The sequence below is a fragment of the Platichthys flesus genome, chromosome 19 (genome assembly GCF_949316205.1).
Source record: "Platichthys flesus chromosome 19, fPlaFle2.1, whole genome shotgun sequence".
Lineage (NCBI taxonomy): Eukaryota > Metazoa > Chordata > Actinopteri > Pleuronectiformes > Pleuronectidae > Platichthys > Platichthys flesus.
The window spans coordinates 9341262-9413350 of NC_084963.1; the positions used below are offsets into that span (position 1 = coordinate 9341262).

Below are 72089 nucleotides of genomic sequence, written 5' to 3' on the forward strand. Positions count from 1 at the left end.
ATCAACCGTGCATGCGCAAAAACAGTGGGAGAGCTGGACCGTGTCCGTGGAGCGAGAAGTTAATTACGCTACAAGTTCCTTTGTATTTAGACTGTTATATCACTAACATTTTTAAAATTGAGCAGATGAATTTCAGAATGTATGGGAATTTATGAAAAATGAGAGAAAGCACAGTGTTTTCCAAATTAAAAAAGGCTAGTTGAAAAACGCTAATTTAATTATGCTGCACAACAAGGTTTACTTTAATTTCTATACAGGCACTTTAACATTTTAAAAACGTTGCTTTAAATGAAATTGATTATTGATTATGATTAAACTGCAGTGCCGTCGTGTTTAACGTTTCATGAGGTTGGTTTTGGATCGTGGTCAGATTAGAATCCATCTTCCAACACTTGGATGAAGAGTAGTATTAGTTCCAGGAGACTCTTTGGACAGGTCATTATCGGCAGTATTGGCATGCAGTCATCCTCTCTAAGTATCTCCTCATTGAAACGCACTGACCCAAACAGGGCATTCCTGACCAAGGTTAGACAGATCGACATGACACTAAATAAATATGTTTGTGCTCCGTCGTGAAAGAGAGCCTTGTTGCACTGCGCATATAGAACTGCTATAGCTTTGGGGAAAAGTCATCAAACATCTATTCAACACCGGAACGTCAGCTTCGGCACGAACGTCTCTCTCTGCTGACCACACTTCTTGGCAACCATTAAAAATCACACAGTTCATAATTCTCGGAGAATGAATGCGTTCCACTTCCGATTCTCGTCCATCCTCACCCCTTCTCTCGTCCTGAGAGAGAATGGCGACCTCCCAAACAATAACCGCCACATTTTACTGAAACTTACTGTGCGTAAATGTGCGTAAAGGGTTTCTGGAAGGAATATAAAAGTCCTTAAGAATTGAAGAAACGTAAAGAGCTTGACTTACCATTTATTATCAGCGAATTTGTATCGATGATCATCTGCAGGAACAACATCCATCAGGAGGATATATTTAGTTTTGGGGTTTAGTCCCGTGACCTTCACTTTGAAGCTGGGGAACATTCGCCTGTGAAGGACAGAATACGGTTTATAAAGCGCGGTGTGGTATTTCTGTCCCATGTCTGGAAAAACATATAGCAAAAATAGACTGTGGTGTTTTTCCAATGGTTTTGTGCTCTGTATAAAAAATCACTAGTTTTTACAGAGTTTGGCCATTTTTCAAACGTTTGAAGGGCGCAAGCATCCGTGGCACCCTCGTGAAATTGAATGAATGGAAATAAATATTTGTAAGAATAAATTGTATTGATTCAAAATTGCGAACTAAACTAAAGTCAGCTCGCGCGTGGTGCTTTTAAACGTCTTACATCAGGTCTGGAAATGAATTTTCTGTGCCGTGCGTTAGGTCTGAGTGGGGCCTGGGCATTATAAAACGTTTTGACACTGTGAGCCAGATGTTAGCTGGATCATTTTAGTAAATCACTTGGACATTTGGTATGGTATCTGTCATACGACAGAAAACACACATATATGAGAAAACGCACGCACACACACACACACACACACACACACACACACACACATGATGTGAATAAGACTCTTGAGACAGGGGGGAGGGCAGCAGACGAGGGACGGATACTGTGTTAATATCGTTCCACGCCAAAGACATGAACGAAATGAGTGACGGGAATATAATGGAGACTTAGTGCAGCTGTGAGAAAACAACTGCCTTACGCCCGCACAATGAAATGTAGCCGTGCTGAATTATAAATGTTCATCGTTCAGCGATGAGCCACGGGGCATGTGTGTGTGTGTGTGTGTGTGTTTGTGTGTGTGTGTGTGTGTGTGTGTGTGAGTGTGCAGACACCAGCGGTCATGATGCATATATGCAAGTCCCACTCAAGTCGACGTGCGTTATTTTGACTGGATGCAGTCAGAGGGCAAACGTGGAGCTGACAGCGGGACACATGTACGGTAACATGTTGCAGGCAAATGTGTTGCTGGCTGGCAGGACGGACACACACAAACACAATTATGTTTTTAACAGCAACAATTAGGTCCATTCGATGCAGGCTGATCGGTAAATCCATATATTTCCCGGCAGGCCCACCCTGCAGACTTAAATGCAGCCTATGTGCACTTCTGCTGCTCTGAGCGTTAAAGCGTCCACCAGATGCTCGATGTTTTCTCTGCAGCTCCCCACACGGTGCATTTCCAAATCCCCCACGCAAGGAATAAAAAAATCCATTCCAGTCTATGGTCTACATTTTTACTAACAAATGGGTCCAGATAAAATGAGTACACACTGATTCACCGCCAATAAACAATATACATGCAAACTCTTGTTGTGATGAATTCACTAAACTTTTTTTTAAGTTAGGTATCTTACCTTCCGGCTTTGGTGATGATCATCTCCGTGCCCACCTCGTCAAACTTCATCCACAGTTCCCTCTCGTGCAGGTAGACTTTAATGCCTTCCATTCCCTTCAAAATAAAACACCTCAGTGTCAACAGTGCTCATGGATTTAACATGAAAAAGAGCCTTCCCACATTTTACGCAGAGGTGTCACACAATACTCTGGAAGTTTTGGGGCCTTTGGAGTTGGTGAGATAGAACAGCATGTCCTCGAAATTAATTTATAAATGACTGAAGGTTTAAACGAAACATTCATTTTGAATTTAAAGACACTTTGGAGCAATGGGACCCTGCAAAGTCCAATCAATAAATAATATAGGATTTGCAGTGACAACGAAACCCCTCATGTAACCTCTTAGAAACTTTATTTCAACATCAGGCAATAAATCATTCTGCACTTGTTGGGCCACAGCATAAACACTTAAACTAAATACAGACCATAATAAGGCACAGTGGATGTCTGAGGAGGAGCATATTATACAAAGCAGAATACAAATATAGTCTCATGTTCAGCCACAAAATATTGGTTACTATTATGTTTCCAAAATTATCGAATGAGTAATGTCAGTTTCTTGGAGCCACTCGCTATTGTCAGACTACACATATATGGGGTATAAAAAGTCTGCATGTTAATAAAGATGTAGTTTGAAAAACACTAGAATTGATCCACCCCCATAGGCAGACACACTATTTTCTAGTTCTGAGACATTTATGGATATTTTAGTATCCACAGCGACAACACAACACCCGTAGGAATATATATTTCGTGTGGATGTGACCTCGGTGTGGAGCCTGGAGCAGAGAGTGAGGCCTAACGACCACGCAGCGCTACTGACCTGCTGGATGTAAGTCGTCTGGGACGATGGGGATTTGCTCGAGGTCCCGTTCTGCTTCTCTGATTTACTATCGCTCTGTGCTTCTCTTGAATCCGAGCCACCGGGAGAGTTCTCGAGGCCGAAAGTCTCCTCTTGGTCCGCCATGATGAGGATCACCGAGAACTTTACCGCCCAAGCTGCACGGAAGACCCAGAACAACAAGACATGTCAGAGCGCAGGGATGAAGCCGTTTGGCAACATTATTACACAGTGGTACTGGTTTTTAAGATGTTTAGGAGCATGTATACTGACAGACACGAGTTCAGTTCTTTGCTGTTTGACTACAAAGTTTTCTCATTTTCAGAAGTGCGGTGTGACTACAGGATATTGCGCACGCTACAGGCACAGGCATCTTAAATACAGTTAGATTTCAAATAAAAGCACAAACACACTTATCAACCTGATTTGAAATTAGACTAGATGTTTTCAGATTAACGTCAAAAGGATTGAATTTTATGTTGAATTTCTCACATTGGCTGGAGTTTGACTTATGCAAATATTACTATAACAAATGTAGTCGATTATAAAGTCCTGAACAAAGATATGATCTAAAACAAAAATATGGATGAGATGAAATATTTGGGGAGGATATTTCTGCATATTGAGGCAGAACCTTCGCTTTTGAGGAAACAGTTTTCCTATTCGTGATCCCAAAACAAAAGACACGAGCTTTGTTGTTACATCGCAACATGGTGAGGATCCAGGACAAAGTGAAACACACTGATCCCCCCCCCCCCCCCCCCCCCCAAAAAAACACCTCTTTTCACAGAAAGTGACTCTTATACGGAGAGAATCGATTCCTCAAGCGCAGAGTAACCTTTACTACTTCATGTGAATTACAACAATGAGCGCACGGCAGGATGAGAGCGGGATCCTCTTACCTAAAAACACAAAAACACGCCGTACGGGCAGGAGTTGACCTCAGCGATGGTTCAGAAACACGGTCACGTCTGTCTTAAAACTGTGCAGTTATGCCCCCCAGTCCAGAGTCAGTTAATCCAGGCGTTTTGCTCTGTGGAGCTGCACAGCCTCCATGAATCCTGCGCTCTCCCTCCTCCTCGTCTCACGGTTACTCCTGATTTCCTACGAGCAGCGGCTGCGGAGATCCTCCTCCTCGGAGCTCAGTGACAGCCTCGACGCGCTCCTCGATCGGTGCCTTATTTTACGGCCGGGGACCGTTTTAGTGAGCCGAGACCGCCGATAGCACCGAGCAGTAAAGCTGCAGTCGAGTCCCAGAGGAGCAGGTCCGTCACCTCCTTCTTCCCTCCTCTCTCTCTCTCTCTCTCTCTCTCTTTCTTCCTCTCTCTCTCTCTCCCCCAGCCTCTGCCTTGTCAATTCTACGTCTCCCACTCTCTCTCAGGCGCGCTCCCTCCCTATCCAAAGCCTCCACTGCGCATCAATGACCAACCGTGCGAAGCGGAAGCATAGTCCACGACGTAGATAGTTGGAGAAGGGGGAGGACAGGGGGGTGTTGAGGGGCAGCCTGCATAGACATAGCATTGGATTATACCCTAAATAAAAATTCCTTCCAGGTCCTCATCCCAGCTCTACTGATTTTTGTCCTCTAAACTTCTCAATGAGTAGAAGGAACCTACTTGACCGTTTAGTGCGTAATTACGCACAGCTTCTTACTGTGATATATAGAAAATAGAGTTCATTAAGAAGAACACAAAGGCTGTATCTGACATATGGATCAGTTGATACACGAAAGCCACCATGTTCGGTCTGCTTGTAGCGGAGGGAATGACAACAAATACGTTGATTTATCGACCATATGCTTTTGCCTGTAGTTCGATTACTGTCTGGGCAACCGTTTTCTCGAGCATGTTAATTCTTTAAATTATCCCGTTATTTACCCGAGCGAACAGAGGATCTCATGGAGTTCAGTGTATTACGACCCAAACAGTTCATATGTTCATAGGGAAAAAAAGCATCACTACACCAGTGGATGTAAAGAGAATATGTTAAGGCCAATGGGTTCACACAGGTTTAGTCAGCACACGGCAGACCGTTGCAGAGACATTGACATAAAAGGAACACAACAAACCACAAGAACATTTAGTACCAGAGGGTCTAAAACTGCATGGAGCCACGTTTACAATGAGTGTAGGTTAGATTACAGACTCTCATGAATCCTACCTTATCACGCACTGCAAAAATAGCCACCTTCTATTTTGGAGGTCATCCGCTTTGATGGGGCACTCGTTGGACCTTTTACCTGTCCAAACTGAATTTGATGGTTCGTCATCGATTAAAAAGTGATCTGTAATTTGATTGACGGAGAATAACTCCAAATGCGTCCCTCCTCTAAAACAAGCACACAGTTGGAAATCATAGATTTAAGGCAGCAGTAAATATTTGATTCAGTAACTATCACAGGACTAGTCAATAGTTGTCATTTTTTGCAGTGTGCGCTCTTAAACGTCTCATTTGCAGTTTGTGGCTCTTATCTCATTACGCTGGCATCCACATAGTCACTTTCCCCTCCAGTCAGTGTGACGCAGAGACTGTATTCGCTGTGTGTTTGTCCATTAGCGAGGTGTCAGTATTAACACCCACATCATGTAAAACGCTGTAATTTATCTGAACCGAAACGCAGATTAATGAAGGATTAGTAGCACAAATTTGGTGGTTAAAATAAGGACCGAGAGCACAGCTGTTAAAATCAGAGCTGGTCCTATAACTGTTTGAGGTGAAATAGCCAGAATAATTTATTCAGAAAAAGGAAAACATTTCTTGAACTTCTGGAAACAAAGGAGGCCCACAACACTGATTATAGTTGTTATTGACGTATTTTGGATTTCCAAACTTATATGGGTCTCGCTGAAGCTGCAGCTTTACTCTGTGGTATATCTGTTTGCTTTTTAAAACTACATGTAATGAATAAGCTGTAAGAAGACGTCAAGATGTTTGCACGGTACACACACGGACACACACGCACACGCATGGACAGGGCTCTGAAAGGCTGCCTCTCCATTACTGTATCAACACAAGCAGGGTTTGCAGACTTTGGACATACAGAACTTATACTGCACCAATGTTTTCTTTTTCCAAAGTGGAAAAATGACTTGAATTTCGGCCTAAAAAACACAGAACATATATGATGAATAGATGCAATTAGTTTCACATGGTTTTTGCACGATAATACCGGGGATAACTAATTGAAACCTAACAGATAGAACATATGAAAACATTAAAAAAGGGCAACAGAGCACAAATTAAAACAAAATTACTTTCAAATGTGTAACCTTTATAAATATAGCCTAAACAGAAATAATAGAAATGAGGTATAAACTAAAAGAACGGGCCTCGCGCTCTAAAAACTCCCCCCATAACATTACACCGGTAACACAATCATTGAGATCCTTCTAAGTTGATCTCCATAATCAAGTTTGAAATAAAATTCATATCAAGCATGAGTTGTTGATCGATACCCACTCGATCCCGCACACACCCTCTATGGCTCTGTCTAAATGCTGCAGTTTTGTAATGAAAACGTATTTACGGGAGAAAATGCGTTTTGGCCGAGTTTTACCTCAACGAATAACAAATGAAAATGTAAAGTTCTAAATAACCCAACAAACTCTGCTCATGGACTTTGATTAAATAAATTGTGAAAATACTTTATAAGTGATGCTCGGTCATTAAACAAGAAAGAAAAAAGCGTGCAAATGAATCGAAGGCCTGAGGAGCTGAAGTAAAACAAAAAAAATAGAAGAATTTCAAGAGCTGGAAACCCAAAGTTTGGAGTTTTTTAAACCTTGAGGAGCAGATGACGTGCTGGGTGAAGGGGAGCAGCACGAGATCTTCTCTCACACTATAATTAACGTACATCCTCCAACAGGAGCTGACGGTGCGTCACATTGAAGAGACCGAAAATAAAATCAGACAGCTGGACCAAAGTTGTATTCAAGCAAAAATAAGAAATGTGTCATTTTGGCAACAAAACAAAGCGAATAAAGTGAGCTCGTATTTGAGACGTTTTCGTTCAAATGTTCCCACTGATGATTAATTGTTTCTAATCATTCACCTCATACTATATTTTAGATATTTAATAACATGACAAGACAGCCCGCTTTATTATAGTTGTTGCCCAGTTATTAATAAATATAAAAGACTGAAAGCAAAGTGTGTTAAGTGGATTAAAATAAATCAGATTAAAGTTCAGATGATGTGGCCGTTCTATACTGGATGACTAACAACATCACACAGCATATACAAACTTGAAAACACAAAATTCGTTATGATAGAGAACATAACAATAGTTGAATTGAATAGTATAATGCCAATTAAAATGTAAATAAAAGCCAATATTAAATATTAAACTGATCAGAGTTTTATATCTTTACTTTAAAATCTTTCATCCTCATTTTGAGCTGTTAAACGGAAATTTGAAGAAACTAGAAGAGGCAGCAGGATGTAAATTCTAGACATTTCAATGCATGAAAATAATGTACAATTTCGCTTATTACTAAGTCTGTAAAGTAAATCAAAATTCATGAAACAAAATTAAAACAAAATGTGGTCCATGTGTTGGAAAATTTCGAAAGACTACATCATTTAAACCTTAAAGATTCTAGTGGTTTTTTACAACCACATTGAGAATCATGAGCTTCAAAAGTGATATAACAGACATACAAATATTTTATTCAAATCACTAAGAGCAGCTGAGGCAATGTCAAAAGTTTTTGCAGCTGAGGTTTAGCAACATCAAATTATTTCTGGTGATAAATAGTAAGAGACAGACTTTGAGCGGTTGAGGATGTGAAGCAAAACAACAGAACTGATTACAACACGCTGCAGATGCAAGGAAAAGCTGCATCTGTGGATTATCTTCTCTACATTTTAAATTAAAATCCTTTCTCTGATAGAATACAGTGAGTCTGTTTGTGGTAAGTTCATAAAACTGTGTTATCACTTCTGAAATAATACATGCTGTGCAGTGAACACACTGACCAGACTAAATCAACAGCATTCAAATCAAACAACAGGACAAAACTACAAAAACTACAAATCTGACTTCTCAAGGTGCAAATGACAAAGTGGCACAAAGCATCAGGTAAAAGAAAGTGAATAAATATGAATACAAACTCTCACACACACACACACAAACACACACACACTCTCTCCTACACACACACAGGGGGGGGGAGAGAGTAAATATGTGCTCCCTATACCTCCTGGCTGTCCAGCACTATTGAGTGTGTTGTCTGATGTTACATCGCTTGTTTAGAAAGTCTGGCGAGACTTCAGCAGACAGGCAGGTGAAAGCGCTGGTGTGGCTAACCGCCACCAGTGCAGCCAGGACTCCTGGATCAGAGCAGGGAGGCTGCCCAGATGCTCTGCACCAAAGACCAGCTGTGAGGTTTGTGGGAGACAAACCCGTCCATGGTTCTGACTCTCAGGAGCAGAACCCGCACAGAGGAAGGAGGCGAGAGGAGAGGAGAACAAAAGCTGCAGAGACGGCTCTTCTATAGGGCCAAACCTTTTCCAGGTGGCACTCGGAAAGGCTAATACCCTAATTTGGTAAAAGAATGAGCGTGACTCTGATGTTAATATTCCCACATAGGCTTCTTCAGGTTATGTTCAGAGTCAAGACTCCTTCCTGCTTGCAATGCATTTTCATTCGGGCTGTAAATGTAATGGGTACAACACCCATAGAGTGGATTTTATGACCAATCTCTAAAGCCTAATGACTTTTCTGATTGTGTGGAGGAAGTTACCTGCGTGTGCAAGTTCAGCAAATGAGCACCCGCATTTGTGAGAGAAGTAAAAGCTAAAAGCCACAGGGTGCACAATAAAACTCAGAATATATCCAAATAGTCAGAAGTATAGGATACCATGGCTTTGCTTTGGACGAGCCCTTCTTATAGGAACTGATGTGTATCGATGAACAAGGTCGTCACACTGACTGGAAAGTGATGTGCACCGATTGATGCCTCATTTGTTGGTAAGTACAGCATGCACACTCCCACTCAGCCACCACCACCACCACCGCCAGCCTCCTCTGTCTTTCAGCTTCTCTATAAAAAGATGGAGAGGTCGAAACGGCCTCCTAATCCAGAATGGTTTCACCCTCCATGGCCACACATGGGCCTGTGATCGGCCGTCCACCCACAGAGTGTGGCCGTCTTTCTCTACTTCACCCCCTCCACCCTTGTGACGGCTTCTCCTCATCCCCGACCTCACGACTGAGTTTACCGCGTGTTCCACTAGAAAAGCCGTTGATAAGGTATCTGGGTCTCCATGGCGACGCTGGTGCTGAGAGGTACTGTACATCCTGGGTACACAAATACACACGCACACATATTCACGTTGTGCAGAGCTCTGCTTTACAACCTGAGCAGGGGGCCGCGGGCTCAGGGGTGGTGGTGGTGGTGGGCTCGGGGCTGACACGTTTCTGCTAACAATCACATCACACACAGGGAACCACATTCCAACTTCCTGATCAACTCACCCCCCCACCACCACACACCACCGCCACACCAGCCTGTTTCCCTGCTACCTCCATAATCGTCCCCCCACAAAGGCCTTGGTGGAACTCGTGCAGCTCCAGCGTCAACCTCAATGGTCAGAGTTAGCAGTAACATGGGATTTTCCATGGACATATTTGTAGAAATATGAAGTGACTAAGAGATGAATTTTGGGAAAAGTGTATTTTAAATCGGTTTGATCCTGAGTGCTAAAAACTGCCCGAATACAAGATCATATTTCGTGATACTGGAGAATTAAGTGATTAAAATGAATGCTATTGTAGTACATCTGGATTCAGGTCATCCTGACATGATGGCAAGTCATGGAAGTGAAGCTGAACCTGTGGGTTGGTGGGATTTGTACTGATGTCATGTACTCTGGTGCCCTCTAGTGATATTTTTCAATGGTACACAACACAGTGACATTACAGGGCGTGAGTCACAAGGCAATTTATTCTCACAGATTTTTTTTATTTGAATTGCTAAATACTAAATGTGTGCCCTGAGAAGCCAACTAAATTATAATTCAATTCAATTAAGAATGTGAAATTAATAAGAATGTTATTGTTTCTGATAGATCTCGCAATATTTTTTCCGAAAAAATATAAACTTGATGATGATGTGATTTTTATTGTGGTCTGTTCCAAAGACACATTTTTCATGTTCTTTCATGTCTGCAGAACATGATGAATTGCAAGCCGGGGCATCGCTGCAGCGCAACAGTTCTTCATTAGGTATTACAAGTTTTAACAAAAAATAATCATACAATTTCAATAATATTCTAATCCTCCTTCTAAGTGCATCCTCAGATGTGATAGCTTATATGCCCCCCCCCCCCCCCCCCACACACACACACACTCACCATCCTCGCACGATATAGAGAGGAAGAAAACATCCAGAGCCTCCAGAGCACAAACACATGTATTCCAGCAGCCACTGGCATCCAACCCAGCACAGACACAGACACTCGGCCACCTACCAAGCTGAGGTAATGAGCCTGAGTGTGGTCTGCTCCTGCCACGGCCACATTCACAGACCCTGTGGGCCTGCGGGCCTGCGGGCCGTCACGTCTCACTTCACTGAGGTCAAAACACCTTCAACTCTGACATATTCAAATCTACAATTTATGATGCTGTCGAGTCCAGAAATTATGAATGAGGTATTTCCTTCGCCTCATTTTGCACCTCTGGTATGTCCGGGACTTTGGACTTGAATCCTGGGAAGTTACCTTTGCACTGACAAAAGGGATGAAACACACCGTAGATAAAAGCTGAGCCCTGCTAATCCCAGTATAAACTGGGAAACTTAGAAGTTGGACAGGACATCTGTCTTTGGGCTTCCTCAACACATCCAGGGGGCGGAACAGGGTGGATAACTGAGCCAAATCTGTCCCCATATGAGACATCACTGTCTTGTATGATATGAAATACTGTATAACTCAAATGAACATAATATAAACGTGTTAATGGAAACAGATATTTCTGATATATGAAACAGCTCAAAGTTAATCAAAGTTAAACCTATGAAAACCCTCACTTCTTATGCACCATATAGACCAAAATGTAACTTTGTTGGAATTAGTTATTGTCTTCACCACTGAAAGACTTTTACGAAAACATGGCAGGAGAAACAACTAGACTCTGAAGACTGTCAATGGAGGATAGACCAGTGGGTGACAGTAATGCAACTACAAGGGCTGCTTTAAAACCTCAAAGAAGAAACACACACATTTTGGATTTTCTTTCCTCCTCCTCTCCATCTAATCAGTGTTTCTTACCTTTGGTCTCTGCTGCACATCATCTTCACTGTTATTCACAGGGACTGTCAAACCACAGACAGTCTCTCTGACTTCCTATTATACTGGAGTTCCTGGATTGCACCAACTGCTTTACAGGTAGGGGGGGCAGTGTTGTGCAAGTTCACACCTCTCATGAACTAGTTCAAAATTCAGATCACACAAGAAATCATGAATAGTTCACATTCATAGTTCACAATTTAAATTCTGAACTAGTTCATAGTTCAGTTCATTTCAAAGTTTTAAGGAGGAAAGTGAGAATGAAAAACTTAACTTGTTAAAGAAAACTTTATTCATCACTACCCATTGCCTTTACTGTCGGAATCTTTATCAGACAGTGTGTAAAAATACCTCTCTGCTTTCTCTTGCCATCTGTATATGAGACCGATAGCTGTTGTGTTGCAGGTATGGCCTGCCCCTTTAAGGAAAGTTTGTAGTGTGTGACGTAGTGCACCTAGGTATTGTGGGGAAAGACGCTAAAAGTGTGTATATATAATTGACGGAGCACCTAGAGGTGAGGCGAGTGTTGCTCCTGCTGTATATCCGAGAAATAAAGAGGCCGCATTCCAAGTAAAGAAACATCTCCTCCTCCTTATTCACGGAGCAGTCCGGACGGCTGGTTACCGGCCAGACAGAGAGACAAGATAACCAGTGACTGGGGCGGCTCCTGGTACAGGCGACACAGGAGACTGATTTATCATGACGTGACACGTGCAATGTAAAACAATATATTAACGTCACACCATCATCCTCTAACCCCGGGGACGCACCGGAGATAGAAGCGCTGCGGAAAACCGTCCGCCTCCTTTCCTCGCCCATGTTAAACACTTGGGCTGTTCGCACCGGCAGCGTGCGAACAGCCGGGAAGAACCTTTATATATACAGTCTATGGGAAGAACAAGGAGGCGCCACAGCCACACACACAAGCACATAATCTCCTGTGGCGGGGTGGCGGCTACAGGCTTGCGTATGTCAGTCACCTGTGAAGACCAGCATCATTTACCCCTGAACCAGCGCAGAGAAATGATGATGATGATGAAAAATTTAATATACAATAATTAAATTTAAAAGTAAATATAAACAAATTAAATTAAATTAAATTAAATTAAATTAAATTAAATTAAATATATTTTAAAAAAAATAAAAACTGCGCGCGCACATCCGCTCAGAAGCCCAATGCGTAAGATTTTTTTTTCCTGTTTTTAAATATTTAATTAATTAAAATTTACAAAGTGTATGATATTTTCCAATTAACATGAGAAATCCTGCCATTTTCTAAGAGTTCATTTGAAGACTGGAAGGAATGGGATTTGAACCTGGTATGATCCGGTTGACGAACTTACACTCTACCGACCAGGCCACTAAGGCTGATAGGTGGCATGAGGAACTAAGCACATAGAGAAGATTGACATATTGTCATTTTATGCTGCTTTAGATAAAAACTTCAGAGAAAATATTTTCTACTTTACTACATATTTGACAGCTTTAATTAAAAGTTACTTTTATATTTTTGGCTTTTAGATACTGGATGATTTAACATACTTTAAAAAAAACTATTGTTAGAGAATAACCCAGTACGTTTCGAACCTTGTGTACGGACGCTGTGATGGCCTGAGGCTGCCCCCTGCTGGCTGCTTGGTTCCTCTGCTGCTCTACCTTGGTTTGTGCAGCTTGTGATTAACGAAAGTTGTCCATAAAAGAAAATCTTAATATCCCTCAAGGGCAATTTGATGTACAACCAGCAATCAGTGCACAACAAAAATAAACCAATACATACAATGTAAATAAAACACAATATAATAACCCTATACACTAAGTAGCACGGGAAAATTAGCTTTTAATAAATGAATTGATAAGTCGACCAACAAAAAATTATCCGTCAACTATTTAGATATTCTTGAAACATTGTATTCTACTTTTAATTTCCTGTGGTGTTTATAATAATTATTAATGTTTGGTGACATTTCCTTGATAAATGGGTGGAGGTTTTATTACCTCTGCTAAGGAGGTTATGTGTTCATCTCTGATTTGTCAGTCAACAGGTTTATGTAATAAACTACTGGACCAATAACCACACAACTTGGTAGAAGGAAGCTGCATGGATCAGTGATGAACCTATACGGCTCTGTTGAGCTCTACTGAGTGCCAGTATAGTGAATTAATTGGTATCTTCTCTCAAACCCCCCCCACCCCCCCACCCCCATAGGGTTTGTAGTGTGAAGCTAATGAGGTTTTTTATAAAAATGTTATCGAAAACGTCCGACCAAATGAATCCACTTTATTTCAGCATGAACAGAAAAAGAAGAAGGGGGTTTCATTTCACTTCACAACACCTCCTCATAGCAGCATGATGCATACAAATAGATTAATAAAAACCTACTCATTTGGCAGCATAGTAGGGACATTTGCTGATGTCACCGTGGACAGGCATGCCAGCATCTTAAACATCCTCCTGGATGGCTCCCTGTGTGAACAGTCAGGCGCCGGTTGCTCAGAATTTGCGCTTCAGCATCAGGTGTGTCCCTGACATTCACGCTGCAGTGATAGACTGCGGTTAGAGTCATTAAAGTCATTTTGAAACTGGATCGCTCAAAAAGTTTATATCGATTAGAGGAAAATCTGGTCGAACCAGCAGTAGCTGTATGATTGGAGGAAGCGTTCAGTTTTTTGGTTTAATCCTAAGAAAATAGAAATTAAAAGTACATGGTCTATAGAGAAATGTAGTGCTTCAGACAGGTTTATGGGGTCGTTCCAGAATTGCACAGGACAAGTATTTTTTTAATTTATCTGACAACTTGAACCATCAAACCTGGATTCCCTGAGAAAGCAGGAAGCAGCTCCAGACCGGTGCCTTAATTCCTGTGACGCCTGCACTCACCAAGAAATGAAAGATCTCATTTGACTGACGCCGTTGTTTAGTTGCCATATCGCGCTAGAATGAGCATGAAATGAGCAGCCAGTTTTTGACGTGGTTCATGGCGGCAGGAATAGTGAAGTGGTTGTAAATAAGAGGCCAGATGATGAAAGCAGCAATGAGAGCAGAGGCTTATGTACACAGTCTGATTTGGAGGAGTTTTTAAATTCACTACAGAGCCGGTGAGACGCTTCAAGTTCTACTGCTGGAGCTAAAAAGGGCAGCTGCCCAAAGCACAGTTGGAATACAGGAGCATTCTAACTAAGCCAGTGGGACGGAGCTTTGGGCCCCAACCACTCAGTCGACTGAGCTGTGCTGCAGAGTGATGAGTTGAGGGGCAGAGGAAATCTGGGGCTCAATTCAAAACTCAAGATCTTTATAGTCATCACAGTAGGGTGAAGCCTGAAGCTTTTCCTCATGTTGTTATTCACCTGAATGCATGAGAGCATATACGGCTGTTATTTTATCTGACTGATTCTACCTGTGCTCTGAGTGGATCTCCGATTAATCAGATGGCATCCTAAAATGTTCTCAGCATACAGGACGGTGATGCAGCTAAACTACATGCTTAGGAACTCAGAAAACAAACATGTGTGCAAAGAAAACACAGGTTTCTCATTTAGTTCAGCCAAGATTTGTTCATTTGTCAATCTTGACACTGAAGTGTATACATATGTTTTTCATCAGCAAAACAAAGCTTCATAGTGTCTCAAAACTGACTCGACTCCAAAGCTTGAAGTGTTTAATCTTTAAAATTCTTTCTCTACTTTAGCTGCACGAACTGGTGTGTGATCTCATTTACTCTGAGTTTAAAAGATCTAATCTGGCCCCGACTATACATCCGCCCTATAAGCAACTATTAACTTGAGCAGTTGATATTTATTTGACTCAAGATCACATGCATATTAGAAGGTTCAGGCTGGAGGCATGCAGCTAAAGGGACAACACATTTACAAGGTAGCAGCAATGTCAAGTCCTTTTAATTCTACAAGGTAACAGAGAGCATGGCAGCCCACACACAAACAGTGCCATCTACAGTATATACTTAGGTGGACACTGAGATGAACGAAGGATTAAACGATGTTCAACACAACACTCGCCTGAAAACCAGCTGGGATCACGGTATAGTTTTATTCTTCTGTCTCGGAGGAATGCTGAAAATCTGCATCATGATATTGGTATTTCAAATATCAGGTCTGTAAGTCACCAAATACTGTGGGTTGGGTTTCAGTGCCAATCTTTCCATTCATTATGCATGTCGTTTCTTTACCAACACCACGTCAGTGCAGTATTAGGATTAAACCTGTTAGTAGTATGTTAAAACTGCTGCCTGGCCGTTCATGGCCAGGGTATATGCACCCTCCAATTCCCTTTATCGTCTGTTTGGCTGTAAAAGGACCATGGTTTACAAAATGAACATCATGTATTGAAGAAGAATTGAAACAAATAATCGAGAACTCCTAATGAGTTTTCGTTTAGTGATGAAGAGAGAAGTCGTCATTTTCTCGTAGACTCTCATAGACAGAAACTGACTTCTTGTCACAACCAATTGAGTCGCCCTCTACTGGTCAATCGAGAAACACAATGTTCAGGCACTTCAGGCATTGTTCTCACTTTCTATGGAGTCAACGTCCATTTTTTTTAAACTATCATTTGGCCCATTGTACCTTTTTACGATTGTCTTTGCCCCCCTCCCCCTCTGTTGAGGCTTTGTACCGACACTTAACCAATTGTCGCGTGGCTTTAGAGTTTGTTCCTTGTAATTCACTGCAGTTATAGAAGAGAGTGATTGACGCCCATGTAGCGCCACCTGTGTTCATATATGATACTTCACATTATGTCTGATTTAAGCTGCCTTAAGAGCTTGTGCATACTGTAAACCTAACGTCTTTAACAGAATGACTGTAGTGTGACCACAGCAGTGTTGTCAACACAAAGCGCTGTGTGTGTGTGTTGTTGCGTTACTCATAATAAGATTACGGTGGGTCTGTGTTATAATCTCTGCTATACCTCTGTACACTATGCACAGAGGCAAGTGAACATAGGAGTTTGAGTACCACCAGCATGTCCACTTGTGCGTGCGTCTCTGTGTTTGCGGTGAGCCTTCCTTCTAATCTGCCAGCCAGGGGTTGTGTATGACGTGCCGCTGATGGTGGAGACTATTAGGCCTGTGAGGGGAGAGCTGCTGTCTTCTCCTATTCCCCACAGCTCGTTAGAACCTCCAGCCGATGGCTGAGATTAAACGTCTTCTCTTAGAAGGGGAGATCCTGTGGCGAGGCCTTGGCTGCAATTGGAGAAACATGAATGACTGAAAAGCATGTAAAGAACCCATTTAGCACGAGGCAGCCCGGGCATCAGTGGGACCGCGCATTCAAACAATGTAATATGCCTCACACGACATGCTACACATGTGGCCTGGTCCTCTTATACATCTGACAATCTGCTCTTTAGGGTTTTGCAAAGGCCAGGAAAACAAACTAGCAAGTTGTGTTGAAATCAATGAGAATTTCATCTTCATATTATTCCTAACTCAGTTTTTTAATATCTTTGTAATGTATTTGTAATTTCTAATATTGGCAAGGAAACATCGTCTTAAAGGATTTAGTCATCTTGCAATCAACAGGACATGACTCAAACATTTGTCGTCTTTGTAATATTTCTAAATCGTGTTTGTTACCGTGTTGAGACTCTATTTCAAATTTTGTTGTGGAGTTTACTGGAAAGATTCTGGAGAGATTGTCCTAAAGACCCCTGGTGGTTTTACTTGTTTTGGTGTTAAGTTTGTCAGTGTGCTACTGCAGACTCTGTAAATGGGATATAAAAAATAAATAAAGGGGACAACAATTATCTTTGCAACTGATCGATTTATTTGAGTTTTTCAGCAACAAACGTGAAGAGGAAACATCCTGGAATTTAGAAAGCTCTCATGGAGATGTACTGTAAAAGCTCCTGAAGAATAAATGATGTCGCACTCAACAAAACGTGCACCGAAGCCACAGGTTTAACTTTGGTCGTTTGTTCAGGTGGCTGAGAAAATAATGAGAGAATCACATTGAAATATCTAATATCAGATTAAACCATTAAGAAGTACAATACTTATTTGAAGACTCCCAATAGGTGATATAGCTAAAATGCAAGGTGACAGTTATTTATATTAGTGAGGAACTTTATTGTCCGTGTTGCACATCATTCTTTGACTTAAAACAATATAGCAACATGACATATATGCAGGTTTGGATGAGTTTTTTCAGTTTAGTCTGAAACTACTGCACTTTGAATTGCATCTGGAGAAGAAGCCATGTTATTTGCCAGTGTACATTAGTAGAAGGCCTTGGACTGTAGACCGGAGGATTATTATTCACAGAAAAAGCTGCATGAATGCGTCTAAGAGCTTTACGAAACACATGAAGTGCCTTTATGGAGAAATGGACTAAATCCTTGGACAGACTATCCACAAATCATTTTTCATGTATTACCAATTTTTTGGCAGAAGTGAGCCCCCCACCCCCCCCCCCCCCCCCACCCAGTGCATTTTGTAATCTCATGCTGAAAACTGATTCAACAACAGATTACTCTGCTATCATGTCTGTGGCAAGCCGTGACACACCTCGACAGCTGCAGGGCGGCTCATTATGACTGAGGGGGAATCAGGGCTGACTGCCACAGAAATGGAGAACGTTTCTCTGACTGACAGGTCGGCGTGTCCGTGAGCTGCAGACGCCTCAGAACAAAGTAACGTTAGCCTCAGAAGTGATACTTTAAGCTTCACCTTTTCACAACAACACCAGTGGAACGTGGCGGCTCCCGGGCTTGTTCCTTTCTGAAACCAACAGTCGCTCAGGCAGAAATCAGCCTTTGAATCCACAGCTTCTGCAGACTTTCATTAGCACCTTCTGTTTGATGTAGTTTTCCTTCAGGCATAAATCTTGCAAAACCCGAACCATCACATATGGCTCAGCTGTCATTCTACACAATGATCATTATACCGCTTAAACTAAATAATTTAATGAAAATCACACTATTTTAACAATGACGGTAATTATATTCACACGTAAAATGTGAAATAACTTCTGAGTCTGTTAGCTTAATTACCAGAAAATCTTAGTGTGAGCTATACTAAGAAAACTTTGCTCCTAAATTTATTGGCACATCTTGAGACTGGCATGTTTGCATGCAGTGTTTCCCTTTTCAATCAAAGAAAGACATTTTACAGATATTGTCATTAATGCTTACTGTTAATCAGCATTTATTGTTTACACGCTGGATCACTCACAGTCTCTAATAAAATGGAATTTTCCACCGTCAGAGCCTCCTGACTCTTCAAAGTGGAAACAAAACAAGAACAATTAAATATAAGTCGTGCCCCACTGATGTGTAAAACTGTGGTCATTTTTTGTAGTGATGTTCTGTGGACACTAGAGTGCGCTGTCACACCATAAAATAACAAGCTGCTGTGGTCATGGAAAGGATTCACAGAACTTTAAAGCAGATTGAAATATAAAACGCACTGATGGCTCCATGTGAGTGAAAACTATTATATTTAACAACATGTCTTGTCTTGGATCTGTCGTCCTCCTCTTCCTCTTTTAATCAGTATCATCTGTAAGATATTTCCTTTTTTTTTTCCAGCCCGGCACCAGACTGTAGAATCCACATAATGATTCATTCTGTTTCTCTCTCCCAGTGTTTTTAAGAAGCACGATAAAGGACACAAAGCCACTGAGAGGATGGTGGTAACAGATAATGGAGACCGACAATAGTGGTAATTGTTGTTTTTATGTCAGGATTGTTCATTCAGGCAGAAATCAAGTGCGGCCTGCAACTTAAACTGACTTTGGGTTTAGTTTGGCATCACAGTTCCCCTCAGAGGACCCTGTGCTTATTGACCCTTATCTACTGCATCGATTAAGAATAACTCCAGTGGGACCATATTAAATATTTTGTGGTTTGGATCCAAAAACACACATTTAACGTCAATGCATTCACTTCTGATTGTTTGACTATTTTTCTACAAAGAAAGGTGCATTTATTTATCTAAGTAAATGTGTTTTTTTTCCTAAATTGGATTTATTTGTTCTTTGTTGTGTTTATGCAAATTATAAATGCCCTAGCAGCAATATCATAAACTCCCCACAGTCACAGACAAACCTACCACCCTCAATTTAATGTGTGATCTACTCCGCAGCGTCTCAAATCATTTTCTAATGTTAATGGAACTTGATGAGGTAGAAAACATCTATAACATTAATGCAAGTATTCACTCCATATGAATATACTCCAATTTAAAATCCAATGATGGCTGAACAAGATAGAATCATCTGTCAGCAAATCTCGAACAGCGTCTTCTATTCTGTTCAGTTGTTTATTTTATAGAACAAAACACAGACACTTTTTTTTATTTTTTAGATGCAAAATACTGAAACGTTTTTATATACAGATTATTACCGGTACTTTTTTAAACAATCAGTTCAAAGTAAAATGAATCAGGTTGAAATGCCCTTTATTTACACAAGAGTTCTACATTGAATGTTCAGATTTGACCCATTTTCATTGGGTAAAATCCGATGTCAGAATCTGTAAATAAAAATGTGTGCCTCTGTGAAGCTTGACAGAGGAACAGGAGCACCAGAGGATTTATCCCCCCACCCATTCATCCATGTTTCCCTGCCACTAGATGGCGCAACTGGCCCGTAACCAATGCTTCAGTAAAGTAACCTGTTGGGCAGATTGGTCAACCCACCATTTAAAAATATCTTCTCTCCTGAGTGCAGCCCAGAGGCAGGAAACATCCCCAGAGCTTTCATATAGTTAAAGACTTCACATTTAAAAAAATATAAAGTTCTCTCTAGATAACTGCTGAGTAAACATCCAACAGAAGAAAGGTGCAGGGAAGAGGAGTCCATAATAAACACCATAGCAGGTGCACTGAGAGCATTTATAATAACAGGTTTATTGATTTATATTCTTGATTAGATTAATTGCTATACATATCATAATAACATTAGAAGTTTTGATAATGATTTATCTGCACACTGGATGTGATATGGTCCTTTTATTAGGGGAGTTGTTGAAACGCAGATTGCACATGGTTCCTTATGGCTGAGGTGGTGCCATCGAGTTTCTCCTCCTTTGTCTTCTCTCACATATGATTTCAGGGCCTTAGGTCACAGCTCCTCTCAGGCAAATCTGCGGTTTGGCCTTTGGTATCAGGAGGTGAAGCCCTGAGCTGTGGACGCGCCCGCCTGCACGCTGCTTCTCATTTACATACTGTTTGCAGGCAGCTTGTTGAGCCTTGTTGTGCACAGAGCAGATTCGTCTGTCGCGTCGTCCAGTGTGTTCCAGGACACGAGGGGAGTCTACAGTAGCTGATATGTGACCGAGTCAGACACTTTTTATCTCTGGCCCCCTCCTCCTCCTCCTCCTCCTTCTCCTCCTCCTCCTCCTCCTCCTCCTCCTCCTCCTCCTCCTCCTCCTCCTCAGTGGCTTGTCACCCCCTGATCTGTCCTTTTTACTTTTTTGTCTTTGCTGCACTGTGCTTAATAAACCGCTTGGGGGCGTCCCACCTCGGTGCGATTACAGACGCGTTGTCGCCTCCCGTGCAATAAACCAGGGCGATATGCCCGTGGAAGGCGCCAGGTGAGCAATAAGACGGAGCAATCGAGACAGCGTGTGTCATGTTTACGTCTATTCACCAGCGCCGGGCTCGCTACACATTAACCAGACTATACACAAATAAAGATATGCTGTTGATAAACTCATGACTGGAGGTGCAATGTAGGGAGGGGACATCAGGGACTGGCACGCGGCCGGTCCAAGTTCTTTCGCTCCGGCGGAGAGACGCACCTCTGCGCCCATCAGGAGTGTCACACTCATCCATGGAGCCACTTTTCTTCCAAACTTAAAAATCATTTATGCTTCATACTTTTATGGAACTGTTACTTTTGGTTACTTCAGATGGCCACGTAAACGTCTTTTAAATAAAGCTGCGCCAAAAGGAAAAATAGTCCAGATCACCTCATGCAGGCTGGACTTCTTCGGGTTAAATCCCATATAACTTTTTTTAGGATTTAAAATAAGTCATTTTCCCCATTTCACCTTTTCAAAATATCAACTTTAACCCAAATTATAAAGAGAGGGGTCTTTGCAACAGACGCCAGTAGGACTAATAATAAAATACTCAATTACAGTACAGGGCCTCGTGAATCCCAGGTATATATCACCTGTGTGGCTGAGGGGGGTTCTCGGGGGTCTGTCATTCTCTGATCAGGTAGACATGGTTTTGCTGAGATCGGGTACATAGGCATGGAAAGACTCTCCTCTTGCTCTCGTAGAAACCGTCTATTCCCTGGATGGTCCTAAATCAGCCAATATAAAGTGGCGCATGCAGGCGACAGCTTCTGCAGCCAGCAATTAGTCCCCACATTTTATTACGGGATCAAGCGAGGAACACACACTAAAGAACCGGCATTTCAATATTATTTTATTGAAACTTTCAAGAACACGATGTTGATGTTGTAAACTAGACATAACTCCAATACAACATAACCCACTGACAAACTTAAGAAACACAAAAAGAAACCTTCATATTTTTTTCGATTATGCGGCACTTTCACGACCAGGTTCGCAAAGTAATTCTTTTTTTCTTTTTTTTAATAGCAGAAAAATAGTCCACCTTTGTCACACTCCAACGACGCCTCCTTGTTTTTTTCTTTTTTTTCTTTTGTCTTCTAAAAAAAATTATAATATGAATATTTTTTTTCAAGCCATTGGTGCAGTGCGTCGTCGCTTTCCCCATTCGTTTTGAAACAGTAGCACTTCACACACGGGGGACAACAAGTGAAAATACAATGGCACATGAGTGTGAGTAACTATCAGTGGATATTTTTTTGAGAGGGGGGGAGGGAATAAAGTCCATATTTTAAGGTGGGTGGGTGGAGGGTGGAGGGGGGGGTATATAAATGCAGATGGCAACAAAAGGATAATAGCCCACAAACTATCTTTACACAGGTATAACGACAATAAATTAAGAACAGATCCCTAGAAACAAACTACTCCGTTGTATTTACACGCAATAACAATATGAAATAATTACATAAATATTTTATATATCCCTATGTACACCTATAATCAATACTACCTTTCACTTTTTTTTTTTTTTGTATTTAAATTTCTGCTTCCCTTTGACAATTGGCGTAAATTCCGCATGCCTGGGTGGTGGATCTGTCCCACAACAGCATGTCAATAGGCCTCTTCTGATAATGAAATGGCATCAAGAAAAAAATGTATGTCTTTTGTCAAATCCTTAATCAAATTAAATGTGGTGAGTTACTTTTTTTCGTTTTAATTTATTTAGTTTTTTTAAAGTAACATTTGTTGGGGTTTTTTGGGGCATGCAACAATTGGCCAATATATCAATGAATAGTGTACAACAAAATACAGCAGTCTTTTCTTTTTTCTTTTTCTTAAAAAAAAAAAAAGGTAGATTAATCGATAGAGAATTCAAACAAGTCAAATCAATTCAGAGTGCATATTAAAAAACACGTTTCTCCTCGTGTACAATAAAGTTGGGAGACGGGACACAGCAGCAACTTCTCCCCAAATCTGTTAAGTCACACCCATGCCAACTTTTTCAGTTTCAATACTTGTACGGTATTCAAATGACAGGATAGAAGTGTTTAATTTAACAAAGAGAAAATGAAATAAGAGAGAAAGAGCACAAAAAAAAGAGGAAACATGAACATATCGGATGTGTATTAACCAAAGTGCATTTCAGAAACTAAAACGTCCATCAGTTCATCTTTTTTTTTAGTTTTCTTAGTCATGAGAGTTTCAAGAGTGTCTCCCTATTGTTTGTCTTCTTCGCCGTCAACACTTTTCATGAGAGAACAACAAAAACGAGAAGAAGCAGGTGGTGGTGGTGGATGTGTGTGTGTGTCAAAAAAAATGATGATGATAATATTAATAATAAAAATGGGAAATCAAATCCTAGGGGGATCCGCTCCGTGCCCTGTCCTGATTCGAGTCCAGTCCACTGACCAGGCGCTGGATGCTCTGCAGCTCGTTGGCCGCGTCTTTCTCCGCACAAGTTTTTGGAGACATGGACACCGAGGACATGTTGGAGTGGCCGGTCACCTCCGAGGTGGAATCCAGGGTGACAGCAGACACCGGGCTGGCCGAGACCATGCCGTCCCCTTTCAGGTCGACCCCACCGCCAGCCATGGAGGGCATGGCGGTGTTGAGCAGCGTGCTGTCCGGTACCGTCATGGGGATGGAGTAGGGGCTGTACCTGAGCCGGGGCCGCACAGCGTTCAGGAAGGGGTGTCGGTGCACGGAGGAGGCGGCGGCGGCGGACGAGGCCGCTGCGGCCGCTGCCATGTACGTGTAGGGGTAGTGGAACAAACTGCCGAAGGGGGACATGGCGAGGCCCTGTGGAGACACGGAGAAAGAGAGTGAGCGTCCGAGTGCGAGCCGGCGTTAACACACAATATTAACACACAGGTCAGAGTAGGCTACACACGTTATGCACAGAAAATGGTGGAACTAGAGCGGTTCTGCTTGGGGAGCAGCATTTTCACCAGACGCTAAATATCGTGAAACAAATGCGTAAAAAGTAAAGCTCCGGAGTGCTGCGGGCCTAACTTCCACTGTCCCATGTAGAGATTTTTCGTCATGCATAATAACGTTAGTAATGCATCGTTACAAAGCCAGTGGCACCGTCTGACACTTGGCTAATGGACTCCGAAACCTGGTCCAAAACGCAGATCTGATATGGGAAATACCCGACCCAGTCTCTATGCTTCCATTCACACAATCTTGTTCCCACAAATCTGCCCCAAACCAAACATATTCTGCAGATAAAGCTGGCCCGGCCTGTAAACAGCTTTTGGTGCCCGTTCAAGAATTTTCTAAAATCTCCTGCTGCAATCAAACACCGTGAGTTGCACTTGTGGGACCTATTCTGGGAACAAGGGGCTAAATGAAAAAAAGACAATTTTTTTGTCCATAAAACATAATGTTGTTTCCCTTTCTGAGCCAATGAGGCATTTTAACACGCCAAAACACACCTAATGAGGTCCATATCCAAAAAGGAAAATATTGCCCAACACCTTGTTGTTGCACTGTGATCTCTATTTGGGCTTAGGTGATGTTTCTCAGGCTAATATCTAAAACAACAGTGTGGACTAAGGTGACCAAGCTCAGTCTTTAACATTCAAAATATAGTCACCTTCCCTCTGAGCCTCTTTTGGCTAACTAAACAAACACGCGAGACGCACATGCAAACAGACCCACACACTCTCATTATCTCTGTCTCTCTCACCCACTCGTGTTTGAACGCACACAAACATGATGAGGAGGACATTAAAGGCGTTTATACATCAGACGCAGCCCATTAAATCTGGCTTACAGTCTGCACGGGCCTCCGAGGCTTCAGTACCACGCAACATGTGTTTAACGCAAAGCTGTGAGTGCAGTCAGGAGCGCAAGAGAACAGGTTTTACCTGTGATGCCAAGACATGTTGTTGCAGATGAAAGGGCAGTCCCGGCGCTCCCGTCATGCTCTGCTGCGACGATGTCATGCTCGCCGTGTCCATGGCGCTCACTCCTCCCGAGGACACCGCGGCCAATAGTGGTCCCATCCCTGCGGCCATGTTTGAGAACGCACCTCCCATGTTGAACTGACTGGGGTGCAAAAGAAAGGGATGCGCGCCCCCTAAGTGGTTGAAGAACTGCTGTCCCGTTAGGCCTGTTGGAAATCCGAAATTATGCATGTGGCTGTGTCCCATGTGCGGACTGTCCGTCTGCACGCTCAGAGGCATAAAGCTGTCCTTGCTCATCGACCTGCACTCGTCCGTTTTGGGCTGCTCCAGGCCGGGGCTCTTTAGGTCTTCTCCGGAGCGGGTGGTGCTCGAGATGACGGTGATGGGGCTCTGGCGAGAGTCCGCCTGGCTTTTCTCAGTCCTGGGACCGCTGTCCCTCACCCTGCTGCTAGAGTCACTGCTGCCAAAAGCATGTCCCTTGGCCGGGCTCGCCTCGTGGTCCTTCCCGTCCTCCGTGGTCGTGGAGATCTTGCTGGAGTCCGGGCCATCCTTGGTGTGTCCATCTTTGCTCTCGTCGTCGCTGTCCTCGTCACTGTCACAGAAATCTGCACCAAGCAGGAGAGGGGAGAAGAATATCAGTTGCCGGTGAATCATGAAAATAATATCTCCCACTATCATACATATGCAGTTGTAGAATAACAAATACAGCTGCAGGACATTTATTTAAGGGGCCAAACAGTCTGAGTCAGCTAAACAATAAAACATTTAACCTTAAACTTACATTACTTTCCGTAATATTTGAATATCTAGTTACAAATGATGCATGAAGAAGTTCATATCCTCTTTTTAATGATGTGCTTTTGCAAATGAAATATTTTTTAGCAAACTGATATCTTCCTACTGTACATATGATATTCTCAATATTTAATGAGCATATTAATTTCTACAGCAAGACAGCCACACTGCACATGGGCAAAATATCAGCTCATAATAGAAGTGGTTCATTGGCCATAACTACTTTACATTCTTAAAGTTAACTCTCACTCTGCATACCTCGTAAAAAAAAACAACCTTGGCACAAAGGAAAATGTTACGACTTTACACACAACCTATGTGACTAACTGTGGGGTCCGCCAGCCTACCTTTCAGGTGTGGGGGGCCCACGGTGGACACGGCGGGGGACGAGGCCTGGCCGAAGCACTTAAAGGAAGCCTGCTCTCCGGAGGAGTCGTCTGAAGCCACGTTCTCCTTTTTCTGCTGCTCCTCGTATGAGCGCATGGATTGCAGGGCCAGCTGTTTCCTGTGCGGGAGTAGTACTCATGTTAGCCCTATTACAGGAGGTGGCCACAGCTCTCAGGTCAGAAACAGTATCAGCAGCAGGGGGAATGGTGGAGGCTTATTTAGGCTGAAGACCTATAGGACTGGCTCACCTTTGCAGCAGGTGAGAATAAAAAAAACAATTACAGTCCTATTGGTTTAGCTGTGGGCTATTCACAGTATTTTGGCACATAACCCAAGATATATATATCTTACAGGGTCAGGGTTTTGAGGGAAGGTATATTTCAAAATATTAACTGGAAACTGAAGCTTCCAGTTTCTGCTATAAGACTTAAAGAGTCCCAATGAACTCCAGCCTATTAAGGTTTTTTTGATTAGAAACTGTGAAATGCCAGACTCCCTGTGGGTTAATGTAAAGGCTATGACGCCAGAACACGCTGTCTGCACGTATAAATCTGAAGACATCTGGATTTTTTTTTTTTCTCTTCACATGCACTTTCACTGTCTTACCTCTTTTCCCGTCTCCCGTTGCCTGTGTCACGGAATCCTTTGGCGAAGGGATTATGGTCAATTTTCAGCTGGGTTATCTGCAAAGTACAGAATTGGGTGTAAATACTAACAACTTGGAATTTCATTCTCTCACACTGTTCTAATTCGGTCTGGTTATTTTTTACAGCCTCGAGCTCTAAAGCTGGGGATAATTCCTGCAAGTTTATCGGTGTTGGTGTCTTCTGTAGGCCAAAGCTACTCCAGCAAGCCTTTACAGGTAAAACACAAACAGAACCAAACCCACCAGAGCGCACAGAGCGCATGACTCCTCATTTTATCCTGTGGGTGAAATATCCCCTTTTGGTTTTTGTTTTCTTTATAAACTTTGCTAAACTTTACTCCCACACGTCCTCTCTCCCAGCACCGGCAGTTTTTAACCAAATGCGCGTTGGAGGAGGGGGGAGGCGGTTTGTGCCATCGTTTCCCAACAATATCAAAGACTGGAGGAGATGATTTTCATTATTTTTATGTCTTCCAGGGAATAAAACGTTACCATGCAGCCCAGCCTGACGCCGCCAAACGTCCCTCCACCCCTTCCCTTCCCACACCACCCCTTTTTTTTTTCATTTTCTCCATTCAACCGCACATTGTTGCCCCTCTTCTTTTTCTTCATCTCACAACCCCCAACCCTTTTAGCTTTACACACACACACACACACACGCACACATACACACACACAGAAGCAGAGAGAGTGAGTCTGGGTCTGTGCCAAATCTTTTCCACGTGATTAAATAAAAGGAAGATAACCTGTATTACATTCCTCCCGGAATTATTAATTTCCTACCGGAGGCAGCAACATCATTGCCCCCTCCTCATCCTCCTCTTCCTCCCACCACGCCACCCCCCATTAAGACCCTCCACTCTCACACAGCCTCCAACAAATATGACATCTTTCATATTTTATGACAACAAAATGGTGCAGTGCAAAGGGAAGAGGGGAGCAGGCATGGCACGGACCAATACGCACGAAGCGTGCACATATTGGACAACAAAACCAGCACATGACGTTTAGCTTATGTGAGGGGCAACAGTGATTGAGCTTACCTTGTCGTTTTGATACGCAGTCACGGCAATGAAGTCCGTCTCGGGGAAAACATACGTTCTGAAGGTGCTGTACGGGAGCTTGAGAATGTCGTTGGCGCGCACAATGTGAAACCGAGGCTGGTATTTGTGCATGGAGTTCAGAATGGTCTGCAACACACAACCAGGGAGAAGGAAAAAAGAAAAACAACAATATAAAAAAAACATTAGCGTTTTATTTATGTCGCACTGACATTTCAGTGCGGTCGTTATTATTCGCCCTTAGGCTGCATTACGCATTTAATTCAAATGTTAACTTAAATCATGCAGCAGGAGTTAAATCATTAGCAGGAAATAAATCTGATAAATGATTATATGCTATCAAATAAATGCAAATATATATTTATATACAAAGAAAGCATCCAGAGAATTATTTTAGCTGAATGTACAAACATTTCTATAAAAAGTTTAAACAGTTTTAGCAGTGTGTAATTATATACAGGGTTTTTATAGATCTACAGACCTACTTAAATGTGATAAGTAGGCCAAAATAGTTGAACATGCAGCTCTAAAAAATATCTTACAATAATGACATTTCAAATAGTTTTTAAATGGTAAAATTTCCCTAATTAATTAATATTAAATCAACAAATATAATGGTACTTTACATGCTGCAGAATAAAAAATACACATGCGAATAAAAACATGATCATGCGCAATCAACACATTTGGGTCTATATGCTAAAAGGGTATTTTGATAGGTAGGAAAATTTGACATACATTAGTTGAACTTACAAATCCATGCTTGTCCGAGATGTTGTTCGTCAGCTTGAGTTTGTGAAAATTGACGACTTTTGACATCCACTGTTCGCCAGTAGCCGGACTGTCCGGGTGAATGTACATCCTCTTTGGCATTTCGGGGTCGGCCTTGCCCGCCACCATCCAGCGGGAGTTGTGAAACTTGTACCTGCAGTCGTCGGCTGCAACTATATCCATCAAGAGAATGTATTTGGCCTTCTTGTCCAGGCCAGTGCACCTCACTTTGAAAGGGGGGAACATCCGCCTGTGGCAGAAGGAAGAACAAATACACATGATGTGGAGGCAAAAATAAAAAAATTCACTAGTATGAACCAAAACATAGACAAATATATATAATGGCCTTAAATCATGTAGTAATAGTTTAGTAAATTATGTGTTGCTGCCTTACTTGCCCTTAAATTGTCTCCTAAATTTAAGTCAGCTGAAAAGGTGTTTACCATTCTGCATAAAATAATTAGACCCAACTCCACAGCAGCGAGTTCTCACTCCACTAAATCCCCAATTAGTATATAAGACCTGATTTTAAGGCTGTGTGGATGGTGTCTTGATTTTTAATCCCCCGAGAGGCTGACGCGCAGACACAGCAGCCATCTTTGTATGAGCCATACTGTCACTGGGGTGATGGCGACAATAATCTAGTCAGAGCTGCACACACTCACAGTTGACATTTCACTGACATTAATCCGTCAACGTAAAGTTTTGACAAACCGGGCATGGAAATGAACAATGGGATTAAACAAAGCTTTAACAAGCGAGGGAAAAAAAACATTAGGATATTTGTATAGATCCACGAGGTTGGAGGCTATACTGTGATTTCAGGCTTAAATGCCCTTATAAATATTTCTAATAAAAAATATTATTATCAGAGCTAAGACTTTATTTCCAATCATCTGATCAGATTATGTTTTAGCAGGATGTGAACAAAATCTCTATCTTTCTCCTAAATGTTAATAGTCAGTTTTTGTGATTTGCTTTAAAGTTATGATGCAAACATATAATACTTTAATAAAACTCATATCTTCATGACATATTTGGGACAAGCAAGTAGCAATAAAAGGGTAATTTAGACTATTTAAATAAAGGTTTGACAGCATTAAATGAAAAGAAGGTATTACCCATACGTATACATTTAACTCCAATGGCACGTGTTCAAATAAATACCTGTGCCTGTCTATAACAAATAAATGCATTCATAACTAGTTGTCAATATATAAACTACAACAGGCTTTTGCATATAGGTTTTGTTTTTGTTATATGATGCAGACAAAAAAAGTCCATTCACCTTCCGGATTTCGTGATCACCATCTCGGTGCCCCGCTTGTGGAAGAGCTCCCAAAGCTCCTTGGCTTCCAGGTGAACTTTGGGATCGTCCTCCACCTCCTCCTCAGGCTCCAGGGTCTTGAGAGGCCTGAGGTGGGCGGCCGCGGCTTGGTGCCCCAGTGAGGAGAAGTGGAGGCCGGACTCCGCGGCTCCCATCAGCTGGTCCATGATCGGCTTCCCCAGGCCGCCCGGCAGGGACAGGGAGCCGCCGTGTTGGAGAGCCAGGGCCGGGAAGAACGGAGGCTGGTGGCCCAGCATTGCGCTCATGGCAAATTCCGGTCCCCGGTGAGGTATAAACGGATGATATGCCATACTCGATCCTTGTATGATTGGATCTCTCATCAGGAAGTTCATCCAAGTGCAGGCAACAGATGTAGAGGGCTAGCTGGATGTGGAGCACTGCTTCTAACAGCAGGGACGGCTGCGCGCAAGGGGAAAATAAAAAAAAAAAAAGAAAGGAGGAGAAACTCAAATCTGAAGTTTTTCGGAAATTCCTCCTTCAGCTCTGCGGAAATAAGTATCCTCTCTTTTTCTCAGACAAGTTGCCGTTGAGGTCTCTGCAGTCCTTTTGTGGAACTGTTGGTCAAAACTCTGCCCGGAGGAAGGCGAGAATGTTCTCCATTAATCTTCACGAGTGGTCCGAGACCGATTTTCTTCAGAGGCTGACGCGCACCGGACACCTCTGCGCGTCTCGCTGGCTCTCGGACATTAGTCGAATTAAACCAACTCGGGTGAGTCACCTAATTGACCGAGGCGCATTCTTTGCTCTCCTGCTGCCGTTTTACAATATCGGCATTCCGGTTAAAACGCGTTCCCTCTTATTGGCGTCCGTCCTGCAGCGGCGAGGGCGACGTGTTGAAATATTTCGATAGCGCCGAATAATCCCGCTGCCTCCTCTCGCTCCGGACATGCACCCTCACACGCACACACACACTTTATTCCTCCGCTCCCCTCCGCGCACACACACATTTCAGAGAAGGACGTGTGCAGAGAAAGGAGTCCGCTGACGGCCAGAGAGAGCGAGGGAAAGAGAGAGAGCGAGAGAGAGAGAGAGAGGTGGTAAGGTCCCAGCTCCGTGATTTTCCTAGCGCCTCTGTGGCCCATAGGGTTTCATACTGTATGGATGTGCTGCATGTTACGAGTGGCAGCGCCCCGTTTGATTGGCTCTTTGACGCTTTCGGACCAATTGTGTGGCGGCGTGGGCGTGGTTTTGACAGGTCGGGTGGAGGGGACAGACTTCAGACTTATAAAAAGGTGTTTGGGGGAAACTCAAAGGAGCTTTGCCGTGAAAACACCACCACTGCCTGAGCCCGTGTTGTGTGAATATGTCAACATCGTTACAGAAGTTGCGCTCTCGGTCGATCCCGTGCGCACTGGGGGGAGAGCGCGCGCTAGGCGAGCCACAGCCACGCCGGGGAGCCGCGGAGCTCGGTCGGCGAGATGTTGTGATTCCTGTCGGGCTGTTGACTTCCTTGTCCCGTGGTCTTCTTGTCCCACTTTTAACGTTGCGAGTGCATGTTTGAAAATACCATACATCATGATATCATATATGATTTAACCCCGGTGATATAGATATATATTTATATTTGTTTATCGGCGTTGAAAATCAGCCAACATTTCCTGTAACATCCCCGTCTGAAATCACAGCTCAGAGAAATCTGATCGGTGGACTGGACGAGGCGCCCGATGATATAAATTCATGTAATGTTAACAACAGTGTTATGACGCTAGATAATTACGATACTGTCACTTTTGTTTAATTATTTTCAGAATGATCACGAATTTTGTATTTTTACATTTTTCTTACATTGTCATCTTGGACATTTGCGCATATTCTGCTGCGAATCTTCACTCCCACTTTTTCCTCTGCTGTGTGATTCTGGGATTTGTGTCCGTGTGAGGGAAGTCCGCTGAAAACACTGTGTGGAAATGTTGTTATCGATGAAACATGAAGCACTGATGCAGCCTTTTGGACGAGAGGTGGCTATGTTATCATTTTGCCCCTGAAACCATGGCGTGAAATAAAGCCTGATCATCACACACCACATCTTTGCACGCAGAGGGCAGAGACTAGGAGGATGCGTGCACTGGTGCCTTTTCCACATCAAGTCTCCTATTAAAAACGACATGTTCAGTATCATGCCCGTCAGATAAATACACCACGCTCTCCTTGCACAACTGCCTCTGGGAAACAATTCAATTTCACTACCAGTCTGCAAAGTGACAGCTGCACAGCCCGCGCCAACTGTGCGTTATTGATAAAACAAGGCTCATTTTTATTATTTCTATCCGAGCAGTAGATTTTCGTATTTCTGTCATAACATCAAAGCACATCCAGGTCTGCAAACAGGCGCGTTTTATCACCGTGAATCCGTAAGAAAAAGACGCACATATCTGCCCTGAAACAGAAAGTAGGAGCGTGCAGTGGCTCACTTACACTATTTGGCTGAAATAATATTGCTTTTGTGCAAAGCGTCCACAAGCTGTGCGCCCCTTTACGCGCAGAGTCGGGCTGCAGTGCTCCTCAGAATGCTATTTAACCACAAATTCACGAGTAAACACGAGAGTCGTGTCCAGTCAGCCACCTTGGACAAACATTGACCATCAATTCTCAGTCAATTGTCTGTCTCCGTGGATTCTGGCGGATCTCAAAGTCCTTGAGGGCGTCCCTGCAGGGCGGGTAGTCACAAAAGAAGCAGTATTAGGCCCCATACACAGATTGTGACAATATGCTCTCCTCCTCCAACATGAATGCGTCTGCCAAGTGGTCAAATCTGTCACCATCCTTCCAATGGTGTGCTTGTAACATTTAAAAATAGTAATGGACTTGTTGGTCACTGTTTACGGAAGCCTGTATCAAGTGTGTGTGTGTGTATGTGTGCTTTGGAGCTTGAAATAATCAGAGAATGCCTTAGGGCTCGTATTGGGAGCCTCTGTGAGCATTAACCTCAATTGAATACTCATGCATGCAAGTATTAGTGAGGAGCCACTGTTGACATGTTGGGCAGGTTTCGCTCACTGCAGTTCAATTGTGGCCTATCATGATGTGAGTTATAGTATCACGGTGCCCTGTTCATCTTAGATTTTGGACGGATGCCAAGGTTTTGTCCTAGAGAAGCTACTCTTACACCTGTGGGTGTCAAAATATGTGTACATGTAACCACTAGTGTTTTTTCCATGCGGGGAAGATGCACAATTATATTCGACGTATGTGTTGCCTGTTATTGATTTGCTAGAGATAAACGAATGTGATATTTGTTGATCAGCTTCTGTAACATCTGACTGAATGACATAGCTAACCCTTTACAAGCATAAGCTGCACGGTGCTTCTTTCCAGCAGCCTCCGCGGGGCCGTCCTTCCCTCTCTTTGTGTGACTGAGGTCAGGCCTGTGTCAATTACTGGGGCTTATTCTTCTTTAAACACTCGGCCCCATTAGCAGCACATTTCAATTTAGCGGAAGGTGTCATCAAATAGGAAGCAGTGTTGACACGGCGGCAGCCTCTCAGTCTCTGCGGCCGGGCCGGGCTTCATTAGCTAAGCAAGTAGAGAATGGTCAATACACTATATAAACTTTTACAGGGTTAGGGCTCTCAGGGAGTCCGAGAGGCTATAAACAGGTCTGAGCCGAGCTGACACCGCTGATTGATGAAGCCAACTTTGTCAGCGCTTCCCTTTTATACATCGACAGAGATCACGCATATCAAAATCAAAAGGGGCAGGGTATGTGACGGGACAGGCTCTAAAATTTCTCCCCTCCACGTGTGTGGGTGGCTGGCTGCCGGCAGGTCAGGGTGACAGCTTGTGTCTTAAACTTGTCTAATATTTAAAAGTCTCATGCTGTAAACACTCCACACAATCTGCAGGAGGAGGATGTAAAATAACGTGTTATGAGACATTAGCTTAAAAGCAGCTCTTCTCATTTGGTGAACATTAAACTTGCAGCCCCCCCCTGTGATTTTATGTCTTTTGTTGTGACTCTTAACTCCCTTTACAAAACTTCGAATAATATCAATGAAGAAAACTGCATTAAGGTCATGGGTTATAAAGCCCCAATGCCCCAACTCCACACAACAGCCATGCTGTGTAGGTTCATTAAGCAAAGCTTCAAAGACATTCCTGGAATTGATCACGGAGCTGCAAGTGATGTAATGTATGCTGTCCTGTTTATTTGCAGATTGTTAATGATAAGCAAGGACAGACTTGGTGGCACCGCTCATGAATGGAGGAGATTGTCTGGTGAGAGTCGTCAGCCCTAACACGACGTGATAGGGAAAGGAAACATCACAAGATGCGTATATTCAACTAATGACTCCAGACTTCATTATGGACATCTCCACAGAAGGGGGAGATGTTCAATAATGACTTTCTAAATGCAATCCGTTTACCTGAAGGACTTAATGTGGGGCTAAAAGTGATCGGCTACAATTATATTGCCCCAAAAAGGCTGCGGATTTTGAAATGCACTTTTCAGAATCACACACATGTTTTAGTCAATTGGCTGCAGGAATGATAAACGTCTTTACCTGTTGATGAATTGTCCCTGTCAGGCATTCTTAGTCAAGTCAACCCTTGCTCTCATCAATTCCTGCAGCGGCAAGTTATAGGTATTGATGAAAAACAATTTTAGTTAATTAGGGGATGTGCTTATTGACGGCGGCCCATTGACTACAGATTGACAAGGAAAGTGGCAGCGTGCTGGGGGGACATTTGCTCCCGTGGCTGAGGTTGTTCATCAGCAGTGATGCAAGCTCATGGCTTTTAACTTAGCAGTTAAAGGAAGAGGGAATTGAAAGGCGAAGAATGGCATGTTTAGCTTTTGATCCATTATCTAAATAAGGAAATTTAGTTGCTAAGAGGCTTTATCTCTATGAACAACACGCAGAGATATGACACAGTTTAAAAAAAAACAAGCTGATTCATTCATAAAATTAAAGTTGAAATGTATGTCACAGATATAAACTCAGAATATTAAGAAAATGGACCTTGATCATAAATTAGAACTGACCTCACATGTAATTAGACAACTATTTTATATATTCACAAGGTTATTTACATTTAGGTATTTTACAAAACATGATTTGTAAATCTTAGGAGTTGTTTATAAATGAAGTTGTTTTGCATTGTCAGGAGCAGAGGCCCAGTAAACACCTGCCTAATCGTCCCTGTTAAAACAGGCTCTGCTCATTATCGCCTGTTGCTGCAGAATAGACTGAGGGCCGAACAGCTGCTTTACAAAGGGGGATTTGCACGCAGCACTTCTAGGCCGGTGTACAGGCATGCATCACCTGTAGAGCACAATGCAGAGGATTCGTCTGCTCGGCCCCGTAAACACCCGCGCGGCTTTCTCGGCAGCTACGAGCTGTACGATCAAGATGCTCGTGGTAAATGCCTCAGATGTGGACCATGTGTCAGGAGTCTTTAGCTTGCATAACGTGCCACCACCCGGCCACACAAGAGATAAGCATCTCTCCCCTTTTCTATTCTGAGCACTTGAGAATCTTCCAGAGCCCTGTTTTGCATGCAAAAAGCATGCAAAACAGGGCTCCCAACAGAAAATGGGAAGCAGAAGAATCCTCAGGTTATTTGTCATCACGTTAGCGCAATATAAATACGTTCCTGCCCTGGTTGGAAGAAGGCAATGGTGAGGGATAATTTGGGGTTTGAATCAAAAAGGGGTTTGGGTTTGCATAGTGCAGTGGGCATGCAGGGAGGCGCCCTAATGTGGGTATCTGCTGTCCATTTAGCTTCCCCGCCATTGGCACCGGCTTTGCAGTGCTTCGACTTTACGGTCTCGCAAAGTAACAAGGTTTTGCCACTGAGCCCAAACTCAAGACCCAGTGCTTTTAAGAGGAGCATGGTATAAAGCGGTGCATTCCTCCACCGAGGGAATCTTGGGCTAAGGGGTTAGGGTGGCTTCTCTCCAGAGGTTAAGTGGGATAAGTGTGTGGCTCATGTCAACCCCACTACCCCCCCAATAGTTTCTGGAAAATTTGCAATGGGGTCAGATTGGATTACTTGTGTTTTGGTATTTACATGGAGACAGAGGGCTTTGAAATGGAAAACCATAGGCGGAAAAGCAAGTGCCACGCAGTCTGAGAGGCTGGGTAAGAGAAACCAGTGCTGATTTCCACTGATGGGACGTTTGAATATATGTCTTTTATGTCTCTCCGCCCCCACAATCCCAGTTTGTACCGGGGAGTGGTGATTGGGGTAAATGGATCAAGTGCAATGCCAATCTTTAAATGTAAATCCACGCTAAGAGCCATGATAGACATTCGGTAGGAAATAAGGAGGTTTCAAGGCTTTGTGCTTATACGCTCACAGCGCTTGGCCTGTGAGGACTTTGGCTTCAAGGGAGCTCCTTAAATGCAGTTAAGGAATTTTGCAGCACAGTTATGCTACATAAACAGCAGTACACCCATCCCCAAATGACCTTGTAAAAAGTCACTGAGGTGTCAGATCCCCTCGGGGTATAGCAGCCAGGTCCTTCTGGATTAGTGCCTCGGGGAGGCCCTCATTTTTCTTGTTGGACCTCATTGCAGACCTGCTGGGAGAAGTGTTTTCAGCAGCATACTCCAGCCAGTCCCTACAGGTGCTGTGTGCAGGTCTGAGCCCATAATCCACCTATTCCAGTGCGGATTTCACTGAACCTCATCCCAGTAGGTTTCTGTTTGACTGTGTTCAGGTGAAGCAGCGGAGGAAGAAATAAAGCAGCAAAGCCTAATGAAACAAGAATCATTGTTTTACATATTTCATCACCTATTAAAGTAGCTTTAAACATGTGCTGGACTTTATAAAGGGGTACCTAATAATTTGATTCCTTTCAGAAAACTTTGGGGAATTAAATTCTTCTTTACTAATTTAACATTTGATGGAAAATCCAAGTTACTTTTAAATACAGCAAACCCAGCATGTGCTATATATGAGAGAGTGTAGGTGAATGTTGATTCTGCATGGGGAAAAAATTCTTAAAACTTTATTCACATAATTGTCATATTCTTCTCACTGTTTCTGTTAAAACAGAAAAAAAAGTGTATTTTCTGGTACTGTTTGATGGACTCCAAATCATTTTAAATATTAATTGTCTCTTACGCAGATGCTGCTTGAAGCTCAAAGTCTGTATTTCATATTTTTTTCCATGCACACTAATAAATACGTGCAACAGGTGTTAAATGTTTATGGCGAATACTTTCAGAGAGGAACCTCTTCATGTGCGTAAAACCTTTGCGCCCTGTCACAAATGTTTCTGTAACTTCTCCGGGCTCCTGTTCCCCCCCCCCCTGTCTGCTCCTGCTGAAACTTGACCTCCAGTTTCTGGGTGAATTAACGGTTTTGTCAGTAGCGAGAACAACAATTTGAAGTGTATGCGGCAAGCTCAAGCGGCGGCAAAGTTGAGTGCGGTCAATTGAATATCCCACATGCTTCTCTGTCTGCGCAAAGGATGGACCCCTCTATTAAGAGTTAAAGCCATTACACCTTGTTAATGTTTGCACAAAACTCTTGAGTCCTACGTGAAGATGTTTGGAGAAGGTTTTTACATTTTTTTCCTGGAATAGAATAACCAAAAAAAAGAAGATATTTGAATGAATGCTGTACTTGTATTAGTATTTGGAAATACTTTTACACTTTTAAGAATAATTCATTAACTTGTTTCTCTGCAGCCACTTTGTGACTTACAAAATTAAAGTATAATTTTATTTTGCACCTTTGAGGAAAAATGTATTTTAATCTATCCATTTGTTGCAGAAATGTAAATTTCAATGTTGGACTTAAATCTGAATTTGAGCCAGCAAATTAATAATGTTTGAATTGCCTGTGTGTTTACACTGGAGGCAGATTAACTTCAAGTTAAGTCTCTTTGCTTCGTGTTGTGCGTCAACAGGTTTATGTGGGTTGGTGCACACATATATGAATGGGGTGTGTTCATTTAAAAAAAATATATATATATACTCAACTGTATTTCCAGTTCGCCTAATAGTCTATTATGTTTGACATAAAACTACCAGTTCGCCATTTTATACTCTGCACCCAGCTATATCCGCAGAAGTGGAATAAAAAACCTCTTTCTTTAGATCCATTATGAGTTAAAGACAGATTTGGACCCACCTTTTTTCCTTTCATTTTTTATTAACTGTTTGCCCTCTCTGGGTTTTTTTGATGTTCAAATTGCAAGTCGTCAGAGACTTGTGACATTTTGAAATACGAGACCACGGTCGCATTTACTAAGTCAGACAATACACGAAAACCACATGAAAATCAAAATAAGTATGATGCGGTTAGGAGCCGTGCTTTCATTTGCTGAAGTACAGATGTTTTGCATAAGAGACATTTTTGGAAGGGGGTAATGATGGGGAGTATTTGAACGTAAGTTGAACCTGGTTGGCTTAACTCAGCCTATAGGATTCTACAGTAAACTGGAATAAAGCGCGAGAGAGGCGGAATCTGTGCAACAGTAGCTTGAAGTAGTCCACGCATGTTTTCCGACGTAAAAAAAAGAGGCCTGTGTCCCGTTGAAGGTCATATATGTTTATAGGCGCCTTCTTAACTTAATTTTAATCCAGTGTAACATTTAAAAGTGGATTAAGCAGGTTATTTCCACAGCAGTCGTGTGAGGATGTAGTTAAAACTGTGCGTAAAATCGCGTAAAAAGAGGATTTATTTTTCAAACCTGCAGTAGATGCTCTTAACACCTGTTGCGTTTACCTCTATATGTTAATTCAATATTGGTTTTAAAGTTTGTTAATTGTGACTCATTATAAATGTTCCATTTGTGTGACTGCGCGCTGAAATCCCAACACATCCCTGCAGTGCACACACCGAGTGGACACAAGCACCCACCACGCAACCAACCAATTAAAATACGATTAGGAAACATCTTAGTTTTCCAACCGAGGGCAGTGAAAAAGCCTGTAACCTTTCCTCGCTGAGGTCATCCACCTAATAAGATCCATTGCCTATAGTGAAGCCGCAGACCTTCACAAATGCTCCTGGCGACCGAGTGTGGCCCCAGAGACCTTTGGCATACATGGCGGTTTAATTGGTCACTGTATTTATGAATAAGGTGGGATTCCAGTTAATTAGTGGAGAAGTGAATATGATTGAACATTATACGATTTGCTCCCGGCCCCCGGTTTGTTAGCGCGGATTTGGGATGGATCAGCTTTTGTGCGCGACAAATGAGAAGTGAGTAGCGTGGTGCCGATGCACAGTGTCGTTTTGTGGACTGGCGACAGTCTCGATTCATGGGAAAAACTTAAAGGAGACCCGCGTTATCACAGGACCTCATTATCTCATGTCTGCAACCATCCTTTGGGAGCAATCCCTAATCAAGAGTGGCACAGACCTACTTTGTGGAACTCTGGTATAATAGCCCCTCTCTCTCCCTCGCTCGCTCTCGCACTACAAACACACACACTTTGCGTGACGTGGGGTGCCGCATGACAATGTGGCAATGTGATCGTGGAATGGGTCTATACTCGAATCACCTTTTTGGCATGAAAAAAATGTTTGCAATAATTGCACCCGCGAGTTTTCACACATGGATGCCCAAACACTGTCACAGCTCATAGACCTACACATGAAGCGGGATTAATATGGTTATTTATTATTAATAGCAACGCTAAATGCTGTATATTCTTTATAGGAATAAGGAGTTTTCCAAAAGCTTCATTGTGCCATTAAAAAAAATAATTGTAATAAGTTTTTTAAGTTTCTTGGAAATAAGTTAAATTACTGGTTAAGTAATACAAATAGATTTTTCATTTTACGCACGGGGCTTCACTTCTTGCTTTTCTTATTTAGTTAAATCAAATTGTTTTTTTACTCCTCAAACCGTCACTTTTGTATTGTCTGTTGTCTTTTCCCTGCACAATTTAAGTGCATGACAGTGACAACACACACACACGCACACACACACACACACACACCTCCGGGGGAGTTCCTTTGCCTCGCGCACACAGCCCACGAGACGGGAGAAGTGGTTCATTTACTTGACCATAAACCATTTATTTACCTTCAGGTGAGTGTCGCGGTGAGTGCGCGTGTAAAGATCGCAGGAGAGATTTACACCTGTCTCTCGTGCTCAAATAGAAGCAGCAGCCTGCAGCCTGCAGAGATGGACGCTGGAGCCAGCTTGTCTGGGGCTCTGCTAGACAACCCCCCCCAACCCACCCCTCCGCACACCACCTCTACCCCCAACCCCCTCCTCCTCCTGCTCCTCCTCCTCCTCCTCCTCCACCACCACCACTGTGGATTAAAACAACATCATAAAAAATGACCATCAACGTGCGCACTGTAAACAGATTATTCTCCTCGGCGCCTGGCGCACAAACTCAACGCTGCAAGGGCGAGACGCGCGTCCTGCAGCAGCAGCAGCAGCAGCCATGTGTTTCCAGCAGCTACACGGTGGCTGCAGTGCTCGGTCATCCTTCTTTCCCCCCCCCCCCCCCCCGGACATTTACGCACACACACACACCCACACACACAATTCTCAGGACACTTCCCGGTCATGTAAATACTGACTTCTTACAGGGAGGCTGCACAGGGAGAAGAGGAGTCACAGTCCCCACAGAGCTTATGCGCCAGGAAAGTTTTGTACTCGGATTCTTTAAAAAAACTAATTGGTACAAAATATCACATGCAAGCGTGAACTTGAAAACGCCGAATGTACTCTCTCTGCGTGACCTACATTATAAATAAACTGCACGAAGTATGGACCAACTTCACGTGACCCCTATTTTACCTGCCGCTTCGGTCCTTCTCATAACTGATGAGCGTTGTCCATTAGAAACTCTGCTTTTATGACTGTCGTTACAGTTAAGGAGGCCCATGGCTGTTTCAACATGTTGAAGTGGCCTCGCAACACTGTTGTCTCTCCCCCCCCCCCCCCCCCCCCCCCCCCCCCCCCGGAGTAAGGTGCGTGTGTAAAGTCTGCTCCACAGCCTCTCAACCTGGTGAAATCAATTCATCACATTAGGAGCAGAGACGCGTGTCATCATTTCTTCATTGCTCCATGATAATCAGCCCGGAGATCTCAATTTTCGGTCTTGTCCTGCAGCATTCTCCACCGCGCTCCGGGCCCCCCACTCCTAACGTGGATGTGTCTGTACTTTCTCCTGCGTTTAAAGCGCCTGGTGTCTTTTTTTCACATGCATATAGCAGCAGGTATTAAAGCCTGTAGGTTTCAACAAGTTACCCTTTAATTAAAATTGTTTTCATGATTTTATTCTGAGGTCATCATGGTCCTCAGGTGGATTAATTAAAGTGTTGGCCACTTTTATTTACAAACAGTAGTATAATAGTTAAAATACTCCCGTTTACCTATGTTGAGATAAAAATAACTCAAATTCAAAATAATACAAAGATTTCATGGACAAAATGTTTTTGGGGAACAAAATCAACAGGAGACCGAGAAGAACAACAGCACACAATTAAAAATGTCTACTCAAAATAGAAACTCTTCAAAAGCCCGTGTCAGTTGCAAGGACACACAAACACACACACGCACACACACACACACACACACACATTGGTAACTCTGTTGGCCTGAGAACAGTCAGGGTGTCTAGTGGTCAGCCAGTGAATTTCATGCCCTATTGATGAGAGTAAGCCCCCCGAGGGAGTTCACTCTCACACTGTTACATCGGCAGAGTGGAGGGTTCTGCCTGATTCCTACAAATTAAAGGCTGTCAACGTCCACATTAAACTCGGTTCTTCCGCCAGTATCCCCGGATTTTATGTTGAATTTTCTAGTTTGTTCAACTGAGTTGTAGCTTCTCTGTGTAACCTCTTTTTCTGGCCTGTATTTTCTTGTTTTACGTGGGGACTGCTCGCACTCACAGATAGAAACGTTTGCCCCCGATGCTTTATTTTTGAAATATGGGCCTAGACACAAAATGGGTCACGGGCCCCCTTTTTAGTGGCTCTTTGTGTGACAGCGTTTGGATGAGCCTGGGTCACGGAGGCCAGAGTGATTCCATTCAAATTTGGTCTGAGGTTTACAATCGTGACTTATTGTGACCCATTTAATCGTTTATTTCACTTAATGTCATTTAGATAATTTAGGTCTGGTTTGTGCCCCTCAAACGTAAAACAATGGTTTGCTTTTCATTGAATCCAAAGAGAAAACTCCCTGTTCAAACACACTGAATAAGCATGATTGATTATTTGCTGAGTGAGCAGGCATAGGTCACGATTATTAGTCTCCTCTGGTAATGGAGGAGCTTTTAGCTTAAATACCGATATGTGGACGTCGCAAACTGTAAATTATCCTGGGAGTTTCAAACTTGGTTTTTGTTGTGAAATCTTCAATAACGGTTTAATAGTTCTATCAATACAAATGCATCCCTCCGTCTACTGACAGCTAATGGATAAATTCAAAAAGTACGCCCCTTCTCATTTTCTTTTTTACTTCTATCAGTGACTCATTCAATCATGCAACTCAGCCTTTGACATGTGTATGTTATTCTGAGAGGGGGGGAGGTTGGTGGCCCGCGTGCAGCTCAGAAAATTGTAAAAGGAAGCCTCCCATCTAGTGCGGCCATAAGGGAATACAGAGAGGGAGGCGGCGGGAGTAAATCGAGAGCGGTGATTTCCAAAATGGCTCGCCATTGAATGACAATAGCCAGGCCCCTCGGCTTGTCTCTTTTTTTTCTTTCACTGCAGACTACAAAAAACTAACATAATAAAAGGGGGCATTGAAAATTACCAAATGTGATTTATTCTGATTTGAACAAATCACTTGTGATGTAAATATGGCAGGAGGGGGGATATCAATAGTAACCGTATTTTCTAGTTGTCCGAATTGGTGCCTTCTTTGTTCTTTGAGTTTCCTTGTGGCCAAAAACAGGGTTCTTGGGGGGGGGGGGGACCATCAGTGAATATTTTGCAACTGCTGCTTCTTCCCTGTGGAATACCTGACATTTTGTCAGTGAGCGTATCTACACAGAAGTTCATATTTATTCTGGTAGATAGCATTTGTTTAAATGCATCATTCAAGCATTGTAAGGAAGAACTGTTAGAATGACACAGCTTTGGGAGAGTTTTGAAGAAATGAACTGTGTGAAATGGCCCAGAACACGACATATAAAGAGCTGGGTAACTTTAATATTCTTAATTATTGTTTAATTTAATATGAGTTAATTTTAATAATAAGTGTCTTAACGTTGATTATTGTCACTGAATTAGATTAATCTGCTAAACAATTTACAGCAGAAGAGAGAGTATTCTCCACGTCACGTCATTTCTTCACTGCCAGTATATTTTTAAATGTTATAAGAGATTTTGTCCAATTTCTTATTTTCAGTGTCGGTGTTTCCACTTCAACAATAATTTCATCATTCCTCTAAAATACGGCAGAGTCGGTGAGCAGCCCTACATATTCTCTCATCCGTCAAGGAAGATGGGAGGGGGGCAGGGGGAGAGAGATTTTTTCAATAAATAATTCACCACTGATAGCCAGCCCTAATGCTTACATGAACAAATCTCTCAGTTACAGCCATCTTGGGAGTAAGCCAGTCCGAGAGCATACTTAATAAACAAATACAGGGCCTGACAGGCTCTGGTTTCACCGATGTCTCTCTGCGAGGAGAGTATTTGAAGACAGTCGGTGAAACGACATCCTTTCCGCGGGTGAAGGTTTAGGGGTCAGGTGTGGGTTATTGCTGCAGTGGTCTCGTTGCATTGTTACTGCTGATCCTCTGGATGGATTTATTGTCTGTTTTACACGAGGCGTAATTTCAATCCCCAAAATGTTTACGATCTGTCACCGTTTAGCAGGAGTTAAATTACAAAGGACTGTATCGAAACAATGCATAAAATACTAATGAAGAAATAATCTCATTTATGGACAAGGGAATATCTCATCTGAGCGGAGGAATCAGCTCTTTGATCATGTTGCCCTTTGTGTCCACTGCTCGGACCAGGGCTGAGTCAGTATATCACAGCCTTATATCGACCACATGTTTGCTGGGACCAGAAACACGATCCAGACATGACTCCTCCAACCCAGCCCTTTGGGTGAAGTATGTGTGTCTGTGTGTATGTGTGTCTGTGTGTGTGTGTATGTGTGTGTGTGTGTATGTCTGTGCAACATCTTCTCACGGAAGTGTTCTTGTCATACACTACAAGCAGACACCACCTTATTTTTTTTTTGTTGCACTACAATGGATTCGTTTTTCAGTATTTTGGGCTTATGGTTAACATCATTTTTTTTTCTTTCGCCCATGGGTTAATTTCCGCTACATCCTGCTTGAGCCAACATGGTCCACAACAATTTGTTCATTAGGTATAGATAGGAAACATGGTATTGAGTTTTTTTTTACAAATAAGTAAAGATTTGCTGTGTGTGTTTGTGTGCACATCAGGTCTGTGAGTGGACATAGTCGTTGGCCAGCTAGGTTGCTTCTCTGTGCGTCTGCTTCAAGAGTATCCACATGAAATATTCAAGGTCCAGTGAAAATTGATCTGCTCATCCGAAGTCTGTTTCTCTTTCTCTCTCTCCCTCGTTCTCTCTCTCTCTCTGACCAGATCCCCGTGGAGCTGCCTCGAAGAAGGATGCTAATATCACATATCAGTTAGATGACCAAGTTCAGGGCCTGCACAACTGCTGCAGCTCCAGCGCCGGAGCTTGGATCAATGGAATACTGCTGGGGATACTCTGGACCACACCCACATACTGATTAGACCCTCTGATTGGATATCACATGGATGTCTTGACCACTGCCATGGCTTTCATGCAAATTGATAAAGGTAATTTAAGTCCCTTAAAGAGAAATTTGATTTGCGTTAAGAGGCTCTGCTACTTTTCCCTTAATGTAAAAATGGTTGTGATTAATAGCCTGGGAGAAATATTATCAAGTGTAACGGTTTAATGTATCTCCTCAACTCAATTAGTGGTGCTGCTGTTTGTCATCTGAGTTTATTTTAGGCAAGGGAAAGCTGATGTCTTCCATATACCCTCCACTCGAAATTGGAAGCTGTCCTTGACTTTAGTCTATTACCATGAATCTGAAAATACAGACTCAAAACACACACACACAGAAACTAAATTGTTATCAGCAAACAATCCCCGCTATACCATTGTATCCACCTACCCTGGCTGTGGCTGTTACGTGCTCCCCTAAATGTCTGCGACACTCCACCTCACCTTCTCTAGAGCGGCACAGCTCTGCAACCTGACTAAAGGAAAAACAATCTGCGGAAGCCGGGAACAATCCTAGTCAGGCTCCAGCAGGCTGCCATAAAACCGAGGGGCTGCCTCTCCAGCCTCTCCCTCATGCCTTCAACTCTAAGTCTATGGGCTGATGAAAGATCAATGGGCCGACTGGGCAGCCGCTGCTGTGCCTGCTGTCCGCCACTGCACCGGGAAGCGAGCCAATTACAAAACACCAGAGGAAAAAAATGGGAAAAGCCTCAGTCTTTATGAATGCAAACTGACTGATTAGTGAAATTGTTGTGTGTCTGTTTGTGTGTGTGTGTGTGTGTGTGTGTGTGTGTTTTCCCTTTATCTCATCTGTGCTGAGTCCAGCCTCGTTGCAGCAGCTAGACTTACTTTTTGAGAAATGTTGAACGTTTCCAGCCCGTGGATCATATTCCAAACTCATTTTAACCCCGATCTCTCCCTACATCCCCCCACCTTCCCTATACCTCACCCTCTTAAACACCCCTTTAACCCTTCGCCCCCCGCCTCCAGGAGCCTCGCTCCAGATCTGTACCAGCTAACCAGCCCTCTGGATCTCCAGCCGGAGTAATGGGGGTTGGCGCTGGGGCTTGGTGCAAACACGCAGCAGCAGACAAACAAATCATGTTAAGTCTCTGCTGCCACGGCTGGCAACACACTCAAAGGGGAGCCGGTGCCCTGCCAGGGAGGAGGGTGCACCCATTTTCCCAGGGAGGGGGTGAGGGCGAGGGTGAACACGAGGGAGGGCGGCGTGGAGGGGGAGGCCTGGTCCTTATCGAGCCCGGATCACAGACACCTCTGCCCCTCCTGGCAGGAATGCACACGGGCCCTGTGGGAGGAGAGAGGGAGAAGAGAGAAGGAGGAGGATACGAGCAGACATGAAGAGGGGAAGTAAAAAAAGGAGAAGAAAAGGGCGAGCGAGGGAAAGTGAGAGACCAAATGAAGGAAGGAGACGGAAGCCCGGAGAGAGAGAGGGAGAGGGAGAAAGACCTGCCCAGCTTAACAGAGCACACAGACAAAAACACAGCAATCGCAGCACTCAACACACTCTCACTGGGTTGAGAGCACCAGTGGGAGAGCACATAGGAAAACAAACTGGGGCAATAGGCCGCTCACCATCCTCACCATGCTGCTGTGGTTCTCATTACCTCGGTTCAATCACAGCTCTAATGCAACGTGTGTCACTGATGACAGACGACCAGACATCCAAGGTGTTAAACTCCAGAGTCATTCAGACGTCCTCGTTCTCAGGTTGCTCTTTTTGTTCTTTGTCGTTTTTCAAAATTAAACTCTGGCTCTGTTTCAAATGAACGCTGACCGAGGAGGCCTTAGTCCGTGTTCCTCTTCCCCCCCCGAAGACAATCATGGAAAGCGGGCTGATAAAATATCAATCCCTCAATTATCGGATTGTGTGATATTCCCGCTCGTCTCCTGGGACAGTGACATTTCCCCTTAAAGCCCATGGAGAGTTACTGTAATTGTGATCTTAACGTGACATTCCTTCCTGCTGGCTGAGAGCTCTCTGCGGTCGTGTGTCGGGAGGCAAAGAACAGCTCTTGTCAGGTGCAGATCGGGGTTCAGGGGTTCATTCGCAGTTCACGCCATAGCATTCCATGCAATCTTTGCATTTCCGTACACCCTCACTCTCGTCCCCCTCCTTTGCTTTATCGTACAGTTCCGAAATATCTACAAACAGTTGTTCCTTCCCTGTTGACATAATTTGCCCTTCAGTTAGAAATGTGGGGAGCTTTGACATGCTGTATACTCTGCATGCTTTGCCGAGCACCCGGGAGCCATGACGGAGATCTTAGCCACAGCACAATGTATGCACTGTAACTCCTGTGTGCTGATCGCCAAGTGTCTCTGAAACGCTGCGATGTGCAAGAAAAACATACAAACACAAACTCCTCCGGCAAACGTGACACCAGAGCAGCTCGGAAATCAGCCTTTTTCAGACTCGAGTGAGTTGAACGCTGCAGAAAGCCTGGTTTTATCGAAGGTTTTTACAAAGAGAAGAGACACACAGACAGACAAGTCCTTTATTCATCCAGGCATAAAGTCAATTAAGGGATCAACACAATAATGGAATTGAATCCTGTCACATAAAGGTGCCACTCGTGAATGACAGGAAAATTAGCCTATGACAATGGGTAGTTGTATCAACAAGATTAGATAAAGAATGAGAGGATTTTAAATATTTGTTACGGCGGGACCTTTATAGTCAAATAGCAAAATACATTTTGAATCGGCCAAAATGTTCATGACAATAGCTTCATGGTTTATTAGCTCTCCTTAGCAAACATTAATTATTAAACATGATCGATTTCCAATAGTCTGAATTATTCTCTGAATTACATTGAATCAAACAAGATAAATAAATGACTGTAGAATTCTATACATGTGTTTAATATATATTTTGTGTGTGTGTGTGTGTGTGTGTGTGTGTGTGTGTGAGTATGTATATATATTTGAAATAATTAATTATTCTTATCCTCTTGTTAAAACTGTAGCATTCTTAAAACTGAATATATACATAAGTTTGTGTATTATATTAACAAGGTGCAATTGTTTTGGAACAACCTATAACAATGCTTGTACTTGTTTAAGTTTGATATCCATTGAAATCTGCTCTGTTGCTCATTGAGTTATAAAAAGCATCTCAGTGTAATCCAATAACAGAAATGTTTCTTTTCTCAGGCTTTTTATTCTATTCCCCGTCTAAGCAAAAGAGCCCAACCCAGTTCCATGTGTTTGTCTGATCGGAGTAGCAGCGAGGCTAACTTATTGCTAGCACATGTGACCGGGTGAGCGTGGGTTTGGGCCACGGCCTATCACACAGTATCCCCTTGCCTATCACGGTCAGCCCCCCTCAGATGGATCTCAACCTTCATTAATGCAGGCCCACGGCAAACGCTTGTCTCCACATGTTAGCACACATCTGGCCTATTTTGAATGTTGTTGTTCCCCCTTCCCTCTCTTAAACCTTCTCTTGTCCTCTACCTTTTTTTTTTCTTTTTCTCTCCTGGTTTTTCCAAAAGGGGCGACTCACCGTCGAGTCATTTCTGGAGCAGAGGAAGTGGTGCCGGTGTTGTTGTGGCGAGGGGACTTCAAAGAGGCTGGGACATCAGTCACGAGCGAGCAGAGGGCAGAACCTGGTCAATGGCAGGGATTTGTCGTCTAATAACCCCTCTGGGGGACTTCAGGTCTAATTTCAGAGGCGCTGAAAGTAGGAGTTTGTGAACGATGCCATATCCTCCTTTGCTGACACATGTTTTTTCCATTACACAGAAGCTAATTGTGATGATAATGGGAGAGAGTGAATAAATTTGTGTTTTTTTTAAAGTTGTCATTTTTCTCCAGATTTGAATCTCCCTGATCATTAGCGGATTCTGACATGCTGTAAGTAAACATTGTTCAGTCACGTCCTTACTTTCATAAATTAAACCACACGACTTAGTCTAGCCTGGTGATGATGTCATCCAGGGATAACCTATCGGGTAATACAGCTGGGCAGTAACTCCAGTTCACTTACATATTGATGTCTCCCTCTCCTTGTCTCTCCATCAGCAATATATTTAATGGTCACATTCGGTGCTTATTCAGCACACGAAAAACGAGAGCAAGGTAAACATGCCAACCTGAGAGCGCAAGACATTAGTCTCGTAGCTTGAAATAACTGGCCTGCATTTAATGAGACGTACGTAAGCTGAGAGGGGGGGGGGGGGGGGGGGGGGGGGACATTTGTTTTGTTCCTGACCGCATGTGCTGCATTAACTGAGAGAACGGTGAAGTTCCCTGACGTCGGGGCGGCGCCGTGTTCCAACAGCCATCGATACAAGCTTGTGATCTGTAGCCGTTGTCAGTCGGGAGGTCGTTAAAAGAAAATGCACATTTAATGGCTTGATCCATTGTGATTGGAGTGGTTAACTGATGATCTGGTTGTAAATTTCTGTCTCATGGCTGTCACTGTCCCTCCTCCCCTCCTTTCATCGTTCTCTCCGTTTATCCTCTCTGCTCTCGCTCAACCCTTCGCTCTCCGTGTTCTCTAACTAGAATTTGTGTCTCTTGCCCCCCCGTGATCCGTCCCCTCTCTTATCGATTGGAAAGTGAAACGCAGTGGCGATCTTGAAACGTTCACAGTTGAAACCCATCTAATTGCCCAGTTGAAATCCATCTCGTGAAATTATTCACAGTGATTTGCGGGGAACCGTTTGTACTGGCTGCCGACCAACACCCCAGTCTCGGAGAACGCCAGATTGACGTGACGCTTGGATGCCGCCGCTGGGTGCAGATGTGCCGCCTAATCGCAGCTCCCGCCATGCGGAAACTATTCTTTTCAGACCATTTCAAAGCATCTGTGATAGGTGTCAGTGCGAGGTTAACCCAACTTCGAAATGCACGTCCTGCTTCCAGTCCTCACCGCTGAATGGATCGCAGAGGGCAGTGTGCCCTCGGAGGAGAAGAGAGGTGAAAAAAGTATCAAGAGTATCACAAGCGTGGTCATGGCTCACAATGGTGCGCTAGTGTCTGCCTCACCTTTGACATGAGGGAAAGAATTAAGAAAACTAGGTTGTATTGCAAATTGTGAAAATCATTTTGACCTCAGTGGTTCTTGGTAAAAGACTCTAGCTTGAAACCATATGCCAGTAGTTCATTTTTTAAATTGCAAAATGGGTCTAATCCTGTTAACGGTTAAACGTAAGCGAGGATAGAAAACAGAGAACAGAGCGTATTACTCTGTCTTGAGCCGATTTGAATGCTTTCTGGGAAGGTATTGATTTAGTCAATTGCAGTAGTTAATGGTGTCTGTAGATGCTAATTGAAACCTAGAAAAGAAAGTATAAGGTTTCATGCAGCAATAACAGAGTAAGCTAAACAGCGGTGAATGATGTGCTTCTAGTAAAACAGCAGCTGCAGTTTAAAGGCTGAAATCAATGGTGTCTTCACAGAGACACCGAATCGGTGAGTGGTGAGAGAAGAGCACAGGGGCTTCATCAGTGGACGGACCTGATTGTCCATTTCTGGAAAGTTTTCTGTCTCTGGCCACATTACATCTGTTCCTTTTAGCAGCGGTAAGCTTATTAAGATAAGAGCCTTGTCTTGCATGTGTGGTGAACACAAGCTGCACAGAGAGATGGTAAACAATCTCCTCAGTCCCTAAATCTGTCTGTAATGATCTCTGATGATCTGTGAGAATTTGTTTTGGACAATTGAAGCAGTTTTGGCTCAGGTCCTGCTGAATTTCTTGCCAATGTTGTCCCCCTTGTTTGACTGTAAGCAAAATTACATATTAACCTGTGGATGGATGGAAGCTCGGCGAAGGGATGAAGTGTGCGTCAAGGAAGAACCCATTTAATTTTGGAGAGGATCTGGATCAGGGGGCTTTCTTCTTCAGTCTTTAACATTGTGAGATTTTCAACATTTTCCTCAATTCCTCAGAGAACAATGTATCCTGATGAATATAATCAGGCGGACTGATATTCATGAGTGTGTACAATTTGGTGTGGATCCAAGTAAAAGAGAAAATCTGGATCTACTAAATTTAAACTCTATTCTAGTCTTTGTCTTTTTCAATATGTTTGTTCTATCCTGTCACGTTTGTCTTCCATAGTTTATCATAATTAAAACGACAATATTAATTATGCTTATTTAACCCAATTATAGTTTTGTTTCTTTTTGTGAGAAGACCCATAAGACTCGTACTTGCATTGAGCGTGTTGTCCTTTTTTGTGTGTGTGTATTCATACATATACTGTATAGGTGTGTGTGTGTGTTTGTGTGTGTGTGTGAGGCGGCGTGCAGCCCTGTCTGGCCGGCCATGGCCACATCTGTTTGTCATGTTAGCACTTAAGCGCCTGCTGGAGCCACAATCCTAAGTGGAGACAGAGTCCTCTCTCCCACTCTCTCCATCCTCCCTTTCTCCTAATTACATTTGTTCATTAATCCATTTTCTGCCCACTTCTCTTTCTTGTTTATGTTCTTGCTCCGCTGGGCTTTTGCCTCCTCGGACCGGCAGACAGTGACCTTTAAGGAGATGCCAAAAGACTCTGTAAGACAATGTTACCCCTTCACCCTTTCACCACACGTGCACATAGACTTGCGCGCACACACACATACACACACACACACACACACACACACACACTTCCACCCACCCACGCACCCAGTCCCGTCTTGGCCCCTCAGTATCCCCTCAGGCCATCTCCTTCAGAGAGGCTAATGGAGTTAGCCTAATGTCTGCACAGCGCCAGTCATAAAACTGATTTGAGGCTAAAGGCTTGGTGCCGAGACCACCACTCTGCCTACAAAAAGGAGAGATGTGAGTGAGATGTTAAAAGAGAGCGAGTGTATCTTTAGAGGCAAAGAGGTTGGGGTGGCGGTGGCGGCAGTACGGGGCAGGCTGGCGTAACTAAGGCAACTGCAGACAATCTAATTGGTATTGACATCCTTGTCTCGGAGGAAATTTGACATCTAAGGGCAAATCATTCTATTTAGTCTATTTAGTCGCCTGAATAGTCTCCAAGGCGGGGCCTGAGGAGCACAATCACGCTGGAGCGTTGTTCTGGTCCTCATATCTGGGCCAGCTCTGCCACGCAGCAATCGATCCTAATCCGATCGGGGGAGGGGAGCAGGATAAGCGGCACGGGGAGAAAAAAATGAAAATAAAATCAAAAGCTCTGTTGGGGTAATATTTAACAAGAGGGAGTACAATTGGTCTGTGCCGGGGCGGCAGGCTGTAATGCACTTGTGCTGCTGTAGCATGGTTAATGTATAGAAAAGCTCGGGAGTAATGGCTCTTCAGCCAAGGTGGCCGGGCTTCAAAGAAATCTGCTTGTTTAGCTAAAAGACCGGCAGGCTGGGCCGCCAAAGACCTTCATTCTGTTAGAGCATCAAATATGGCCCCCGCTCAGGACACACAGACACCCTGATTTTATTATCCTCACTCCCCTGAGAAACTCATCTCATCCCTCTTTTTGTTTGTGTGACTGACCATCAACGTGAGAGGGTGAAGTGGTGCTGTCCATCAGAAGGCACACACGCTGCCTTTTCCCGGGTCAAAGAGGAGAAAGGGTATCTGTGGTGTCTTCACACTCCGACAGCAGTGGATGCAACATTTAGTAATGCACCAAACTCACAAGACAAATTGTATAATAGCTTTTTTTCTCAAAACAACTTTTTTATTGTGTCTCCAGCTGTATTTTGGAGATCAAATCCCTTCTGTTTACAGCTCATCCACAAACTCTCTCGACATCTTTATCGGTGTCTTCTTTGTGTGTAGCATCGCTTTTTTCCCCCGGAGGTATTTGTTTTGATTTAGTTTCTTTAAATTGTTTTACATCAGTCATGTCAGAAGCATCATCATTCCCCTGCTCTGTTCTCTCGGATTCTACCGTCTTAATGCAGACGCTTCACTGAAGTGCCAGGCGGAGAAAGTCTTCAGATAATTGGGAGCCTCTCACTCAGACGTTTGCGTCCACACATGCACTTCCTCTGGAGAATGTGTGTAGAATCTCTTGAGTTCAATGCATTTCTGAAAGCAGCTTTATTGTGTTCTGTTCTGTGTCTGTATCCCTAAAAGCAAAGCCTTTTCTAAAACAACATGCATACAATAAACTCCACATCAGAAATGTTTACAAGATGAAAGTATAGGTTCAGGGTTATCTTTATGGCATCTGAAGTACAAAGTCCTTTCCCCAGAATACAGTCCCAATTTAAGCTTTACATTCTCACTTTATTCTTTGGCCTTGTTGCATGGGAATGTGACTGCCAGCAAAGCGTGTGTCTGACATGTGTATGTACCAGGGAGGACTCGTACATCCAGGTAATGCATCTTTTTCATCATCTTCCGATCACATCAAGATGCTTTTCCTCTCAGCAGAGGCTCAAATGAAGGTCAAGACATTGCTAATAAGTTCCACCCAAGTTCACTGAAGAATCCCATGGTCGATATAGACCAAAAAAAACTGGTAAATGGACCTTTAGGTTTGAATATTTTATTATTCACATTGAATATAAATCAATCTGATGTTATCTGTCATGGCGACACAGTGACAGGACTGTGTGTGTGTCTACAAAGATGATAAGATGGAGAAGCATTTCCATTGTTTCAATTTAAATGTCTCTTTTTCTTATATTGACAAATATATTTGAGTTAGGTTTAGGGTTACTGGGTTTAAATTTCTTAAAGATCTACCATTACAGTTGGTTAGAGTTTAAGTGAGGTTGATAATTTAATTTAAACAATATGGTTAAGTTTAAGTGGGTAATTTAGCAGTTTGGGACTAATGAAGTACAAGTTGCCTGAAGATTAAATTCATTCAAAGAATGTAGAAGTTAAGTTGTGCATGTGCGTGTCCTGCTCAGCCTAAACAGTAATGGAGGTTAGGCTACAGTTGGAGTGAATCTGTGTCCACGTGCACGTGTGTATGTGTGTCTCGGTGAGACAGAGAGTGTCTGAGTGTCCGTGTAAGTATGTGATGAGGGCGTATTGAGCTGATGGCTCCAGATATCAGTCCCAGATACTTAAGTCGTAAAAGTGTGTCTCTGAGCCCCGTGGCTGTGCAGACCCTGGTGCCTGATGTTATCAGAGTGAAACAGTGGCCACTCTATCAGGACAGAGGAGTACAGAGGCATTCCTGTATTACTGCAGCTTTTGTCGGCCCCGCCGCTGTGATTGGGGGCTGGAATGGAGCGCGCTGCAGGAGTGCACTTACAGGGGAGTCGGGGAGTGGTGTGGGAAGTTGCCACATTACAGGACCGGGTGCTGGATTATTTACAGCGGGGTGTTTTTTAGGGCTTTGCCTTGCTGGCTTGTCAATAGCTTAACTAGACCGACGGGGTAACCAAAGGAAGCACAGAAGTCCAAATTAAGTTTTGTATTTCGATACAGCCTGATAAATCTGCAGGGCCATAACAAAGGCATCATTCATCTCTTCCTAGCTCTATATTTCATTAATCACTGCTCACCACTGGGGTTATTCATATTATGTTGCACAAATCAAATGATATTTCTTTCCCCTGGTTCCATTCTCTCTGCAGGGCTTTGAGAGAACCTGAATTATGTGTGTGAATTGGTGGAAGACATTTATATTCTTCAAGCAAGTGAAGCTAAATCCTCATCACTTAGAGTAGCCCTCGTCAGTGTAATTCTATTGTATATATTACATTATTGGATGGACATCTGCAATAAAGCAAGGTTAGATGGAGGTCATTGTAACAACTTTATTTAAGGTTATTTCAGTGGAAATTTGAAAGATCATATTTTTGTTTTAATAATCCTGATAAGAAAAGTAACTAAAAACAATAAGAATTTAATAAATAAAGTAAAATGTAGTAAAAAGTACAATATCTCCTGAAATTTGGTGGAGAGGCAAAAAGTCATTTGGGACAGAAATACTAAAGTGTACTCCAGTCTGTGTCTATGTATGGAAGGGGAAAATTACAAAAAGCTAAATAAAGAGTTTTGTAACGTCTCCCTTATACCTGACAGACTGAGGGCCGGGGCGTTGACACGTTCATAGACAGAGATGACGAGACAAACAGTGAAGGGCGACTCAACGTCTTATGTCGTCATCACCTCCTTTCCCCCATGTGTCCTCACTTATTCCCACTGTCTATCTCCTCTCTGACCAGTAGCACCTTGCAGGCCTGTGTCGCTCCAGCGCCGGAGTCAAAGGTCTCGTGACAGAGACGGCGTATCGTTACAGGGGGGTATCAGCACCTCCGGGGCCTCTGTATGCCAGCAATTGTCTGTGGCCTGGATTAGTTTTTGTATCCAGTTACGGACTTTTATTCCCGTGGAGTCAAGTTCAGCATGGCACTGAGGGCCAGCAGTGCTGCTGAGAGCCCAGTGATTTATGTGTTGCTGAGTGAGAGCAGCAGGTTCAAGTCAGAGGTCTCAGGGCAGGGTAACGTGCTGTATATGTTTGTCTGTGTGTGTTTGGATTTGTGCATGAGAAAGTGCGTATGAGTCACCGCTGCCCTCTTCCAAACATAAATGGGTGTGTATGACTGAGAGGCTGCGTGAGGGCCGACCCCAAACTCTCGGCAGGGTGCCTTGGTGTGTTTGCCTTGGACAGGTTCCATTGGTTTGACTGCGAGCGTGCCGGGGAGGGTTTGGGTACTGTAAAAATAATGACTGGCACTGAGGGGTGGGATCATCCGTGGACTGACCGAGCTGATTGGTCGAAGGGGGACACCGAATATGGCATTTTGATGATTGACTAACTTTGAGAAATTTGGAAAAATGATTCCAAATCACTGGATTCAATTTCAGTTTTTAACTCAAGCGGTCCACTTTTTAATCATGTGTTTGACTATCATGTGACTAATTCACACAAAAAGTGCAAGAATACCATGTATGTGCACCAAGACCTTCAATTTCTGAAGTGAGGTCACTGCCTCCTGGTGAGGTCAGCGTTTGTTGTCTTTTTCTGAACATGGACGGGGGTCTTGTGCCAACAACAACAACCTGGTCCAATTTAGTCCCATTTCAACAGTGCTGCAGTGTTATGTCCAACATTTGTTCATTGTTTGATGACCTCAGTAAAGTTAAGACATCGATTTTTGTGCTTTGATTCTTACTTGAGGTTTATTCCTGTAAAAAACAGTGGAAAATGTCACACTTTTTTCAAACTTAATGGTTTCTACTTGTTGCAGGTTTCCTCCATATATCTACTCTTTAGAAAAGTGATGAAATGAAATGAAATAGATGAAGCACAATCTGTGAGGAGGAAGCTCCTGCATCTGGACCATGAATCAATTAAGGCATGCTTAACACAGCCTGGGCTTATGCACCCTCCGCCCTCCACGCCCCATATCCATATTCCTTTGAAATATGATGTCCCGAAGATGGAGCCATATTTATTCTCAATGGTGCGTTTTGGATCCCTGAGATATTTTAAAACGGGGGGCATCTGTCTCGTGGCCTGCTCCACCATCTGGATGAGACAGGACAGGGAGAAGATGTTAATGCACTTCATGATGAGAAAGGAGGATGACACCTTTGACCTTCCCTAGCCTTTGACCTCTGCACCCGATATGGAGCCACTGACGCTATGGGTTTCCTATATCTAGCATATGTTGGCCAGGCCGATATGTTAAAAGAAATTCCTCATTTGCCACACAGTGTTTATATAGCCGCTCCCTCATGTTGTAAACAGCCGGGCTGCAAGAAAATAGATATTTACTTCACAGGCTTTCTATTTGATTGGAGAAAGGAAAAAATTGACATGCATATTGGATATGTTGCCGTGCTTATTGCCACAAATGCTAATGAAGAACGAGCTGTAGATACCTGAGGTGTACGCAGTGTATACAACCTAGGCTCTGAGTTGATATTTGTATGTATACAGTAGTAACTTCTGCAGTCATTCCCTTGCATGCGTGCAGCAGAGATTGGGTGTGCAGATTTTCTCAACCCAAAAGAGTTTCAGTTACACTTCGCAGAAGCTCAGGTCCACTGCTATGTAAGGAGAGCTCGCCCTAAATCACTGCTGCATTTCCAGGAACCACCACTAGAGTTAGACAAAAGAGGAAACGAGCTGCAGCGGTCCCCCCTCTTGTCTGATGGTGGCTGAGACTCCTTCGGTAAAAGTTTCTCAGTACGCTGACATTTATATAGTGTTTCCCCTGGGGTGCAGCCAGGGAGCCCAAGGTGGCTGGAGTCCAGGGGCAGTGACTGGAAGAGAAGTTGAGGTGGGGAGGGGGGGTGTCGATCCCTTTTACGTGTGAAGCCAGTGTAGCTGAGCCCTTGTCAGGAGAGGACTGTGGTCAATGACAGATCACTTTTCCACACTGTGATTTAATTAGAAATTAGAGTGCACATCACCTCTGACCTCTAATCCCGCGACGCTCTTGTCATGGGAAGGAATTCTTAGCATATTTATTTGTGAATTGGGACCCGGCAGTCCCCATCTAATGCAAAATAATAATACTCCAATGAAGCTGTTGTTTTGATGATAAAATCCATGGGAATGTCAAAGAGTGGTAAGAATCGATCAATCCTGGGTGCAGCGGAGTTTATGCAGTATGTCGTTAAAAGTTTAATTAAAGAAAACAAACTGTAAATGGCATAACTTTAATGAGTTACACAGTAAGACTGAATCAAGGTCACAAGACAATTGTAAAGTGCCTGTATTTAAAAAAAGAACCCCACTTAATTATGTCTTGAATCAAATGGAAAAAGTGAAATAACACGACGTTGTAGACGACACAAATAGATTGGAGTGGGCAGCTGAAGCCTGTGAGGAGTATTTGTCATTATTGACTGTGTCGATGACTCAATTCAGATGAGCTGTTTAGACAAAGATGTAATAAAAGGTAGATGTCAATCATCAACAGTAGCTCCTTCACTTCCTGCTCACGTCCATCCATCGCAGAACTGATGGCTGCATGTCCAGGATGCATTTCCAGTCATCTGGCCGTCTCTGTGTGCTAAACATTGACCTTGTGACCTCTGCTCATGACCCCTGACCTGTGATGTTGACCCCTTGTCCAGGGGGATGGGTCTCTTATATATCTCAACTGGCTGTCTGCATTGACTACCTGCCAGGCACCTGCTCTGAGAAATGAAGCCAAGGCGAATGCCTCTCTTGGGAGCCTTTTGGGCTCAGCAGACAACAAGGCCTGGCCTCAGCCGTCCATTTGAATAGGCTTTGAGTGGCCCTGGTAAACCAATCTCCCTAATTATCTATTGAAAGAACATTCTTTTCCTTGCCCAGTCATTACCTTGATTTCAATTGCTGAAAAGTAACATGGAGGATCTAAAAAACGCAGAGAGAGGGAGGGAGAGGATGTGGAAAAACATACATGCAGGCTCAAGAGACATCTAGAATCACAAAAGAAGATGTCTTCCCAATTTCATTGAGGTTAATTGTAGGTCAGAGGGAGCAGATTCCGGATGTAAAGCCACAGTGCGGTTGCAGGTCAAGGCAATAAAGAGAAATTAAACATGAAAATATGACCTTATGATGCAGCAACAAAAACTGCAGTGAGGGCCGGCTCCTGTGATTGGTTTGCCCCCAAATTAATCACAATTTCTCTCTTTCCCCCCCTCTCTCTTTTGCTTGAAACCTACTCAGCATTAGCTTGGGAAATGACAAATGACTTCTGTAATACAACCATGCAACAGGACAATGTTACACAGTGTGACTAGGTATAATCAGGCTACGATTAAAGACAAAAGACTTTGAGCTTTTGGCCGAGCAGGAAGGGGTCAAATGCGTTGCTTGAGGACACCTCAGTGGCGATCACGTCATTATTGACCTTGGGGACAGCAGATGATGTAAAAAAAAAAGAAAAAAAAAAATACATCTGGACAATGGATTCAATGTTTGTATATGTGCGTGAAACAGAAACTGTGATATTCTCGGTGCGTCAGACGGGGTCATGATCCTCCTGTTTCCTCACACTGAGTTACAGGGCTGAAGTATCCTCCATAGTTCACGCATCATCCGAGATATCATGTGACCCTTGAATGATTCATGAGCCTCGCAAGATGCACATGATTGGCATGTTTTCGGCCGAGAGTTGGGTTTCCTGGTGTTATGCACCCCTGAAATGACATAGTGGAATCATTGGCGATACACACAGAGAGCCTGATGCCAGCGGTGTTTAATAGAGTCCTGTTATCATGGAGAGTCGCACTGGCCATGTCACAGTGGAGGGCAGGGTCTAAATATAAGGGTTATTCCAGGATATACTGTATCTGATCATCGACGGCAACGTGAGATGAATTTTGAGCCGTACGTTTTTTTGCTACCTCCTTATTTAACCGATCTAAATATCGGCAGAAGCAAAACAAACCACTTGAAATGGAAGAAGGAACCATTCACACTACTCTGTGAAGAGTTTTTCTAAAACAATAAATTAATTCTCTTGCATCAGTTACCGTAGTTGAGGCTATCTACATGCTGCACCGCTGGGTCAAGAGCACGGAGATAGTCACTCAAGAGGAGGCTCTTGGGGCTCTAGGGCTGTTCTCAGAAAGCACTCAAGACTTGCATGCAGCCACCATGTAGAGGAGGAGATAAGAGGGGACAGAGTTTCCCTTTGAATCTAAATTTAGGTCATGACAAGCCGCATTTGTGTTCTAACCCAGCCCTTAACGTATATATGTCTCCCGTTTTACCTATAATTCTTCTAGTGTTGGATCAACCTGCTGTATGACCCTGTGTTGGTCGAAGTGTTTTAACGTTTTGAACCCAGCAAGATGAAGAGGTCCCACAGTTTGACCTCTGTGGCTTCAGAGAGTCTGGAACAGATAGAACGTGATATTTACCGCAATAACTTTCATCTTGTTTGTCGAATGCAAGTTTCTCCTTTTCGTAATTATTGCATTATTTCAGTCAAATTAATATATTTACCTTACAAAGTATAAAGTCTTTCGGCGTCTTTTCTGAGCCGTACATGTCATGACGAGCTTGTGCTGCGGCGGTTGGCAATCTCCACAAATCCTCTCAGGAAAGTCTTTGAACTCCTCGGGATGTCGGTCCATCTTAAGTTCTTTAATCTCCACTGGTCTGTCTGCTCCAGCCGCAGCACCTCTAAATCTCCTCCCATCCTCAGACTCTGACTGGAGCCTCGACTGTCCGCACTCTGTGATCTCACCACACACACACACACACACACACACAACACACATCAAGTCCACTTTATAAGCATACGTGTCCTCTTCCGGAAAATACTCTGAGGTTAAACTCAGATCTTTTCTTTGTGCATGTGACTGTTTGGCTTTTTTTTTTTATTTGTATGTTAGATTTGAATGAGTTACATGAACTCCGGAAAAAATGTCCAGAAAATTTGACCGGGACATTTTCCAGAATTTGCTTTTCACATGAGAACAATTCAGCAGGAGATTGACTGTCCGGGTCGGACGCGTTTACAACAACAGTAAGTTTTCGGGAGTAAATTAGATGTGGAGTGGCGCCATGGTAGAGCATGCAGGAGGACGTGATGGAAAAATTCCACTTTGGAAATCCCGGCATTCGCCCTTATGCCAAAAGCTGTGAATTTTAGAGGATTACAGAATCGGACCAATACTGGGAACCATCAGCAGTCAGTGAGTAACACATTCTTACTGTGGTGAGGCCTGATGGATGTCTTAATGTTCCTGGATTATTGAAATCTTTATTAAGTTTTCATGATATCTTTACTATGTATTAACTCACTAAGGTCCAATGTAAACCCTGTATCATTGTGTATCCGTTTAATCTTTTATTCTCTGTAGACGTATCACAGATGCATACACATGTTCCTCTTTTTCCTAGATCTTCTTCCCCGACGCTCACACTTGAACGCGTCGCTCCGTGTCTCCTCCAAGCAAAGCTGTTGCCATATTCATATGACCACGAATCTCTTATGAACGCCTACAGTCACAGTTGATCCATAGTTACCTCTGACATCCGGTCAAGGCCTCTGACCCCCACGAGGAAAAGGCTGCCGGGCTTCACCAGCTGGTTGCAGTGGTCAAAATAACGAAAGCCCATCGCGACGTGGCGACGTTCTCGGCAGCTGTGACCATACTCACAGCCCCAGTGTGGCTGCTGTCAGGAACAATAAGCACTGTGGGTTTCAGCTCTTTGCCCCTCACAGCTTCCTCTTATGGAGCCTCTGGGCCGCTGTCCTCTTCACCAACACCACTCGGCTGACATCAAACCGCTCAGGCCGAGCACACCACCCCGGCACATATAAATATTCCCTCACATTTGTACGAGCATAGTTTTCTGTGTAAAATACTCATATATGCACGCACGCATTTGGTGGTTCCAGCCGTCTCGTGCTTGAGAGTGCTTTGACTCTGCACCAGCTCCAGTAAATTCTCTGTGCAGCTTCTTCAGTCACATCATTTATCTTCCAGACCAGAACCACTTCAAGGCCCTGAGAGGGGCATGGTGCTGAGGTCAGCGGTGGGGGTGGGTTTGTGGACACGAGGGTGAAGATGAAGAGACGTGAGAGAGTGATGCGCTCACGGCCTCAAAGTTAACAACGGCACAGGAGCGTTTCAAGGGACTTTTTGGGGCCCTAGGAAAAATGAAAAGAAGATATTGATGAAAGAAAAGTTCAAGTCTTAGACTTTTACTTTAACGCACACGGAAACTAAGTTGCTATAGTTCTAACTGGTTCATAATTAGCGGCTTGACACTGTGAGAACTCTTTCCATCGGCAGTATGACATGATTAAATACAGTGCTGGGATCTAAGAAAGTTTATTTACTTAGTCACTGTACTTCAGTAAATCCTTCAGGTATCTGTGATTTACTGAAGTATCTTTATTTCCAGGTACTTGTCCCCTTTAACTCCACTACATACATCAAAAAGACATGTTCACATTGGTCTTTACATATTCTTAAAAGTCATAAATAGAGAGAGTTGAATTGTTCCACTGATCCAATCACAGCGGGTAACAGTAGACTCCGCCTCCTGCAGCAACATCACTGGTGAAGAAACACATGAAACGGTTTTGACTCAGTAACTTACTTTTACTCAAGTGGAAAAGTTAATGTGGAAATTTAACTTTTACTTGAGTACATTTTTGTCTATCAATTCGCACTTATACTTTATTTAAATGCTTGAGAGCTTCCTCCACCACATGTTCGGGTTTGATGATTAATCATATGATTCAGTTTGTTTTGGCTATGGTTGACCTGTGAATCTTGCGAATGTCTTTAAAATATAGCCATGTGTCTCGGTTAGTTTGCTTTTGACATCTTGGGCAAGAGACTTGAATCATGTTTTTACAAAATAATGAAATGATCCTGTGTCATTCAGGGAGGAAGTGTTTGGTTTAGTTGGATCTAGGAACGGATCATGTAGGCGTTTGGTTTGGTGAATTTGGATCCTTTCATTCATGAACTCGACTCCCCTCCTTCATGCCAGACTCCATCCTCCCAGAGGAATAAAAGAAAAAAAAAAACAGCTTCATCTTTTCCATGCTTTGTCAGAGCTCTTAGGAAATTTACTCCACCCTGGCAATATTTCAAACTGATCCACCAGGAAAAGAAAGCAAGAGAAAATCTACAAATCTAGATTAAGATTAACTTTCATGAAGCAATAAGTCAGCATTCGCCAGCTAAACACTTCCACCTACATCGCATTCCAGCAGCTGCCTCATAATAAATACATTCCAGCGGTCCCTTCAGGAGCCTGGTGTGCGAGTGTGTATGTTTCCTCTTCCCTCTCTGTGGTTTGTTCATGTTTTAGAATCGATGTGATTTATGCGATCGAAAAAGCTTCCTGAGGAATCTGTGATCGTGAGATTTCCATGCTCGGTATATTTTCATACGATTCACCTTTCATGAAATATAGGGTAATTCAACTGTGGCATCACATCAGTCACTGATGATCCTTGGACGTCTTGTAACTGTGTGGACTGTTGAGAGCGCTGTGAAACTTTTCTTACTCTCTCTCTCTCTCTGTGTGTGTGTGTGTGTGTACTATAAGTATGTATGGATGGAGGTGGGGCTGTGGGGTGAGTGATGACACTGGCGGTGTAATCCCACCAACATCTGCTTCTAATCTGCAACATGAAAAAGACACTCTTGTGACCCCATACCTGCCCCCAACCATCCTCCTACCCCCACCCGGCTCCCACTGCCCGATGTTGCTCTCTCTCATTTGAGCCCAAATCAAACGGCGTGTCGGGTTACCAGAGATTTCCACCGCAACTCGCAATCAAACGTACAGGGAGCGGGAGTATTTATTCGTTATATGGGCTCTCATTCATCCCTCCGTAGCTCGGAGATTTCACTCGGTATGGAACAAAACCGCATGTTTTGCTGTGCCCCCCCCCCCCACCCCACCCACCCCTTTCTTCCCTTTTTGAAAGACGAGCTGCAGATAATTCAAACCAACCTGTTGGTTTCTCAAGCTGCACAATGATGACAAAAATTAAGGAAAAATCAAAAGTGCCAACAGCTTCTCACAACAGCTTCCATTTCCTCTTTGCGTCAGTCCGGGTCCAGGATCGAGTTGACCTGAGAGGAAGAGAAGGGAGCGGGGAGAGAGAGCGAGAGAGAGAGAGAGAGAGGGAGCACTCGGGGCTGGGGAGAGTGTGGGTGGATGTATGTGCAGCGTGTGGGGACTTTCCAGTGGATGAAGATTTCCTCACTGGAGGAAAGTATTTGTTCAGGAGTAATTGAGAGAGGAATAACACAGCAGCCAAGAGCCCGGTCGGGGCGGATGAGCAAGCAAGAGGATGTGGGCGATTGAAACATGGCTGCAATTTGTTTTAACTGGCTGTAGAAATAAGCATGGCAGAGCTCTCAGGGCTCGGTAGCTGTAAATCTGGAGCCATTGCAGGAGTATTGTTGGTTCATAACCTCTCTCTGCTTCTTGCTCTGTCTCCCTCCCTTACGCCTCCCAGGGGAACATTTAGCTGCGGAAATGGAGCCTTTCTTCCCTTTATTTGACTTCCTTGTCACTGGCAAACTCCCTCTCTCCCTCGCTCCCCTCCCTCTCTCTCTTTCTTATTGTCTCACACACACACACACACACACACACACGCGCACACTCGCCTTGACCCCTGTTTTGCAGGACCCCTAACTGGTTGGTGTGCAGGCCAGCCGTGGGAGGAAAAAGACACAACACAGAGATACATTAGAGAAAATCACTTCCCCCCTTCGGCCAACAGTGGTTCTGGGAAGTCGGGTAATTCTTCAGTGATCTGCATGCTCTCTGGCTTCCGATAAATGCTTATTTAAATACATTATGCTGGGTTCAGTCTGCGCGTATAGAATATGTAGGTTGTACTGTCTGTCTGTGTGTGTGTGTGTGTGTGTGTGTGTGTGTCCGCTTCTATTTTAGATACATGTTAGTACCAAATTACAAACCCTGCAAAGTTACAGTTAAAATCCATGCAGATTTTTTGACTATTATTATTTGGAAGGTTTTAATATTTTTATCATTATTTGGAAGGTTTTAATATTTTTATCATCGTGCTTTTATTTAATTAAAAAAATAAATCAACACTTTGAATCAACACTCTTTAGTAAAAATTATCCTCAAATTAGACGATTTCTAATGTGTATGATTTAATATTTTGTATTTTTCAAACAGATAACGCCAATAAAAACATATACACCAGCTATACCAGGACTCTGTAGCTGATTGTTCATTTTTATTTATTTTGTAACTGCAGCACAGACAACTGTATTAAATCTCAACTGTTCTGAGATGGTGCCAGATATCTCACAGACAAAGATCTAAAAAAGGGGGAGAATAAAACCATCCAAAAATGAAAAGTAAGTCACGTGCCAAACGTGTTGGTGGATTCCTCTGTTCACACCTCTGGTCCAAGGCCCTCTGCTCGACGGCCTCCCGCCCTGGTATCCCCTTCCCCGATTCCTTCCTTCCTACCCCAGCTTTGACCAGAAAGCGCTGGCCTGGGTGACAAGCCGCCGCCGCGTCCCAAAGAGCTGTGTACTTCTCACTCTCCGCCGTGGATCAGTGCTCAGGGTTTACACAGGGGGCGGAGGTGTTAATGCTACATGCTTTAAAGAAGTACAAGATGTCTTCACTTCAGCTCTAACAGGCACCCTGGGTAAAAGCTGGAACTAATCTGAGGTGTGTGTGTGTGTGTGTGTGTGTGTGTGTGTGTGTGTGTGTGTGTGTTCATGTGTGTGTGTGTGTGTGTGTGTGTCAGTGTGTGTGTGTAAAAGAGAGAGGGAGAAAGAGAACCAAGACGGAAAAGAGGGACGTGGATTTGTCCAGATTGACGTCGGGAGGTGCACTCACAGCTTGACAATAGTAAATATGGCTGACATTATTCCTGTAGTGTTGAGGTCACTCGCTGTGTTTACAGAGGAGAGGAGCCTCCACTTCCTCGCTTTCTCTGTGATTCTACTCGGTGCCTCTGCTCTATAAATAAAAAAAACGATTCTTCGGCATCTTCTGCTTCCAAGGACACTGAACTAGCACAGGTTGATATTTAGCTGCTGTTTAAATTGTCAGAAGTAAATGTGCACCTTGATTCTCATAGTATAGTTTTTATTTAACATACTTAACATTCACTCTGCTCCACTGAACTTCATTACTTACACGAACAGAGCTGTCTCATTGTTTCCAAGCCGAGGCATTTTTCAAAGCCTAATTGATTATATGCTCGTGATCAGCTGCTGTGAATGTGGGGGTTTGTCGGGATGTATGGAAAACAGTTGTTTTATTTAATTTTATTTTTTCGGGGCGTTAATATAAACCACCCAAAGAAATACTGGTCATACGGTTCGTTCAGCAAAACTTGGCTTAGGTCACAGCATCGGTAATGAATGAAAACACATTTGTGAGCGAATCAATTTTTATAACCTTTGTGTGTTTATTAGATATTCTGAGGCAAATGCAATAAAACGGCCAAAGCCAATATTGTACGCCACAATGGCTGGTGGAACAACTCCAACAGTAATGTCACCTCCACAGACCCAGCAGCAAATGTAATACACGGCCGGAGGTTTGAAATCGAAGTGGTGTGTTTACAAGTGAATATGTTTGATTAAACCCACACAGCACTGACAAAATGTCCATTTGTTTCTGTGCGGTGCATTTCTTTTTTTTCTTCTCTTGCAGGGATGGAAGCAGACGCAGACGTGCAGCCTCTAGTCCAAACATACATGCACACAAACACGGTCGCACACCCGTCGTCCTCCCCTTCTACAGCCAAGGGAAGTAATGAAAACAAATGGCAGAGTTCTATTCCCGCCGGGACCCGAGGAGGAACTTAGTCATCAAGCTAATTTTATTCTTGTCTGGCCCAGAGACTCCATTTCCTCTGGGTGTTTTTACAAACGCCGGGCTGCACCACGCCATCGGCCAGTGATGGATATGAGGGCCTGATGGCCGGATGGCAGATGCTGGCCCTGTAACTCAAGCTCCAAACACTCGCTGATGACCCCCCGTGCACCCCGTGCGTCTCTCACTCAACCTAATGTCACCGCTTTGGCGTGCATGTGCAAACTTGTACTCTCCAAGCATATTGTACTTTCATTTTCTGGATGTAGAAATGCACAAGTGGCTTATTATTAAGTGATGCAGTGTTGGTATGGGGAGAAAAAGCAAAAAGAAAAAAACATACAATACAGAACCAATACATAATTCAGATAAGTGCCATAATTTATTATAAAACTATTTTCTCATCTGTTATGTTTGGTCATTTTCAATATTTTTTTTTATAATTACAGCTGTTTTTATAAAAATCTATACGCTTTGTCTTTTAAAAAAAAAATCACTTTCGCTGTTTTGGAAAAATAAAGATTAAAGTAGTACACGGCCCAGTCAGGGTTTTGAATTTCATTATATCAAAGACACGCTTGCAGCCAGTAGGAGCCAACTACACCCTAAACAAATCACAGATATAGTCGAATGTGTAACGTCATTAGTTACAGTAAGCCTGCTAATCACGCACTTACAGGCTGTGACCTCCTCCGTATTACAGAATTGTGAGTACGTCTGATTACCTCCGCCTTCGCTTCCCTTCGAATGTTGTGAGCCAGAATCATGTTACCAGCGGTGGCAAATTGTAGGTTATAGCAGCTTAAGCAGCCAGAGCTCTTGTTTCGGCTGCAGGCTACCGAGCAGACGTTTCAAACGGCCGCTTGAGCCTGCAACAAATTAATCTATCACATCATTTGTTGCTAAACTTCTTTTTTTTTTAATCACGACCCCGTGAGGCAGACATACTCTAGTTTCCCAGAAAGCAGATCATAATCATGAAAAAAAAAAAAATTCAATTTAAATCCAATCGCACTTTATCTCACTTTGTATATAGCTGCTAATCTTATTCAGAAAACTTTGTTGTTTTATTTCTTGAAGTGTTAAGTGCTTATGATAGAGCCGTAAACATTTCTCCTCTTCCTCTTTAGAATATAATGTTCAACAACATATGGCACGATTTGCCCCATTTCCCTGAGATTCTGCCGTAATGGATTGTTACACTTCATCTGGAAGGCAGTGCAGAACAGAGGGCCTCTTCTTCATAACTGTGTAGATTAATAATGAATGCTAAAAACTCTAATTTTGCCCGAAGTTGTGGCTCAAGAGGGAGAGGGCATGTCACAACGCGTAATTGGGTTAGCTGGATCAGTTGGATCAGTGTTACATCTTCCCATCCCCGCCTGCACCAGAGTCCCACTCTGCAACATGTGCACAGCTGGGAGCAGAGGACACTTGGGAAAAAAAATGTGAAAGAAGCCAAATGGGCTCCCGCCGCAACTCCTCTGTAACCGGCTTGAGTCCTTCGTTCCAGTGCACCCTGCATGGATTATTCAGTGACTGCACCCTTTTAGTCTCGGCCGTGGCCCGCAACAGCGAAAAAAAGAACCTTATTGTTGTTGATTTGTAAGTATGCAACAACTTTCAGGAAAGAAGGGAAACATTAAAAAGCAATTAATATACGGGAGTGTGAAGGGAGAGAGGAGCCGCCCGGGCCTCCAGAGGGACCGGCGCTATCCGCGGCACGACCTGAGAACGCAGGAAACATGGAGAAGATGGCTTTTAGTGTGACTTCTGCTCGTCCCCACAGACGGATGACTGACAGGAGGGAGCGGGGGACAAACAAAGGCAGTTTACGATCAGCATAATCAATGTGACATCAGCACAGCCACATAATGCGCAGGGGGTTGGAGCGGAGCAGGGCTGGAGCACAAGATGCTCCTTTTTATTAGAACTACAACATGTTCCTTGGCGATTACACCTTCCCCATCTTTTCCAGAAAGACGTCTTTTTTTTTTCTCAGGCTTTTACCGCCCGTCAGAAAAGCCTTAAAGTAATGGCAGGGTATTGGCGGCACCCACTTAAAAAGCAATCAAGTATGCTCACAGGCTCAGCACAGGTTGTGTTATTTGCGGCTATTTATTGTGAAGAAAGTGCAGCTCTCTGTTTCTCTGCTTGTGTATTACCCACAACAGTGAGATTAAAGGTTTCTCGTGCCACTTGAAGACGGAGTGGCTGATAAAGCTGAATTATGTTTTCGGTAAAAAGCACGTGCGCATCTTTACATTCATTACTGTTTTTTTTATATACATGTACGGCCTCATTAAGATTTATCCACTTTCAACGCTTGTTCGATAGGTGGGTGATCCGCTGTGTGTAGCGCTTGTACCATGTTTTCAAATTTTGCGGAGTAACCCCCCTTGTTATTTGCAATCCATTGACATGATGAGTTTTTTCCAGTATTTTTTTTCTTATTTGCCATTGAAACGGTCTATGACCACCACCACTCCATCTGACACACGCACATGTTCGCACACGCAGACAGACGGAGATGTTTACGAAACATCCCGCCCCCCCCCCCCCTCCCGCCTCTCAGCATTCATTTGGTCCAAGGATAAAAAGAGGACGAGGGCGTCACTTTTAGTGGGAACCACTCAAACCTTGTATACTTCTTCCATCGCAATAAAGGAAAAGGAAATCAATTTTGTCTGTGTCTCCTTCTGTAGTGGTTGTGGATTATTTGAGAACAGCCGTGCTAAATGTGCCCGGCAACAGTGGAGGGCCTGAAAAAAAAAAAAAGACACATTGTGAGAAACAGAATGGTTAACCTTGGTCCGAACACCATGGTAACAGGGCACATAGAGCTGATAGCGAGATTTGAAGTCCAATCTGGAGATGAAACACCTGGAAAATGTGATAATTATGAAAATTGGTAACTGAATGAGTGAAGTCAAACAAAGTTGTGCTGCAAAATACCAATAAACGTAAATCCTACAGCGAATGTACATTTCCGTACACCCGATACTTGTTCAGGCTACACGATATCCACCAGTGCTTTAATCCAAACATCCAACTGAGCCGCCCGACTCGCTTCTTCTCTTCCTGGTCGAGCTACACGATGAGACATGTGTTGGGCCTGTGCACCAAAGCCGAGGTGTCATGGTAGCTACACGATGGCTTTTTACTTTTTGCCTGCTACACAACTCGTTCATCATCCAAGGGGGCCTGTTGGGTTTTATCTCTGCCCGGCTTACTTTGAAGCACTTGATCCTCCGTCATGTCTGGCATTTGGGGCTCATTGTGTCATGGACGAGGTCACGGCGGGGGCAGCGTCACTGGCTGCTCTTCCTCCTCCAATCCATTCATCTTAGTCTGTCTAGACTCCTTATTCCCTGTGATATTAGATAGATTATGAGATAGAGGAACGGAACCACGGATAGACATATGGATAGATGGAGGGAGAAAAGGGGGAGGGGGGGTGCATGCAGGCAGACAGACAGTGCCAGGCAGAGCTGAATCAATTAAGGCACATCAAATCAAGAATTCATGCACGCTGAAAGTGACAAATATTGGCTGAGGCGGTCAAAGCTGTCAGGGCCTTGACATAGCTTACCCCCCATCATCATCATCACGACTGTCATCATCGTCTCTCTTTCTCTCTCTCCCTTCCTGCTCGCCCCCCCCCTCTCCTGCTGGAAACAGGTTTGTGTTGTCGCTTTCCCCAAATGAACGTACATATTCACAGACATATCTATAAAAGCATGCATTTGCACAATATGCTGCCGCCGGACTTAAAACTCAGATCTTAAACCAAGTGAAAATTCTAAATCTGAGCTCGATCCCAAGTCTTGAAGCTATATTTTTGGATTGTTTTATCCATTAGTGACAGTTAACTAATAAAACCTAATGCAACAAATGCTTTATTCCTGTTTCATCTTATCTCTGCGGAGGAGAATTCTACTTTGCAATTTATGTTGAGTGCAGTCAAAAAAGGAAATATAAGGAACCCATACGTAGAAGTCTACCCATACACCCACATTCCCACACAAAATCCTGACCATACCTCTTGCTTTATTTAAAGAATCTAATGTAAATCTGTTTGTTATTAATAAAAAGATTTTCTATTTGGCATCTTATGAGCTTAAATGACATTAAATACACGGGGTTTTTGAGAAATGGGATATCCTTCAAATACTTTGCCCTGCAATTTAAATAGTTTGGACTCATCCAGCAAGGGAAGCCCTTGTCCCTTTCTATAAACGCTGCTTTTACAGTGGCTCCTCTAAAAGCCTTCCTCGACACTTGTTGGATCGCTCAGCACTGAATCAAAAGAGCATGTACAGAGAAGATTTCGTGTAAAACGGAAAGGATACAATAAATCAGCCCAGACTCTCAGATCCCGGCTGTTGAACTCGGAGTATCGCCCATTACAACATTTGTGGGAGTTATCAACTCCTCTCTGCCCCCGAGCTCCCCTTACTCCTCCGGGTCATCCCAGTGTCGTCAGCTGGCGCGAGCATATGTCTTACATCTCTGTCCGTCCGTATGTCGCATTCTCTCTCCCCTGCCCTCCTTGTCTTCGCCCGCGAACCCCAACCCCCGACACTCGTGTCACCGTCCCTGTCACTTCTGTCGGCCATGGTCCGCGTAAACATGTAGTGTCCACTCGATATGTTTGTGTGGGGATTTTGGGGATGAGCGTTACCGTGTTTTGAGAGGGGAACATCTGGCGGGGGGAAAAGGTTACAGTATAGGGATACCACCAGAGCCAGAGCCCTGTGCAGAATTCCTTCCATCAGATAAATCAAGGCGGCAAGTCACTGCGAAACGGGAGGGGCAGGGGAGGGATGAGAGGGGGGGGGGGGGGGGGGGGGGTTAACTCAATCCTGCCTGAGAGGAATCGAGTGCTTCGTAAAAGATGAGCTTCTGTAAAATGGCCATCTCGCTCTTTCGGTGTGTGCTCATGGATCTGTCTCTCACCCTCTTCTCTTTTTTTTTAAAAAGTTCAACGATTTCCAAAAACGAACAAGTCAAGATTTTCCTGTTTGTGTGTTGTGTGATCGATTTCCCTCTAATGGAACGTGTGGACAATCCTGTTTCACTCATCATCGAAACCTGTTCTTCATTCACTTTCAGTTTTGCACGTAGGGAAGGAATTGGACACATTAGGAACATTTTAACTCATTTATACAAATATAATGTTTGGTTTAACTGCTTGTATTCTCTTCATTATGCTTACTATGTATTCTTATTGCCTCATCATCATCTGTGGCTTTATTATTCAAATAATTCAAGCTGTCAATTCCATCAACTTTGTTCCCTCAATAAAAACGTATAAGAAAATTTGACGGCTGCTTTTCTTCCCTTCTCGGGCCGATGACAAGTGTTTCCGCCGACTCCTCTTCCTTGATCGCTGAGACCAACAAGCACTGGCCATCATAAAAATCCCTCCATCCATCTCCCTCCCACCATCCCTCTCCTTCCCGTCATGTCGAGGCAACGGCGAAGCGGGGCGGGCATGAGTAAAGCACATGTCAGGAGACGTAAGGGCCTCTGTGGGGGCCGACGAGATGAAGCTGTCAGAGGAAATGCTGTCAGCGCCGACACCCAAGTATCAAGGGCATCTTTCTGTCTTCTCCTCCTCTGTGCCTGTCCTCTGTTGCCTTGCTTAATTACGCCGCATGTGCACTACTACCGCTATTGTCAGGGGCTTTGACGTGGCCGCACTGTTGGCATGCACGGAGCCAAGTTTTGACACAGTGCCCTGCAGACTGTGCTGTGTTGTTGTGATGTGCTGTTGAAGGCTCGTGTGCCGAGGCAAGCCGAGTGGAGATCAAGAAAGGGGGTCGCGTGGTCTCGTTGTGATCGGAAGATACTTAAAGATTGTTTTTTTTTTTTTTTATGCATGTGCATGAATTTCTTTGTATGTTCTTGCATGTCAAAGTGTTTGCTTTTCCCAGCATGCTTGTGCACACGGTTGTCAGATTAAGATACAGCCGCTTGGTGTTTACTCGCTCCTAAATCAAGCGGTTCTGCTTGAGTTTCAGATTGGACGAGTCGGTTTGTGCTCAGGTTTCGCGGCCGTGTAATTCTTTAAATGCGTGCGCGTCGTGCTCAATGCAAAAAACCCTTGCCATGAATGTGTGTATGCTATTTTCAAACGTGTGCATGCCTTTGTGCAAATCTGCACCAGCGCGCGCGGTGCACGGGGGCTGGCAGTGGGCGCATACTTC

The 72089-nt window shown here is 43.5% G+C and overlaps 2 protein-coding genes and 1 long non-coding RNA gene across 4 annotated transcripts in view; 1 reads left to right on the plus strand and 2 right to left on the minus strand.

Annotated features, from left to right (window-relative positions):
* Positions 1-4499, minus strand: part of tbx5a (T-box transcription factor 5a) — a 19604-nt gene extending 15105 nt beyond the window's left edge. Inside the window, exons 1-4 of the mRNA XM_062412765.1 lie at positions 4154-4499; positions 3234-3409; positions 2371-2465; positions 931-1050 (exon numbers count right to left, since the gene is read on the minus strand). Coding sequence (XP_062268749.1) covers positions 931-1050; positions 2371-2465; positions 3234-3377 — 359 coding nt within the window. The 5' untranslated portion in view covers positions 3378-3409; positions 4154-4499. The remainder of the gene's footprint in view (positions 1-930; positions 1051-2370; positions 2466-3233; positions 3410-4153) is intronic.
* Positions 4500-21913: 17414 nt separating this feature from the next.
* tbx3a (T-box transcription factor 3a) lies at positions 21914-30476 on the minus strand. 2 transcript variants are annotated; one of them, XM_062413545.1, is made up of 7 exons: positions 29941-30476; positions 28635-28902; positions 27864-28010; positions 26781-26857; positions 26135-26292; positions 24954-25597; positions 21914-23880 (listed from the first exon to the last, which is right to left on the minus strand). In XM_062413545.1, the coding sequence occupies exons 1-7, from the start codon at positions 30330-30332 to the stop codon at positions 23440-23442; spliced, it is 2127 nt and encodes a 708-aa protein (XP_062269529.1). In that variant the 5' UTR covers positions 30333-30476; the 3' UTR covers positions 21914-23439. The 2 variants fall into 2 exon arrangements, with proteins under 2 accessions (XP_062269529.1, XP_062269528.1); XM_062413544.1 differs by having other exon boundaries at positions 28620-28902.
* Positions 30477-30577: 101 nt separating this feature from the next.
* LOC133975565 (uncharacterized) lies at positions 30578-48435 on the plus strand. Its single transcript, XR_009924761.1, has 3 exons — positions 30578-30709; positions 44506-44727; positions 48196-48435. It is a non-coding gene; the product is annotated as an uncharacterized LOC133975565 (long non-coding RNA).
* The last annotated feature ends 23654 nt before the right edge of the window (positions 48436-72089 follow it).

Coding starts and splice junctions, on each gene's coding strand:
- tbx3a (XM_062413544.1), bottom strand. CDS start 30,332: ATGAACTTCCTGATGAGAGATCCAATCATACAAGGATCGAGTATGGCA. Junction 28,011..28,619: donor GATTTGTAAGTTCAACTAAT/GTATGTCAAATT, acceptor TGTGTGTTGCAG/ACCATTCTGAACTCCATGCA. Junction 26,293..26,780: donor AACGGGAGACGGGAAAAGAG/GTAAGACAGTGA, acceptor ACTCCCGCACAG/GAAACAGCTGGCCCTGCAAT.